At 36.4% G+C, this 72,089-nt stretch overlaps 1 protein-coding gene and 3 long non-coding RNA genes across 4 annotated transcripts; 3 read left to right on the top strand and 1 right to left on the bottom strand.

Moving 5' to 3' along the window:
* The first annotated feature begins 37,566 nt into the window (after positions 1–37,566).
* Positions 37,567–38,468, top strand: LOC122196971 (uncharacterized). Its single transcript, XR_006189722.1, has 2 exons — positions 37,567–37,719; positions 38,217–38,468. It is a non-coding gene; the product is annotated as an uncharacterized LOC122196971 (long non-coding RNA).
* A 2,332-nt stretch (positions 38,469–40,800) lies between these two features.
* Positions 40,801–43,466, top strand: LOC122196970 (uncharacterized). The gene is made up of 2 exons (XR_006189721.2): positions 40,801–41,779; positions 43,248–43,466. It is a non-coding gene; the product is annotated as an uncharacterized LOC122196970 (long non-coding RNA).
* An 11,888-nt stretch (positions 43,467–55,354) lies between these two features.
* On the bottom strand, positions 55,355–56,970 carry LOC111884166 (RING-H2 finger protein ATL52). The gene has a single exon (XM_023880490.3). The coding sequence runs from the start codon at positions 56,659–56,661 to the stop codon at positions 55,426–55,428; it is 1,236 nt and encodes a 411-aa protein (XP_023736258.1). The 5' UTR covers positions 56,662–56,970; the 3' UTR covers positions 55,355–55,425.
* Positions 56,971–60,445: 3,475 nt separating this feature from the next.
* Positions 60,446–61,286, top strand: LOC122196969 (uncharacterized). The gene is made up of 3 exons (XR_006189720.1): positions 60,446–60,723; positions 60,807–60,926; positions 60,999–61,286. It is a non-coding gene; the product is annotated as an uncharacterized LOC122196969 (long non-coding RNA).
* Positions 61,287–72,089: the final 10,803 nt, after the last annotated feature.

Raw genomic sequence — 72,089 nt, 5'->3', positions numbered from 1 at the left:
TAGAATGCTCAAAACCCTTCAATTTTTAGATCACGTGGTGGAAAAGAAGCAAGAGGTAAAAGACATCAAAGATATTCCCGAAGTCTATAACTTCCCCGACGTATTTCCCAAAGACCTTCCAGGAGTACCTCCCGAACGCTAAGTCGAGTTTAGAATCAACTTGATTCCCGGAGCTACCCCCGTAGCCAAATTCCCATACCTTTTAGCAACAGCATAAATTTAGGAACTATCCAGTCAACTGAATGATCTGCTAAGCAAAGGATTCATTAGACTGATCTTCTCGCCTTGGGCAGCACCGGTCTTATTCGTGAAGAAGAAGGATGGATCGTTCTGCATGTGCATAGATTGTCGGGAACTAAATAAACTCACCATTAAAAATCGATATCCTTTACCTCGAATCGACGACCTCTTCGACCAATTACAAGTAGCAAGTTTCTTCTCAAAGATCGACCTAAGATCAGGATACCATCAGGTATGAGTCCAGGAGGAAGATATTCCTACAACTGCATTCAGACCTCACTATGGTCACTATGAATTTGTAGTAATGCCCTTCAGATTAACATATTCACCCGCAATGTTCATGGACCTGATGAACCGTGTGTGTCGACCTTACCTAGACAAATTCATAATAGTTTTCATTGACGGTATACTATTCTACTCCCGAAGTAAAGAAGAACAAAGTAAACACATGCGACAAGTCTTAGAAGCACTAAGGGTGGAGAAGTTGTATGCGAAGTTCTCGAAATGCAAATTTTGGATTCGAAGGGTGGATTTCCTAGGTTACATGGTTAGCGAGGAACGGATACATGTGGATCCCTCCAAAATCAAGGCAATCGAAAACTCAGCAACCCCAAGAACGCCAACAGAAATTCGTCAATTTCTAGGACTTGTTGGTTATTACAGGAGGTTCATTCAAAACTTTTCCAAAATCGCAAAGCCACTCACCACCTTGACTCGGAAGGGTGTAACGTTCAATTGAGAATAGAAACAGGAAAATGCTTTCCAAACACTAAATCCATCCTTATGTAGCGCCCCAATCCTGTCCCTTCCCAAAAGGGACGGGAGATTTTGTAGTTTACTGCAACGCATCCAAGAAAGGGCTAGGTTGCGTTCTTATGCAACGAGGAAAGTTCATATCCTATGCCTCGAGGCAGCTTAAGAATCACGAGGTCAACTATACCACGCACAACCTTGAATTGGGAGCAGTAGTATTTGCTCTGAATATCTAGAGGCACTGCCTTTATGGTACGAAGTGCATAGTCCTCACGGGTCATAAAAGTCTCCAGCACATCTTCGATCAAAAAGAACTCAACATGATGCAACGACGATGTGTAGAACAACTAAATGAATACGAATGCGAAATTCGCTATCATCCAGGCAAAGCCAATGTAGTAGCAGATTGTCTTAGTTGAAAAGAGTACTCGGTCCGCAGAGTAAAGTCATTAACCATGGCCATCTATTCACACTTATCCGTGCATATCAAAGAGGCTTAGTTGGAAGCCCTGAAACCCGAGAATGTGGCAGGTGAAGCCTTAAGAGGAATGGATAAAAACCTGGATGTTAAGGATGACGGAGTTCGTTACCTCATGAATTGGATCTGGACACCAAAGTTCGGTGGGTATAGAGGCATAGTCATGAACGAAGCTCACAAGACCAGATACTCCGTTCATCCCGGTTCAGACAAGATGTACCTGGACTTCAAGAAACTTTATTGGTGGCCAAACATGAAATCAGAAATTGCTACCTATGTCGGCAAGTGCCTGGCTTGCGCCAAGGTCAAGGTAGAATACTAAAAGCCTTCAGGTTTACTGCAACAGCCAGACATACTTGAATGGAAGTGGGAGCGGATAACCATGGATTTCATAACCAAGTTGCCCAAGACCACGGCTGGTCTTGATGTTATTTGGGTAATCGTCGACAGATTAACCAAATCCGATCATTTCATGCCAATAAAAGAAACAGACAAAATGGAGAAGTTAACCAGGACGTACATTAAAGAGATAGTACAATTGCATGGTGTGCCAATATCCATTATTTCCGATAGAGATAGTAGATTTACCTCACGGTTTTGGCAATCACTACAAAAATCCTTGGGAATCAAAATCGACATGAGTACAACATACCATCCACGGACAGATGGGCAAAGTAAGAGAACCATTCAGACGTTGGAAGACATGTTGAGTGCTTGTGTGATAGACTTTGGTAAAGCTTGGGATACCCATTTACCACTCATCGAATTCTCATACAACAATAGTTATCACACTTGCATCAAAGTTGCTCCATTTAAGCCCTCTATAGCCGTAAGTGTGGATCCCCTCGCTGTTGGGCTGAAGTGGCCGACACACAACTAGCAAAAGGACAAGTTCCTAACAGCACTCTCACCGGCCTCGAGATCATACGAGAAACAAAAGAGAAGATTTTTCAAATCTCGGAATGACTGAAAACATCTAGGGACCAACAAAAGAGTTATGCGAACAAACGACGAAAACCCTTGGAGTTCCAGGTAGGTGACTGTGTCCTGTTAAAGGTCTCACCCTGGAAATGAATCATATGTTTTGGAAAACGTGGAAAACTAAATGCAAGGTATATCAGGCCATTCAAGATTCTTGCTAGAATCGGTCCGGTGGCTTACAAACTAAAACTACTGTAGGAACTCAGTAACATACATCCCACTTTTCACGTATCTAATCTAAAGAAGTGTCTGGCCGACGAGACTCTTGTTATCCCACTTGATAATATCGAGATAAACGAGAGCCTACACTTCGTAGAAGAACCTGTGGAAATCATGGACAGGGAAATCAAGAGAATAAAACAAAGTCGTATACCAATAGTGAAGGTTCGCTGGAATGCCAAGCGAGGACCTGAATTCACTTGGGAACGGGAAGATCAGATGAAACAAAAGTACCTGTATCTCGTCCCCAGTTCATGAGTACCACTTTAAAAATAATTTCGGGACGAAATTCCCTCTAACAGGGGATAATGTAACAATCGGTTATTTCGAGTCAATAAAAGTCAAACAAATCAAAAAAAGTCAAAGCAAGTCAATTATATCAAACATGAGTCAAATAATTCAATGGTTAAGAATTTAAAACCAATAAATAATGAATATTTGCCCCACTTTAAGTGTTTTCGGTTTTTGGGAATCAAATCTCGTGTGTAGATAGAAATCTCTTCTTGTCCGAGATTAATATGTGAGACAAAGAACCTCTCATTATGATCGAGAACCCTTCGGACCGAAAACCTCTTGTAAGTCCCCAAAAATGCCTGTGTATCAATCAGATCCGTTTGATGGTGCGAAATCCTAATCAAACGCATGGTTTCAGATCAAATAGAATAGAAGGAGAAGAAGAATAATATGAATCTTCAATGTATTGAATAGATTGGAATGATGCTCCTTTACATCAGATTCACACACACACACATAAGCTCCCGTTTCTCTCTATTCAGTTCATCTATTTTTTTTCTCACACCCCTCACCCCTATATATATACACAAGAATATGGGCCGGTGGACATGGGCCGTAAACAGGGTTTACGGCCGTAAACACCCCCTTGGCCATAAACTTAACCGTAAACACATAAGATATTACATAAAAATACAATTTCCTAGAAAAGCAAAGTATAAACCAAAATATTGACCCAACAATCTCCCCCTTGGTTTATAGCTTTCTTTTCTTTTCTTAAATGTCCCAAAAAGCTCCCCCTTAAAAGTAGCTGGCTTTTCTTGTTAATATTCATTGGGAACTTGGCTTCAACATTAATCTTCAATAAATGACTTTATATTGAGCAGTTGGGCATTTCTTCAGAATTTGGCTTTGAACGCACGTCGGGTGAAGAGGCTTGATGTACTGATTCTTGAAAGATAGCGCTTTCAGCTTGAGAATCTTCAGAGAGAACATCAGAGAAAACAAATCTTCTTGATCACTTCAGCAGGGTTAAGATAGCAGCAGACTGATTGAGGAGGCTTCAATGCAATCGGTCACATAATCTTCAATTGCAGCTTCACCTTGCTTATGGGGTTGAAGGATTGAAAGTTGAAAGAATAATCTTCATTTTTTGCTCCTTCGAATGCGAATTCTTTGATGCTCACGGACGAGGCTTTGGCTCAGAAATCTTCAACACAAACTCCATGAGTCTTATCAATACCTGAAATCACTTTTCAAGACAAAACAAAACTAAAAGAAAACTTAGCACACAAACTAAAACAGAAACAAAAAGATTTTTGGATTTTTGATTTTTCTGAACAAGAAATAAAACAGAAATAACACTATTTTTGGATTTTTCTTTGATTTTTGAATTTTTCTGATTTTTTTTTAATTTTTAATTCTCCCCTAATATTTAAATTAGAAGAAACTATGACAAATTTAACAAAAATAAAAATGATATATAACTTTAAGAGAGATTTGGGATCAAAGTTTTTAGACAACCTTTATCCACTTGTCGGTACCTTCTCTCTTCACGTCTTTGTCTGGTCGATCGCCGGTATTGTTGTCCACTTAAACACGAAAAATTGTGACTTATTTACGACATACTATTTGATACAAGACAAGGTGAACTTAAGTTCCTAAAAATTATATCTGATCCTAATTCCTTAGATACTATATCTTAAGGACCATTCATCTGACGACGACCAAGGATATTGTTGTCCACATAAATTGAGCAGTGAGATCTATAGACAATTTGTATGAGTTCAATTTTAAGTGTACTGGAACGTGTTTCTCGCTTCCTGATATGCCCCAGCCATCAAGAACTTCCAGAGTACTCCTTACACCGGGTGAGCAGACAACCATTCAGAGAGAGGATAGATTCAGAATTCTATTACTTATTACTTCAGAGGGGATGCGAAGTAAAAGGTTGCATATGCTGTGTACCAGGTCGGATTAGAAGTCACGCAGAGGAGACAACATATGGCTAACAGATAAGAAGTATTTCACATATATAACCTGCACAGAAATAGAGTTGCATATGTTGTGTACCAGATCGGATTGGAAGTCACACAAAGGAGACGACATATGACTAACAGGCGGAAAGAAAGAAAATGATATTCTACAGACCTAATTTATCGGAATTTACCAGTCGCCCCATCCAACCGGAATTAAGGACAGAATCCGCACATCGAGGAAGAGTTAAACCACAGTTCCAAGTACGGGTTCAATTTATGTGACGAGTAGATTCCCATATATATCTCCCTGCTCAACCTATCCGAGCGTCGTATTGTCAGGCTAAACGTATCTAACTAGGTCAAGATTTGTCAAGTCTATAAATTTCCTAAGTTCAACTCTGCCTAGTCAAGTCCATTTAGAATCTTTCGTGCCTACCGACGCATCAAACCAGAGCATAGACCCTTAAACTTCGGGTACGTTACACAGAATCAGGTTGCCTGTTATCACTTGATAATATCACTTCCCAAAACATTTCCCTCAAGCACATTTCATAACCAGCATATTTTTTTGATTTTTTGATTTTCTAATGTTTTTGGATTTTTGAAAATTTTCAAAATTTTGTTTTGTTTTTAGTTCTCCCCCTAAATTTGTGCATAGGAGAGAAACGAAAATAAATGCGCAAATTTAAACTATCCTAAAACAAAAATTAGTCTTTAAAGCGAATCAACTTAAGAAAAACTCAGGAGTATAGAGAAGAAATTGCAAACCGTACTTCACCGATTGAATCTGCATTCAGAAGGTCTAAGAACAACACGCAGAATCTCAGAACAGATCCGGAAATTCTTCATGTCATTAAGCACTAACCCCATTTGTGATCTCTTCCTTTCTTCCTTTCCCGCAAAAGGACACATACTCTCAACAAAGATCTGAATGTTGTACAGTTGAGAGATGTCCCCAATCATATGCCAGGAGCAGCCACTACCAACAAACCGAAGTCTGATGATATGCCTCCATAGCTGCTCCAACATAGAGCGGGATCAGTTGGTCTTCGGAACCCAGTCCATTTTGAAACTAGGTCGACCTTTGTCATCAATGTAGGGTACTCTCTCTCATGGCATATCCTGCTTATCACAAACAGAAGAAAATGAAATATTAGATTCATTAGAAGATTTGGGAGTTTTCACCTTTGGAACCCATTTGTAGTTGGGCTTAACCCGTTTCTTTTTCGATCTGATGGGTGGCTCAATACTTGCTTTGGAACTTGAAGCCGATTTTCGAGATGACTTTGACTTAGCCGGTCTTTGTTTCACTGGAGCATCTCTTGGATTTGGCTTCTTAGCAGGCATTCCCATCTTCCCATTGGGATTCAGATTCTTTACCTTGTGGGTTTGACTCTTGGCCTTCTGCGCGTTCCAGTCACCATTGTCTGAACGTGACCTAGAAGGGTTTCTTTTGAAGTATCTCCCACTTGGAGCGTTTTTTCCATCCTTGAGCATAGTAGGGAACGTATGCGCGATTTGGACAGTTTTTGGCAATGTGTCCAGGTGTTTCATAGTGAAAACATGTCTTTTTCTTCACTGGGAAGTTGTTTCTTCCTGCCCCTAGTGGCATATCCTTGCCTTGTCTCTTGTTGTTCCCACATGCACACTTGCCACAAGAACTCTGTTGCGTTGCAATTGGTGGCTTGTATTTCTCAACGGCAGGTTGATCAGAAGAATTTGAGTTCGAAGCAACAGATTCAAAGTTCAAGGAGATGTTGGTTTGTTCAATGGTTTTCTCCTTGTTCTCATCTTCTGCTACTTTACCTGTAACACCATAATTTTCAAAACAATTTTTCGCATTTTATAAAAGCATAATTCATTTAATATTCATAAAAACATCAATGTTTGAAACTCAAATCCATGACATATAAAAAAAATCCCAAGATCTCATAACATAAAATTCCCGTGTGTGTACTGATCAAGCCGGCGCCTTCCCACGGTCATCACTAGTACCTGAAACAAATAACACCAAACACTGTAAGCACAAAGCTTAGTGAGTTCCCCAAAATACCACACATAGCACATATTAGCCACTCGAGGCTATAACTCTATAGGTCCGTGGACCCTACTCTGTGAACCCTCTGGTTCTAACTCTATGAACCTTCCGGTTCCAAGTCTATAAACATGCACAACATAAATCACATAGAAATAATGCAGTACAACATATAACATACATATAGCATACAATAGTCTGTCACATAACTCTGATTACCTATTCAAGGTAAAGTATAGTGAGAAGACTCACCTCGCGTATCTCGATAACTCGCAAATCCCTGAAATCACTAGTGCTCGATCTCCCGAGCTATAGTCCTCCTATAACACAATACATCTCTAATTAACACTTTCCCAACTAAGGTTGACTACCCTATCAAGTCAACACTGGTCAACTCTGGTCAATGGTTAACGGTCAACTTTGACCGGACTCGACGAGTGCACTAGAGCGACTCGGCGAGTCTATACGTATCCCCTGACTCCCTTGGATCCTCTTCTTGACACGTCGAGTACTTCCCTAACTCGACGAGTTCCACCTGGAATGAATCGCGGGGCCACCATGACTCAACTCGCCGAGTCTCAAGAACATCTCGGCGAGTTCAGCCTTGACTCAGGCCCCCCCCCCTTCACTCTCCCTGACTCACTGGGTTATCCCCCAACCCAACGAGTCTACTCGCTGAACAATATACGTGAAACCCAAACCCTACTCACCGACTCTCAAGAACAACTCGGTGAGTTCATGCCATGCACAAACTCTATTAACCTCCTGAGGTCAGACCTGTTTCCCCAAACCATAGATCTGGCCTTCCCAAGCACGAATGTTACGTAAAGTTCGAAACTTGATGCTTGTATAATCACAACAAGGCATCAAAAGGAGATTTGGTCCCAAAAATGACAACCTATGTCCAATAACTCCATACTAACCCAAAAAGCTCCAAAGGTTAAGGTCTTTGGACCTCTTTGAGTCCAGATCCAAGGCACAAACTCGAAGAGGGACCATTTGCTCCACATAATCACTCTCCAAAGGGGTTAGAAAACCCTAACTCTAAATATCAACCCTAAAACTGAAGGAGGTTCGAATTATTACCTCAAAATGAAGTCTCTGGACTCTGGATCTTCTTGAATCTCACCTCCTCCTTGCTCTTGTCACCTTCTTCTTGCTAAACAAAGGATACAAAGATCCAAAAGTGACTTCTTCTCTCTCAAAGCGATTTAGCTCTCTTAGGGTTCTCTCAAGGGACTGGTAGCCGCAATGGGAGGCTATAAGTGCCCTTAAATAGGCTCCAAACCCGGGGAATTAGGGTTTCATTAAACAGCATGGACTCGCCGAGTCCACTTTTGGACTCGCCGAGTCCAGACGCGAACCCCTGCCCAAAACCACGATCTTACTCGACGACTTTGGGCTCCAACTCGCCGAGTCTCCTCACAAATCACCAAAAAAATACAAGAATAAATAATACCTGGGAATCCGGGGTGTTACAATTCTCCCCCACTAGAACTAGACTTCGCCCTCGAAGTCTCGCTCTGCAAATAACTCTGGATGCTCCTCACGCATCTCACGCTCCGGCTCCCAAGTCATCTCGGACCCCTTCCGATGTTGCCACTGAACCAAAACCAAGGGTACCTCCTTGTTCCTCAAAACCTTGATTTTCCGATCTCTGATTGCCACCGGTCTCTCAGCATAATTCTGGCTCGCATCCACCTAAATATCCTCTAATGGTACCACTGCCGACTCATCGGCTATACACTTCTGCAATTGCGACACGTGGAAAGTGTCGTGAATCTGCCCCAACTCTGCTGGCAACTCCAAACGATAGGCTACCCTGCCTACCCTCACGACCACCCGGAATGTACCAATATATCGTGGCCCCAACTTGCCCCTCTTCCTGAATCGGATCACTCCTTTCCAAGGAGAGACTTTTAGGAGCACAAAGTCGCCGACCTGAAACTCAAGCTCGGACCGGCGTCTGTCCGCATAACTCTTCTGACGACTCTGAACGGTCAACAACCTCTGTCTAACCTGCTGGATCTGCTCTGTCGTCTGAAGCACGATCTCTGTATTGTCCATAACACGCTGCCCGACCTCTCCCCAGTAAATGGGGGTCCGACACCTCCTCCCATACAACACCTTAAAGGGTGGCATACCAATGCTCGAATGATGGCTGTTGTTGTAGGAAAACTCTGCCAAGGGCAAATACGTATCCCAACTTCCCCCGAAATCCAACACACATGCTCGGAGTATGTCCTCGAGCGTTTGAATCGTCCGCTCACTCTGTCCGTCTGTCTGGGGGTGATTTGCGGTACTAAAATGCAGCCTAGTACCCAACTCCTCGTGAAACTTCTTCCAGAATGTGGAAGTGAAACGCACATCCTGGTCTGAGACAATTGAGATCGGCACTCCATGCCGAGATACCACTTCCCTCACGTACATCTCTGCTAACTTCTCTGCGGAAGAGCTCTCACTGATGGCAAGGAAGTGGGCGCTCTTCGTCTACCTGTCCACAATCACCCAAATTGTATCGACTCCCCTAGCAGTCCTTGGCAATTTGGTGATAAAATCCATGGAAATCTGCTCCCACTTCCATTCAGGAACCTCCAATGGCTGCAACTTACCATGCGGTCTCTGGTGCTCGGCCTTAACCCTACGGCAGGTTAAGCACCTCTCAACAAACCACGCAACATCCCTCTTCATACAGGGCCACCAATACTCTCTCCTCAGGTCTAAATACATCTTAGTGGCCCCAAGATGGATCGAGAATTTCGACCGATGGGCCTCTTCCATCAAAATGGTACGCGTCCCACCCTAAACGGTACCCATATATGCCCCTGAAATCTCATAAGCCCCCGACCATCGGTAACAAACTCTGATACCAATCCAACAACTCGCTCTCTCTTCTGGTTCTCCGATCTCACGGCCTCACCCTGTGCTCCACGAATGGCGTCCAACACCGGAGCCATCACGGTCAATCGCAAACATATATCTCGCAATGGGGCGCTCTCCGCCCTGCGACTCAGTGCATCGGCTATGACATTAGCCTTGCCCGGATGGTACAGGATCTCACAATCGTAATCCTTGACCACATCCAACCACCTCCTCTACCGCATATTTAGGTTAGGCAGATCCATCAAATACTTCAGGCTCTTATGATCCATGTATATCGTACACCGAACCCCATACAGATAGTGACGCCAAATTTTGAGGGCGAACACCACCGCCCCCAACTCTAGATCATGGGTGGGATACCTCGTCTCATGAGGCTTCAGCTGCCTCGATGTGTATGCTATCACATGCCCTCTCTACATCAGCACCGCTCCCAACCCCAAGATCGACGCATTACAGTATACCACAAAGTCCTCCATCCCCTTCGGGAGGGCTAACACCGGGGCTTCGCATAACCTCTGGCGAAGCGTCTCAAAGGAGGCCTGTTGCTCGGGGCCCCATGAAAAAGCGACACCCTTCCAGGTTAACCTGGTGAGTGGCACTGTGATCTTAGAGAAATCCCTGATAAATCTCCGATAATAACCTGCCAACCCTAAGAAACTCCTGATCTCGGAGGGTGACCTCGGCACCTCCCAACTCATCACTGCCTTTACTTTGGCCGGGTCGACCAGTATCCCTTCCTGGTTAACGAGATGTCCTAGGAACTGGACCTCTCGCAACCAGAAATCACATTTGGAGAATTTGGCATAAAGCCTCTCCGATCTCAGAACTCCGAGGATCTCCCTCAAATGCTCCTCATGCTACTCTCTAGATCTCGAATATACCAAAATGTCGTCGATGAATAAAATCACCGACCGATCCAAAATCGGCCTGCATACTCGGTTCATGAGATCCATGAACACTACCGGGGCATTGGTGAGCCCGAAAGGCATCACCACAAACTCATAATGCCCATAACGCGTCCTGAACGTTGTCTTCTGGATATCCTCATCTCGCACCCTTACCTGATGATACCCCGACCTCAAATCGATCTTGGAGAACCAAGATGCTCCCTACAACTGATCGAACAAATCATCGATCCTTGCCAACGGGTAACGGTTCTTGACCGTCAGTTGTTCAACTCCCGGTAATCAATGCACATCCGGTGTGAACCATCCTTCTTCTTGACAAAAAGGATAGGCGTTCCCCACGGCGAGCTGCTCGGCCGAATAAACCCCTTCCCCAACAGCTCCTGAATCTGCAAGGATAACTCTTGCATCTCTGGAGGTGCAATGCGATAGGGCACCTTGGCAATAGGTGCGGCCCCCGGAACCAAATCGATACTGAACTCCACTTGCCTCACGGGAGGCACACCCGGAAACTCCTCTGGAAATACATCCGGGAACTCACGCACTATCGGAACCTCCTCAACTGGCCTCGGTCTCTCTGAATCATCCCGTGTATCCATCACATACACCACAAAGCCCTTACAGCCCTGCTGTAGACACTGCCTCACCCTAGCGGCCGAACAAAACACTGACCCAGAACGTGTACCCTCGCCGTACACCATAAGAACTCCCCCACTAGGGTCTCGTATGGTCACCAGCTATCGCTCGCAGTCGATAACCGCACCGAATCTGCTCAACCAGTCCATGCCCACAATGACACAGACATCACCCATCGCAATAGGAACCAAATCAATCGGGAACTCAACACCGAAAATCTCGAATACGCACCCGCGGATCACCTCTGTGGCATATATCACCCTCTCGTCAGCTATGGAAACTCTCAGAGGCCGACTCAGTGCCTCACGACTAACACTGATATGCTGACTAAAAGCCAAAGATACAAAAGACCGACTCGCACCCGAGTCAAATAACACCAAGGCAGGTACAGAATTCACAAGAAAAGTACCTACGCATAACATAATATAAGCATAATATCTCAACATCAAAATAAATACACGAAAGAATACATACCAGCCACGACATCGGGCGTTGCGCGGACCTCCTCCGCGGTCAACTGAAAAGCTCTCCCTCATGCCCTCGACGCCTCGGCCTTCACTGGCCGGCTCTCGGTAGCTCTGATGGCGGCAGGGGCAGATCCCCGAGCTGATACCCGCAACTGTGGACACTCCGCCTTCCGGTGTCCGGTCTGGTTGCAGTGAAAACACACTGCAAACCCCTTGGGGCAGTCCTTGGCCATCTCCTCATCACTGGCCCCACTGCTCTCAGGCATAAGACGTGTCCTCACCATGATCTACCTCCGAAATACAACATACGATAAATAAGAATCCATTCGAGCATACTCACACTCGACAACTCATCCCTCCTTGATCCTTGGCATTCCAAAGATTCTTACTTGGGCTGCACACCGCCCCGGTGCTTTCAGTAGTACGGGCCCAATAGTACTGTCTGCACCGTATCAGAATACACCCCAAGTCCTCTTTTCCGGATCCCAAGTTCCAAGTACTCTATTATGCATAATCTACTCTCTAACAAATCTCTCATAAGCTCCTCGCTGCTACCTACTCACTCTCAAGCATCTCATAATAGCTCACCTCTCCCTAGGCTAAGGCATCACAAATCAGGCCACTCTAGTCCTAATAGGAGCACCTAGCCTACTCTAGCATGAGAATACATCATATCAATATTATAACACATAACATGAGGGTATCTTAGGAAATCACCGTTCGGGCGAAGACTGATCGTACACACGACTCTGCTCTGCGTTTTTCCAAAAATCTTTTACTCTTTTTGAAAATACTTCTCAAATCCTCAGTTTGAGTTCAAATACGCCCCAAGGTGTACTCGAATCCCTCAAACCAAGGCTCTGATACCAACTTGTAACACCATAATTCTCAAAACAATTTTTCGCATTTTATAAAAGCATAATTCATTTAATATTCATAAAAACATCAATGTTTGAAACTCAAATCCATGACATATAAAAAAATCCCAAGATCTCATAACATAAAAATCCCGTGTGTGTACTGATCAAGCCGGCGCCTTCCCACGGTCATCACTAGTACCTGAAACAAATAACACCAAACACTGTAAGCACAAAGCTTAGTGAGTTCCCCAAAATACCACACATAGCACATATTAGCCACTCGAGGCTATAACTTTATGGGTCCGTGGACCCTACTCTGTGAACCCTCTGGTTCTAACTCTGTGAACCTTCCGGTTCCAAGTCTATAAACATGCACATCATAAATCACATAAAAATAATGCAGTACAACATATAACATACATATAGCATACAATAGTCTGTCACATAACTCTGATTACCTATTCAAGGTAAAGTATAGTGAGAAGACTCACCTCACGTATCTCGATAACTCGCAAATCCCTGAAATCACTAGTGCTCGATCTCCCGAGCTATAGTCCTCCTATAACACAATACATCTCTAATTAACACTTTCCCAACTAAGGTTGACTACCCTATCAAGTTAACACTGGTCAACTTTGGTCAATGGTCAACGGTCAACTTTGACCGGACTCGGCGAGTGCACTAGAGCGACGCGACGAGTCTATATGTGTCCCCTGACTCCCTTGGATCCTCTTCTTGACATGTCAAGTACTTCCCTAACTCGACGAGTTCCACCTGGAATGAATCGCGGGCCCACCACAACTCAACTCGCCGAGTCTCAAGAACAACTCGGCGAGTTCAGGCTTGACTCAGCCCCCCCCCCCCCCCTTCACTCTCCCTGACTCACTGGGTTATCCCCTAACCCAACGAGTCTACTCGCTGAACAATATACGTGAAACCCAAACCCTACTCGCCGAGTCTCAAGAACAACTCGGCGAGTTCATGCCATGCAAAAACACTATTGACCTCCTGAGGTCAGATCTGTTTCCCCAAACCATAGATCTGGCCTTCCCAAGCACGAATGTTACGTAAAGTTCGAAACTTGATGCTTCTATAACCACAACAAGGCAACAAAAGGAGATTTGGTCCCAAAAATGACAACCTAAGTCCAATAACTCCATACTAACCCAAAAAGCTCCAAGGGTTAAGGTCTCTGGACCTCTTTGAGTCCAGATCCAAGGCACAAACTCGAAGAGGGACCATTTGCTCCACATAATCACTCTCCAAAGGGGTTAGAAAACCCTAACTCTAAATATCAACCCTAAAACTGAAGGAGGTTCGAATTATTACCTCAAAATGAAGTCTCTGGACTCTGGATCTGCTTGAATCTCACCTCCTCCTTGCTCTTGTCACCTTCTTCTTGCTAAACAAAGGATACAAAGATCCAAAAGTGACTTCTTCTCTCTCAAAGCGATTTTGCTCTCTTAGGGTTCTCTCAAGGGACTGGTAGCCGCAATGGGAGGCTATAAGTGCCCTTAAATAGGCTCCAAACCCGGGGAATTAGGGTTTCATTAAACAGCGTGGACTCGCCGAGTCCAGACGCGAACCCGTGCCCAAAACCACGATCCTACTCGGCGAGTTTGGGCTCCAACTCGCCGAGTCTCCTCACAAATCACCAAAAAAAATACAAGAATAAATAATACCTGGGAATCCGGGGTGTTACAATTCTCCCCCACTAGAACTAGACTTCGCCCTCGAAGTCTCGCTCTGCAAATAACTCCGGATGCTGCTCACGCATCTCACGCTCCGGCTCCCAAGTCATCTCGGACCCCTTCCGATGTTGCCACTGAACCAAAACCAAGGGTACCTCCTTGTTCCTCAAAACCTTGATTTTCCGATCTCTGATTGCCACCGGTCTCTCAGCATAATTTTGGCTCGCATCCACCTTGGCCATAAACTTAACCGTAAACACATAATATATTACATAAAAATACAATTCCCTAGAAAAAGCAATGTATAAACCAAAATATTGACCCAACACCTCTTGGCCAAAAACACTTAAACCGAATACTACACTTCTTGGTTGGAACTATTAGACTAAAATATTGTAATTTCGGTTAGGATAGGCCGAGAACACCATTTCTAGGCGGTGGCACACTTTCCAAAGGGATAAAATACACCTCCCAATGCATGTGTCACATCACATTTTATCCCACATATAAATAATCAACCAAAATCACATTCCTCATTCCTCATTTACGTCCCAAAAATCCCCCACAATTTCCTCTCAAAAATCATATGAACAACATCAAATCTTCAAACTTCACTCAAAAACAGATTGAATCTTCAAGAGATTTTTCCCAGAAAATCTAACTTATATAGCTTGATTTCTAGGAAGCTTTGTAAGTCTTCTTACCTAGTCTAGTGTATATACATCATTTTAATGATAGTTAATCTAATTTATACACGGTATTATGTGTTTAAAATAAATTAGGATATGACTATTTACACACGTTCTAACCCGAGGATCATCGCTATCACTTCATTATCCAACCAAGAACACAGATGAGGTGAGTTCACACCCCTATAATTTTCACGATTTTTATATGTTTTTGGGGGAAATACAAGTAAAACACAAGATAAATTGTGTTAATATACAAATCATTACATTTATAATTTTATTAAATATAAATATAGATATGGGTACAAATTTGATATAGTAAAACTTTAACCCTTTTGTGACATGCCGAGCAAAAAGAGTATAATTATATAAACAAACATATATTATTATTTTATTCCAACTTATTATGATGGCAAATGTGATAATATACACAAAGGGTTCACCATTTCAATGAAACATTTATATAAACTATAATACGGATAGTTTATGGAACATACACACTATTTTACCTAGTTGAGGGCACATAAAATGATTATTTAAAAGAGTAATTATTTTTCCTACTATCTAAACATTTACATACAAACACTACAAGAAAAAGGAATTTTACTCCATTATACGTAGACCGTTAATATAGCTTTGTGAGACATTACCTTCAAGTACTTACCTGAGTACCAACAAAAGTCTTGTATTATAACCAGAGTCTCCTGGAGGGAGAGCGTGACACTTGTGTATAGATATATACGAGTCTGACAATCTCGCACCTAAATTGTTAGCTACTATTAGATCGGCAGGTCCAGGGTGACAAATGTTGTGTCGATTTCGAAGAACATCGTACTGGCCATCTAGGTCATTAGCATGGTTATAATAACTCACAATTTGGTATTAACAATACATTTGGTTTACATACATACCTTCAAAAGGTTTTATTTAGATAAAAACTACACTATTTTACAGTATAACTGCTAATTCCAGATACATACGTGCAAAGAATTTCTACTTAGATACAACTACAATACCCTACATATATAGTACAATACTGCTTACACTTCAATATCACATACATTAATATAGTTTTATAAATAGTACTACGATATTCATACATTTTCGGTCTTAAGGTATTGAGACTACAAATCAGTTTACAAGAAAATATTGGATTTCCTGGAAGCACACTTATACAATTTACAAGGAAAAACAATAGATTTCTTATAAAAACGCTTATGAACTCACCAACTTAATTATTGACACTCTCTTTTCAAAACCACTTGTATTCTCAAGAAATCAATAGACAGGTACTCACACAAGTTTTGGTGAAGACGGAGCTTAGTGTTATCACGTTTTATATTTTTGTTGTATGCTTTTGGAGTTAAACAATGATTCAATTACAATGTAAATACTAAATTATCAATACAATGTTTGTAATGATTTGATCTCTATTATGCAATTGTTATGATACTGTACATGACATCATCTGCCCCAAGACATCTCCTGCCGTTTACTCGGTTCGAGGTGTGACAAAATTCTGCTTTAAGTGTGGTGAAGAAGGACACTTCAAGCAAGACTGTTTTAAGTCCCTGAACTCGGATCTATCAAGGTACCAATGCAATAGTTTGATTAATGCGGAATCTTAATCAAACAGTGATACGAAACAAAAAATGAAATATATCAAGAACACGTTTCAATATGAATGCACACAATTCTGTTGATTAATTGTCGAGTACATTCAAATAATCTTCAACCGTGAATAGACTCCAACTCACCAAAAACGCATTAGCCTAAAATGACTATACACATGCCATATTTATACTAAAACCGATAACCTAAATCCCATACGTAAAAGGCCCACCAAAAAACACACTAAGCCCACCAAGAACCATATAAAACATTACCAACAAAGCATAAACCACAAATTATAGCCCAACAATCTCCCCTTTGGTTTATTGCTTTCTGTTCTCCTTAAGGTTTATCTACGAGATGCACGTCAGCTTAGTCAAAAGCCCTTGCCTACAGCTTCTTGTCAATTATTGTAGCTACCATAGCGGTGAAAGCTTTCGCGACAGCTTCAAACAATTCATTCTCAACAAATATTTTAAATTTTGACAAAGTGCGGATATCATGTTCTCCAATATTCAATAAATCTTTGGGATCAACAATGTGAAACTTGTTTTTCTTCAGCTTGATTACCACAGTTGCAGTAGCCTCATCATAAACCCAGAATTGCATTAAATCCAAGGTACCTTCAGGTAAGCGTTTGGGAAGAGGAATCCTTTTGGCCTGCTTTGTGGGCGGCCACATGACATTCACCATGATTTGTTTTTTCGAGGATCAATGACATCCTTGGCCTTCTTAGTAAATGATGAAGTAATCCTTAAGCCTTCAAAGTTATTTTTCGCTTTAGTCTCAAGAAAGCTCTTAAAAGACCAGGCCATGGTATCATTGGTTGGATTTGTTGGATTAGGTGTCTAAGCCCATAACTATAATTGGTATGTACTTGACCCGAGAGTAGCATGGTCCATTTCGGGTTGCCTTCAACAAAACAATTTGACATGATGGATATTTGACAAAGAGGTTATTTGTGATTTATTAATACGTTATAAGAATAATATATTAATTGATAAACATATTATTTAATTGGTATTGATCAAGAATTAATTTGGAATTAATTTAGTGATCAAAAGAGACTGATTAAATTTACGATGAGTGATTAGGTAAATCAGTAATACTTATAGTTTGGGCTAAAGATCCATGTTCATTAGGATTGCACTAAATCTTTGTGAGAGTCCATGAAGAGTTGGTCCAAAAGTCTAATGAGTTATTGGATTAAAAGCCCAAGTGAATTAGGGTTTACAAGTTGAAACCCTAGGAATTCCAAACTATAAAATGAACCCCTAGCTTGCTAAAATCGTCCCCTAAGACTCCTAAGGTGAATGTCTAGCCGATTTTAGGTTCATAACCTCTCTCTCATATTCATCTAATTGTTATTGGTGTTTGTGACTTGCTTGAGGCATCACACTGGAGGTTCTAAGCTCTTGAAAGGCCAACAACTACAAGCTACAAATAAGAGGTATTCTTCTAACTAGTTTTATGATTCACGTACCAAATTTGTATGCTAGATAGGTTTCATGCTTTGGATAATTTTTTATTGCATGTATAACTAGTGAAAACTAAGATCCAAAGCACTAGGGTTATATGTGCACCATAGGAGTGTTATAGTACATAAAACCCAACAAGATTGTGGAAGGGTGCATGGATGAGTTCAGAAAGATCAACTTTTGTCCAGGACAAGAAGTCAACTTTCTTGTCATAGTATTCAATTCTTCCACTTTTCTACTTCACCACCCACATCCTCTTATTAGCATCATATCCCCACATAGTGATGCCAGAACGATCCCCATATTTATCTGTAAACTTCTTTCCAGTTTCCCTGAAAAACATTTCAGGGCGATCGCCCTGAGCATTTTGATCAGAATGCTTCATCTCCAACATCTTCCCTTTTAGTTGCTTAACCCTGATTTGCTTCTTTCTTCTTTCTTGAGCAGAAATAGGACCAGAAGATAACAATGTATGAAGATTAGCATCTGGAGCAGATCTTGAAGCTCTTTCACTGGAAGATTGAGAAGTTGGATTGGCAGCACCTGAACTAGAAGCATAAATCTTTTCTCCCTCAACGCTCAAAGGTTGAAATTCATCACTGAACTTTTGATGTAAGCTGTCACACCCCCAAACCAGAACGGCGGAATCGTTCGGGGGCGGAGGACATCATATTCAGTATCATAACAGTTCATAGAAAGGAAAGTACACACCACCATAATATAAATATGTTTGAAAAGTTTACATGATTGTAGGTGTTACATGTTTGCAAAAGAAATCAAATATAAAATGGTGATCCAAAATATGTTACTAACGCCAATGCGTTAGTCTTCAGAAGTAGTTGCTACCTGGCTAGCGGTTTCCTGTGAATACAAGTTATTTCAAAGAAAAAGTGTCAACATTTAAGTTGGTGAGTTCATAAGTAGTGTTTTGAGAAGATGTATGCCATTCGAAAGTGTTTGCATGTTTTCCAGAAAAACACCCTTATTTTCTTATAAAAGTATGCAATGCATATGAATGTTCGTGATGTAAATTGCAACTAATTGTACCGAGAAAATCCCTTATTTTCCTATTAGTTGTTTGGTTTGTATACAGGAAAAACCCTTATTTCCCTGACATAACTGGCAGTCTCTAAGACCGAAAATCGCAAGCAAGCGACGTGCTTGTAAGTTGTGTCATAGTTTTACATAGTAAAGCTATACGAAGACCGCACTTATTAGATGAAGAATAGTTTTAATGACTACTCGTTCATAAAAGCGTAATACCATAATAATTGTATATCCGATGAGTTTTATAACCATACTAAACATAATATGCCTGTAGCGACGTTCTTCAGGCGTCGTAGCGTTATGACAACTGTCACCCCAAAAGACGGACTGTAGCTAACAGTCAGGGCGCGGGATCATGACTTCCCGTATAGATCTATACACATTTGACACGTTCTCCGAACGGGAGACTCTGGTTATAGACAGGACTTGCAGCATTATTTTCTAATAAAGAAAGTAACGTTTGAAGATATACACGACTCATGGATTCTCAACTAAGTCCGTAGTAAGGTAGTAGTTTGTATGCAAAGTTTAACCTCTTTCACAATGTTTGACAAAGCATAATCATAAATTCTTTGAATGCATGAAATGACTTAGTAAAGAATGTTACCCTTGATATGATGTGTTTGTATGTAAACGTATAAATAAAACATATTTCTATTTATAAACATATTATATCCCAAAGAGGGTAAAGCTGTGTTGTGAGGGGTTTTGTATCATAATAACTTCACAAAATAGTTAAAACAACAGTATGAAAAGTATAGCAAAAGATCGGTGTTTCACACGATTTTAGTTGTGTGTTTACTTGTATTCCTCCCCAAAAAGAGTATAAAACATTTAAAATGTATTTAAAGAGTGTTCGAAGGGGATATGAACTCACTTGATAGTTTGAAGATTGTGAGGTGGAAAACCGAGCAGAGTTTCGCCTCGGGAAACTGATTTTTCTTGGGATTCTCGGGAATCTCGGGAGTAGAATCGGCCTTCGGGACTTGAGCCAAAAAGACCAGAGCTTCGGGTTTGAACGGACACGGAAAACGAGGAAATGCTGAGAGAGAGAGAAGAGAAATGAACCCCTTCTTTGGAAACCCTCGCATTCTATTTATAGGAAGGCAAGTCTGCCTCGGTACGCGGGGCGTACGCTCGTACGCGCTGCGTACGCGTACGTCATGCATGACCGAAGCCTCGACTGCTTCGGTTCGGATGGGACGGGTTCTTGGGTTATCGGGTCGGATGGGACGGGTTGCTGGGGAGGTGGGTCGGATGGGACGTCGGGTCGGATGGGACGTCGGGTCGGACGGGTCGGACGGGTCGGACGGGTCGGCTTCCTCGGATATGGCGACGTGGACGATCCGAGGCCAATCCTCTCGGTTACGCGGGGCGTACAGGAGTACGCAGCGCGTACTTCGGAGAAGGACGCTGACTCCTCTTCGGATAATATCCGAATTTTGAATTAAATAATTAATTAATTTATTTAATAAACTTCAAAAATCCATATCTTCTTCATACGAACTCCGTTTTCGATGGTCTTTATATCCACGCGTAGGTGAGACTACGATCTACAACTTTCGTTTAGACTCCGTTGGCAATTTCCAAAATTATTTTTATTATTTATTTTATAACTAATCGTTTTTAAGGAATTTCTTTGAAAAATCATAACTTCCTCATGCGAAGTCAGATTTGGTCGTTCTTTTTGTGTACGCTCACGGTTTAATGTTATCCATGACTTTCATTTAGATACCTAAGGCTAAATGTTATCGTATTGAAACTTTGCATTTTTCGTTTGATCGGTGTTGTCGGTTTTGACAGAAATCTTAGAATGGTCATAGCTTCTTCGCCATAACTCAGATTTTAGTGTTTCTTTATTTATTTGGAACCTTTAAGACGATATCTACTACATAGCGTACTCCAAATCAGAGCTTTTGAACAATTCATTTATCGATGATATTCCCATTACATTCAAAAGGGGTTACAAGACTCGGTTTATAATGCCCGGGATAACGGGTTGTTACATCATCCCCCCGTTAAACGGAATTTCGTCCCGAAATTTAATACAAGGTAAGAGTTTTAGGGGCTGAGGAAGAGATGCGGATACTTCTGTAGCATTTGGTCTTCCCGTTCCCATGTGAATTCGGGTCCTCTCTTAGCATTCCATCGAACTTTTACTATTGGAATGCGACTCTGCTTGGTCCTTTTAACTTCCCTATCCATGATCTCGACGGGTTCTTCCACAAAGTTAAGATTTTCGTTTAACGCGATTTCATCGAGTGGAATTACAAGTGTTTCGTCGGACAAACACTTTTTCAGGTTCGACACGTGGAATACTGGATGCACTTTGTTAAGCTCGATTGGAAGTTGGAGTTTGTAGGCCACTGGACCAACTCTCGAAATGATTTCGAAGGGTCCAATGTACCTGGGGTTTAGCTTTCCACGCTTCCCAAAGCGTATCATGCCTTTCCAGGGTGAGACCTTCAGTAGCACACGGTCGCCAATCTGGAATTCCAAGGGTTTACGTCTCCTGTCGGCATAGCTCTTTTGCCTATCCCTTGAGGACTTCAGTCGTTCTCGTATTTGCACGATCTTTTCGGTAGTCTCTCTGATGATCTCTGGGCCAGTAAGGGTGCTCTTAGTGACTAGACCTTTTGCCAATTGGGTGTCGCCCACTTCCGTCCAGCACAGGGGTGATCTGCACTTACGGCCGTAAAGGGCTTCGAACGGAGCGGTCTTGATACTAGTATGATAACTATTGTTATAAGAGAACTCGACCAAAGGCAGGTGAATATCCCATGCCTTGCCAAAGTCGATTACACATGCTCGCAACATGTCTTCCAAGGTTTGGATCGTCCTCTCACTCTGTCCGTCAGTCTGAGGGTGGTATGCCGTACTCATGTCCAACCTTGTTCCCATGGATTTTTGCAGTGATTGCCAAAATCTGGAAGTGAACCTGCTGTCTCTATCTGAGATGATGGACATTGGTACTCCATGAAGTCGTACGATCTCCCGGATGTAGGTTCTTGATAGTTTTTCCATCCTATCGGTTTCCTTGATAGGTAAGAAATGGGCTGATTTGGTTAATCTGTCGACGATTACCCAAATAGTATCTTGGCCACTCTGAGTTTTGGGCAGTTTGGTTATGAAGTCCATGGAAATCTGCTCCCATTTCCACTCAGGTATATCAGGTTGTTGGAGTAGGCCTGAGGGTTTTTGATGTTCTATTTTTATTTTGGCGCAAGTTAGACACTTGCTCACATACGTAGCGATCTCCGCTTTCATGTTTGGCCACCAGTAGAGTTGCTTGAGATCTAGATACATTTTGTCTGACCCTGGGTGTACGGAGTATGGGGTCCTGTGTGCCTCGCTCATAACTACCTCTCTGAATCCCCCAAACTTTGGTGTCCAGATTCGGTTCATGAGGTAGCGTGCTCCGTCACTCTTGATTTCTAAGTTCTTGTCCATTCCCCTAAGGGCCTCACTTGCCACGTTTTCGGGTTTCAAGGCCTCAAATTGAGCTTCCTTGACTTGCGTTGATAGGTGCGAATGGATCGACATAGCTAATGACTTCACTCTCCGGCCTGAGTACTCCTTTCGACTAAGGGCATCGGCTACTACGTTTGCCTTTCCCGGATGATAGCGAATATCGCATTCGTAATCACTGAGTAGCTCGACCCATCGTCGTTGTCTCATGTTGAGCTCCTTCTGATCGAAAATGTGTTGTAAGCTCTTGTGGTCGGTAAAGATAGTGCTCTTCGTTCCATACAAGTAATGTCTCCAGATCTTCAGGGCAAACACTACTGCTCCTAGCTCAAGATCGTGGGTCGTGTAGTTAACCTCATGTGTTTTCAACTGTCTCGAGGCGTAGGCGATAACCTTACCTCGCTGCATCAGGACACATCCGAGTCCTTGGTTTGATGCATCGCAATAAACTACGAAGTCTTCTATTCCTTCAGGAAGGGATAGTATTGGTGCGGTGCACAAGGCTCGTTTGAGCGTTTGGAACGCTCTTTCTTGTTTCTCTTCCCAGTCAAAGGCCACACCTTTCTGGGTTAGGGTTGTAAGAGGCTTTGCTATTCGTGAGAAGTTCTGAATGAACCTGCGGTAGTAGCCAGCGAGACCTAGAAATTGGCGAATTTCTGTAGGAGTCTTCGGTGCTGACCAGTTCTCAATGGCCTTAATTTTGGATGGGTCCACGTGGATTCCCTCTTCGCTTACCACGTGTCCTAAGAATTCGACTCTTCGGATCCAAAATTCACATTTCGAGAACTTCGCATAAAGTTTCTCTTTTCGTAATATCCCTAGAACCTGTCGCAGATGATCGCCATGCTCTTTCTTACTTCGGGAGTAGATCAGGATGTCGTCAATGAAAACGATGACGAACTGATCCAAGTAAGGTCGGCATACTCTATTCATCAGATCCATGAAGACTGCGGGCGCATTGGTCAATCCGAATGGCATCACCACGAACTCGTAATGTCCGTAACGAGTTCGGAAGGCGGTCTTCGGCACATCCTCCTCTAGCACTCGTAACTGGTGATACCCGGATCTCAGATCAATCTTAGAAAAATAGTTCGCCCCTTGCAGTTGGTCGAATAGATCATCTATGCGCGGTAGAGGATAACGATTCTTGACCGTCAGTTTGTTGAGTTCTCTGTAGTCGATGCACATTCTGAACGATCCATCCTTCTTTTTCACAAACAACACGGGTGCTCCCCATGGTGAGAAGCTCGGTCTGATGAATCCTTTTCCCAGTAGTTCATTCAGTTGACTGGATAGCTCCTGCATCTCTGCCGGGGCTAATCGATAGGGTGCTTTGGCTACTGGGGTAGCTCCGGGAATCAGATCGATTCTGAATTCGACTTGTCTTACGGGTGGTATCCCTGGAAGGTCCTCGGGAAATACATCGGGAAAATCGCATACGTCGGGCACATCCTTGATGTCCCGGACTTCGCGTTTCACGTCTACAACATGTGCAAGAAATGCGTGACACTCCTTTCGTAAGTGCTTCTGAGCTTGGATACTTGAGATGATTCTAAGAGTGGTATTAGGTTTGTCGCCCAAGACGAGGAAGGTTTCGCCGGTTGGCAGATTAAGGCGAACGGCCTTATCGTAACATAGAATGTCCGCACGATGTGAACTCAGCCAATCCATGCCAATGATGACATCGAAACTCTTAATCGAGACTGGCATGAGGTTGATTTGAAAGGGATTATCGTTTAGAGTTAGGGTGCAGTTTAAGTATATCTCTTTAGTGCCTTCAGTTTTCCCGTTGGCCATTTCTACTATGAACGGTTCACTTAATGATTGTGGTAATGGTTTTAGCATGCTTTTAAAGTCGTGACTCACAAAACTCCTTTCCGCTCCACTATCAAACAAAATGCATGCATACGAGTTATCGAGAAGAAACGTACCCGTAACAACAGTAGGGTCCGCAATGGCTTCATCTTGTCCCATTGCGAAAACTCGGCCTCTTCCGCCGGTATTCCTGTTGTTTGCCTTCGGGCAGTCCTTGCGGTAGTGCCCTGTGCTCCCGCACTCAAAGCAAGCGCGGCTTACTCCGGTATTAGCAGTGGGGGCGGATTGTTGGGTTGGCTCCTTGCAATAGCGGGCTGTATGACCCTTCTTATTGCACCTGGTGCATTGAAGGCCATGACAGAGACCGTGATGGTGGAAGTTGCACTGGTTACATTTCGGTAGCTTTCCATTGTATGAACTTGTGGGGGCAGAGTTGGTAGGTACGGTAATAGCGTGGGTCGCTATCACTTGTTGTTTCTTGGGGTTCTCCTGGAGGATTTGTCCCCTCCTCTTGTTCCAAGTCCTACTCTGTCCCTGAGCCTCCCTAGGTGGATTTGCGGCTGTCGTGATGGTACTCTGTTTTGCTCCGTGATCGATGAGTCGTTGCGCCAGGCGTTTAGCGCTGTTGTAGGTGATAGGGTTGGAGGCTAGAACATGCCCTTGAATCTGGGGTGACAACCCCCAAATGTACCTTTCGACCTTCTTTGATTCTGGGTTGACCATGGTAGGGCACAAAGCAGCGAGATCGTTGAACCTAGCTGTGTAAGCGACTAGGTCAGATCCGACCATTTTCAAATTCCAGAGCTCTTGCTCAAGCTTTTGCACTTCACCCCTTGGGCAGTATTCTTCCAGTAGTAGTACCTTCAGTTCTTCCCAACTCATGGCGTTAGCGACAGTGAGCGTCACTGAGTTCACATGGCTTTTCCACCAAGTGAGGGCTCGATCTATGAAGGTGCAAGCAGCGAACTTAACCTTGCTTGTTTCTTGGCACGAGCAGATCTCGAAGACCGTTTCGGTCTTTTCGAACCATTGCATTAGTGCAATGACTCCTCCTGTTCCATTAAAAGTTTTTGGTTTAGCGTTAGAGAACTCCTTGTAGGTACATTCTCTTCCTTGGCCATGACCAGTGCCATGATTTGGATGATTCGTGCTGCTTCCCGCCCCTCCATTCCCTTGGGAGTTTATTTGCGAGAGGGCTGCGGTTACCGCTGCTGTGATAGCAGCCTGAACCATGGCTGGATCATAAGCTGGTGGTGGAGGTGGTGGTGCCGTGCCCGGCCTGGGCCTTAAGTTTGGACGAGGAGGCATCTTGCTGCCAAAAGAAAAATATGGAAGGAAATTATAAGTTTTGGCAGTTCAAAGTTGAATGACATTGAGTTAACTGCCTTAAATAGATTAAGAATTTGGTTTGATCAACAATGGGTTTTGAGCTTGATTTATTAATAACGTTTGAATGGATGCACTTATGAGTTGAACGGAATACACATATTCAAAATCAGAGAAGGGGGGGGGGGGTATGCCCCATATATATAAAACATATAGTCGTGTTACATCCGAGTTTAGACAAAACTTTATGACCTTTCTAAAGGTCTCCGATTACAGAAAGTTTTAACGAAAAGGAAATTCTTATCCGAAGTCCTAATTTATAACAAAATTTGAAATCCTGGCAGGCACTACTTGCGACGTAGGTTGCGCTTGGAGCTTGACTCCGCATCAGATTTCTTCGATCCCATTAGGCGTCGATCAAAAGCGGCTTGTTGCTCCCTTAACTCGGCTAGGGCTGCAATTATCTGTGCCTGAAATGCCTCAGACTGGAGTTGGACATTATCTTGTATCTTGTCCAGCCTACGGATATCGGAAGTGTGAACCTGCACTTCCACGTTGATATCCCGGAGTCGGCTTGCTTGTACTCCGGACTGATAGGACTGATTGGCTAACTTACCAACCATTACCGGGAGTGCTCGATCAGCCGAACTGCCACCGCGGACATCGTAGAAGTCCCGACACATGCCGTAGGGAGGGCGTATGCCTTGTTGTTGGCTCCAATGATGTAGGTGACTTCCCCAGACGGGAGTGGGTCCTTGGAAGTTCCTCACATGGACAGGAGGTTGAATGGGTGGTGGATCGATCACTTCAGGTTCTGAGTCAGTACCGGAGTCATCACCCAATTCTATGGGTTCCTCATCCTCTTCTGGATCATCTTCGATCCATCCTCCGTTGCCTTGGTTGGGAAAGTAGGGGTCATTGGGGTGGTGAAATCCAGCCATTTGACTGTACGAGAAATAGGGTCATAAGAATTGAATAAAGTCGGAACATGCAAAACATGTAAGTTAGTTTAAATAGCAATTACTCCTATAGTATTTAAATTATTGTGTTTGATTCTAATAACGGTTTGGTAAGTTTTTAAAATTTGTTGTCCACTGCAGACACCCCTCGGCACACGTTAGTCGGCTCTCGGACAAATATAGTTGATCAGGCTATATCCTTCCCAGTTCCGATTACGTGTCCCAAGGCGTACCTGTACTGCACAACTCATTAATAATACTTCTAATATGGTACGATGTGGAACTGTTATTTATTACTAAATGAATGCATGCTTACTTACAAAAACTAAATAGATTTAATTTCAAAAGTATGACTCTTCTCAGAGTGTTTTTGCCCAGTTGAGTTTATAGTTGTATAAAAATGGTTTTGATATACTTAATTCACTATAAACGAAGCTCTGATACCAATCTGTCACACCCCCAAACCAGAACGGCGGAATCGTTCGGGGGCGGAGGACATCATATTCAGTATCATAACAGTTCATAGAAAGGAAAGTACACACCACCATAATATAAATATGTTTGAAAAGTTTACATGATTGTAGGTGTTACATGTTTGCAAAAGAAATCAAATATAAAATGGTGATCCAAAATATGTTACTAACGCCAATGCGTTAGTCTTCAGAAGTAGTTGCTACCTGGCTAGCGGTTTCCTGTGAATACAAGTTATTTCAAAGAAAAAGTGTCAACATTTAAGTTGGTGAGTTCATAAGTAGTGTTTTGAGAAGATGTATGCCATTCGAAAGTGTTTGCATGTTTTCCAGAAAAACACCCTTATTTTCTTATAAAAGTATGCAATGCATATGAATGTTCGTGATGTAAATTGCAACTAATTGTACCGAGAAAATCCCTTATTTTCCTATTAGTTGTTTGGTTTGTATACAGGAAAAACCCTTATTTCCCTGACATAACTGGCAGTCTCTAAGACCGAAAATCGCAAGCAAGCGACGTGCTTGTAAGTTGTGTCATAGTTTTACATAGTAAAGCTATACGAAGACCGCACTTATTAGATGAAGAATAGTTTTAATGACTACTCGTTCATAAAAGCGTAATACCATAATAATTGTATATCCGATGAGTTTTATAACCATACTAAACATAATATGCCTGTAGCGACGTTCTTCAGGCGTCGTAGCGTTATGACAACTGTCACCCCAAAAGACGGACTGTAGCTAACAGTCAGGGCGCGGGATCATGACTTCCCGTATAGATCTATACACATTTGACACGTTCTCCGAACGGGAGACTCTGGTTATAGACAGGACTTGCAGCATTATTTTCTAATAAAGAAAGTAACGTTTGAAGATATACACGACTCATGGATTCTCAACTAAGTCCGTAGTAAGGTAGTAGTTTGTATGCAAAGTTTAACCTCTTTCACAATGTTTGACAAAGCATAATCATAAATTCTTTGAATGCATGAAATGACTTAGTAAAGAATGTTACCCTTGATATGATGTGTTTGTATGTAAACGTATAAATAAAACATATTTCTATTTATAAACATATTATATCCCAAAGAGGGTAAAGCTGTGTTGTGAGGGGTTTTGTATCATAATAACTTCACAAAATAGTTAAAACAACAGTATGAAAAGTATAGCAAAAGATCGGTGTTTCACACGATTTTAGTTGTGTGTTTACTTGTATTCCTCCCCAAAAAGAGTATAAAACATTTAAAATGTATTTAAAGAGTGTTCGAAGGGGATATGAACTCACTTGATAGTTTGAAGATTGTGAGGTGGAAAACCGAGCAGAGTTTCGCCTCGGGAAACTGATTTTTCTTGGGATTCTCGGGAATCTCGGGAGTAGAATCGGCCTTCGGGACTTGAGCCAAAAAGACCAGAGCTTCGGGTTTGAACGGACACGGAAAACGAGGAAATGCTGAGAGAGAGAGAAGAGAAATGAACCCCTTCTTTGGAAACCCTCGCATTCTATTTATAGGAAGGCAAGTCTGCCTCGGTACGCGGGGCGTACGCTCGTACGCGCTGCGTACGCGTACGTCATGCATGACCGAAGCCTCGACTGCTTCGGTTCGGATGGGACGGGTTCTTGGGTTATCGGGTCGGATGGGACGGGTTGCTGGGGAGGTGGGTCGGATGGGACGTCGGGTCGGATGGGACGTCGGGTCGGACGGGTCGGACGGGTCGGCTTCCTCGGATATGGCGACGTGGACGATCCGAGGCCAATCCTCTCGGTTACGCGGGGCGTACAGGAGTACGCAGCGCGTACTTCGGAGAAGGACGCTGACTCCTCTTCGGATAATATCCGAATTTTGAATTAAATAATTAATTAATTTATTTAATAAACTTCAAAAATCCATATCTTCTTCATACGAACTCCGTTTTCGATGGTCTTTATATCCACGCGTAGGTGAGACTACGATCTACAACTTTCGTTTAGACTCCGTTGGCAATTTCCAAAATTATTTTTATTATTTATTTTATAACTAATCGTTTTTAAGGAATTTCTTTGAAAAATCATAACTTCCTCATGCGAAGTCAGATTTGGTCGTTCTTTTTGTGTACGCTCACGGTTTAATGTTATCCATGACTTTCATTTAGATACCTAAGGCTAAATGTTATCGTATTGAAACTTTGCATTTTTCGTTTGATCGGTGTTGTCGGTTTTGACAGAAATCTTAGAATGGTCATAGCTTCTTCGCCATAACTCAGATTTTAGTGTTTCTTTATTTATTTGGAACCTTTAAGACGATATCTACTACATAGCGTACTCCAAATCAGAGCTTTTGAACAATTCATTTATCGATGATATTCCCATTACATTCAAAAGGGGTTACAAGACTCGGTTTATAATGCCCGGGATAACGGGTTGTTACATAAGCGATGGTTTAGGTTAAAGAATAGAGCAGTTAGAGCACCAAGATTTGCTTGAAGTTCTGAAATCTTTGAATCTTTAATGGAGTTCTCCTTTTCAAGCTCACTGATTTGAATGTCTTGCTTTCCAATAATCAAATCCTTTTCAGTAGAGTTTTTTTTCCAAATCAAAAACTTTGTTCTAAAGCAGAGCGACATCCACAAATTTAGACATAGGCAACTTAATTTTGCCTTTGGAAAATGCCCAACTTGGGGGCTTCAAAAGAACTTCAAGAAGCTTGAGCTCCTTCAGAAGGAAAAACTACTTCATCAATACTAGGGCTTTGAAAATCCGCATCCATAGGAGTGGACTCAGGTTACGGGCTTGAAATCTCTTGTATCACTGGAGAGGACTCGGTGAATGTACTTTCAATGTTTTGAGCCACAGGACTAGGCTCAATCGATGTAGATCTATTTTGAACAGGGTCTGTGATAAGCACTCCCAGCCTTGGATCTCTTCTTTTACGCTTCCTTGGGAGTAAAGCGTGGGCGGAGTCTTCTAGATCACTTCCAGATGGAGGTTCAGTATCAACAAGAACTGTTTGGGGAGGCTTCCTTGCAGTTTGTTGAAGTTCTAAAATAAGTGCATCCATCTATTTAGGGGTAGGTGAGGAAGATTACACCATTGTGACCATTTCTCTTTCAAACACACTTAGAGGTGTAACAGCTACATCCTCATCAAGAATTGAGATACTTTGTTGAATGAAATTTTCAAACTCATTTTCTGACAATTCTTTTCCTTGATCCTCTTGATCTTCTTCATCATCAGATACTACAATCTTTTCAAAGGCAAATTGAAATTTTGGTTTGGGTGCCACGTGTTCCTCGGAAGCCTCAGCATTTATGGAACTACCAGCAGGAGTGTTTTCAACTTCAGCAAACTTTCCAAACTTAACCAACTCCTTTAACCATTGATAGGCAACTTTGGCAGTCTTTCTTGATTGCTTCGTGAGTCCAAAGGTGTTGGGACCCAAATCTTTCATATCCAAAAAGTCAAATGACCTCTCAATTTGGGGATATTTCTCAATAAAAATTTGAAGGAACCTGGGGTACATTAGAAATAGGTCCTTTTTCTTTCCTATAAGGCTGTTATTCCTCTCTTCAAAAATGAACTTTGAGAAGTTGTAATCACAGTCCATAGCCAGAGCGAAAATGGTTGAGGTCACAGTCTGACTAATTTCATCAGAGCCCCGTTTCTTCTAGAAATGCAAATCACAAGGGAGTGTGCCAGGAACCTCTAGTAAGGTGGAAGTAGCTTCTTGATGGTGGGAGGATAGGTTCCTTCATAACACATCTTCTCAAGAACTTCCTTGACTTGATTAGCAGAGTACTCAATTATGAATGCAGATGCATCACCAAATTCAAGTACCCCTCGAATAACATGTTCAGAAACAATCACTTGAGTTCCTTTCACCATCGATTCAACAACACCAACTCCATCTGCTCCCAGCTTGTTGATCGAAGCATTTTTCCAGAACTCAGCAATCAGGTCTTTTTATGGATGACTGGATTAGCAGGAAGGGCTTGAGAAATTATGTAGTTGTTCAAACCCACCATCATGGATTTGAATTCTTGATGAGCAGCAGGTGGATCCATGAGATATCCTGCAATGTTGTGAGAGTCTACAAATTTTAGTTGCTCTGCCATTTATCTGCACCAAACTAGCCAAGTGAGAATTAATTTAAAATTAATTAAATTGAGCTTTAGATTTGATTTCAATTAAGGTCAAAGTTTTAGTCGTTTTCGGTTAAAAAAATCGATTTCGGTCAAAAAGATCGATTTCGGTCAAAACTGCTCGATTTTGGTCAAAACACTTGTGGACCAAAATCTTTCGGTCAAAGCTGGTTATTTCGGCCGAGAACCCAGTTTTCGGTCAAGTCTTCATTTGATTTCGATCGGATCCCGATTGAACCGAAAACCTGAAAACCTATCGGAACCTATTCCAAATTAGTTTCTTTGAAAACCTTGAGAAATTCACTCGAAAACTTAGAAATCCATGGAATCGAGTATACAAAAGACAACTTTAAACAAAATTGCAATGATAGAAAACCAAAACAACACCTGATTCATTGAACGATTTTGCAACAAAACAACGACTGAGTAGGTTTTGTAGAAAAACTCGAAGAGAGAAAAGAGAAGAATGACGACGATGATGATGATGATGGTTGTTTGGCATTTTTCGGTGAAAAACCTAACCAACCGAAAACGATGAATATATATGATCAAGAAAATCCCAGGCGGCCCACTTAACAATTTCGGTCCATGAAAAATAACCCAAATTTTAATAAAAATGATTTCTTTCGATTTTTACATTTCAAAAACCAAAACAAAAATAAAAAAAATAACTTTTAATATATATAACACACCTTTTTTCAATTATAATTAATTTTTTTTATATTATATTATTTAATTAATTTTTTTATATTGTATTATTTCCCCCCCCCCCCCCCCCTAAATTTGTGCATAACAATGAAAATATGTACAAATTTAAATAAAAACAAAAATGTAATCCAGAACAAAAACCTTTTAGCATCAAACGTTATGGAGCAAATTAATAAGGTTTATCAGCACACACATTCATGAAAAGCTCTCTGGTCAATCATTGATATTGTGATCCACTTAAACACAAAGGATTTTTTTTTCAGGACAAATTATGAGTTACAATTTATAGCTACTATATTCCTAGATAGACCATTTTGTCTGACGACGACCATGAATATTGTTGTCCACTTAAATTTAACCAGTAAAATCTACCTTTTAGCCTTTAGTTAGGGGTGCAATTTATGTTAGTACACTGGAACATGTTCCCCACTTCATGGCATACCCCAGTAATCAAGGAAATTTTCTTTGGAATCCTTTACTTCAGGTGAGTAGATAATCATTGTGGAATGCATATGTTGTGTCCCAGGTCAGATCTGCCGATCATGCAGAGGGGACAACATATGACTAGCATAAAGAGTAGAATATTTGAGATTTGTAGAAGACAATATCTGATTTTAAAGCAATGAACATCATCTGAGTGCATATGTTGTGTCCCAGGTCGGATCTTCCGATCACAGAGAGGGGACAACATATGGCTGACTAAAAAAGAAAGAATAATGATTTTAAACAGATCCAATTTATCATAACCCCTTAGTCACCCCTTGTTAATAACAGAATTAAGGACACAAGTCCATATGCTAATGACGTGTTAAGCCACAGATCTAGATGATAGTTAGCTTCAATTTAAGTCATAGGCCTCCTCGTCTATTTTACAGTTAAATCTATCCAAGGGTCGTATTGTCAGTCCAAATGAAGTTTTTTAAGTTCAAATAAGTCCACATTGTCTAGTCCATGAATCTTAGTCCTTTATGCCTTCCAACACATTGAAAACAGAGTTTAGACAATTTAGCTTTAGTGCTTTACACGTATTTCGTTTGCCCTTTATCACTAACTCATATCACTTCCCAAAAGAGTGACACAAATTTCCTTTTCTAAAAGTAAAACAAAGTGAAAGAAAATAAGAAATACAAAATAAAACGAAAAAGAAATTTCAGTCTTAGAAACGTATCATCTTAAGAAATCCCTCAAGCATGAGTTTGATTTTAGAAAAATAGGTTTTTGGACGATCGAAAATCAACATTATTATCACATAGAAGAGAAGAGTCAGAAAATTCAAACTGTAATTCAACAATTGAAGAAATCCCCATTTATGATCTTTCCTTTTCCTTTTCCCACAAAGGACACATGCTCTCCATTTAAAATTCTGAATGTCATGTAGGAGTGAGATGTCCTCTGTCGTATGCCTGGAACAACCACTATCAACATACCGAAGTCTGATGATATTCCTCCATAGTTGCTCCAGCACAGAGTGCGGGATTAATTTGTTTTGGGCACCCAGTCCATTTTGAAACTGGGTTGCCCTTTTCCATCTACGCATGACTCGCATTCCAAGTCATATCCTGTTTACCAAATACATAAAATGAAGAGATGTTAGAATTTTTTGGTGATTTTGGAGTGGAAAATTTTGGTACCCATCTGTAGTCTGGTTTAACCATATTCTTGTTTACTCGGATGGATGCTTCAGCACTCGCTTTGGAGCTTGAGACCGATCGCTGAGATGACTTCGAACTTACCGATCATGGTCCCAAATCAAATCTCTTGTCAAACATGACCTTTTTGTTCTTGAGAGTCTGATTTTTGGTCTTTCTAGCATTGCAATCACCATTTCTTGAACGTGACCTCGAAGGATTTCTCGTGGAAGATCACCCCCTTGGCACGTTCTGCCGCCCTTGTTTATAGTAGGGAACACATGAGCGATGTCGGCAATTTATAGCAATGTGACCGGGAGTCCCACAATTAAAACAAGTTTGTCTTTTCAAATAAATAATATTGTGACTTGGTCCTTGTCCAAGGGAAGTTTTTTTCGAAGAACCTCCACAAGCACAAGCACAAGCACATGCACATTTTTTAGATTGTTTAACAAATTTTCGTGGCTTGAAAGTTTCAACATTGGGAGTATTATCATCACAAGTTTTTGAAGCATTTTCAGCAGAACTAGAATTATTTTTGTTCTGCTCAAACCCATCTTGCACTGTTACTTTATCTGCACATGAAGTAGAAACGTTAGTATTATTCACATTAATACTCTCAGTTGGGTCGGACTGTTTAGTCTTAACTGAAACAGTGACAGTAGGTTGACCATGTTGAACAGATTATTATGTCTTTGTGGTTTCAGAAGCTGGAGTATAGTTATCTTTGAAGGGAGGTGGTACATTGTGATACCCTAGACCCTCACCTTGTTTGTCTTTCCACTTTAATTGTTTTTCTATCATTGACTCAACAATCTCACTTGACACATCGAATTTCTTAAAATTAAATTCAGCATCCTTAAAGTTAGCCTTTAATGCATCAAGTTTGGTAGTTAAATTTTCAATTTTCTCTTTGGCAAAACGATAGTGAACACATTTGGTGTTGTATTCTTCTTTAATCATGATTAAGATTTTAGTTTGTGCTTCTAGTTTTTTTAGTTTTTTTCTTTAAGCGTTTTATTTACCTTTTTAATTTCATATATTTCATTCTGAAGGTCAAAAACCTCTCTAACCAATAATTCATTTTGTTCACGGTATTTATTTATTTTACCTTCATAAGACTTAGAGCATGAGGCTTCACTAACATCCTTGGTACTGTTGTAAGAACACATTATTTATCAACAAAAATAAATATGATTGTGTGAATTGATTTTTAACCGAAAACCAAAAAGAATGCCCTTTGACCGAAAACCTTGAAAGTCAACTGTTTGACCGAAAAAAGTTGACCAAGAACTATATGTCTTGGACGAGAACTCTTCGAAGCCGAGAACTCTATATCTTGTTACTGAGAGCGTTTACCAGCCGCCGAAAATGTTGAAACCTAGCCGAAATCGAGGTTTTGATCGAATTTCCTTATCCAATGAATCTCAAATTTGGTAAATTGCCAAGAAAAAGATTTCCAATGCAATATATTCCAAAATTAGTGAAGAACACTAAGAAAATGACGAATACGAAGAACAACAAATTTCTTTTTCCCAACACAACCCAAAAACACCACAAATGAATTAATGTTTCAAAAGCAATTGATAACAAAAATAGCCTTAAGTCGTTTTTAAGGCTCTAATACCACTTCTAAGTCCCTGAACTCGGATATATCAAGGTACCAATGCAATAGTTTAATTAATGCGGAATCTTAATCAAGAAATGATACGAAACAAACAATGAAATATATCAAGAACACGTTTCAAAATGAATGCACACAATTCTATTGATAAATTGTCAAGTACATTCAGCCTAAAATGACTATACACAGTCCATATTTATACTAAAACTGATAACCTAAATCCCATATATAAAAGACCCACCGAAAACACACTAAGCCCACTGAGAACCATATAATACATTACAAACAAAGCATAAACCACAAATATAGCCCAACAACTGTCCAAAGAGGGAAGAAGCTACAAATCCAAACACACCACCAAAGCCAAAGGCAAGAGCATTCCAAATGATCCTTAATGAAGTTAGCAAGGATGAAAGGGATTATGAGTAAGGATCTATAAAGTAGCCATATAAGTAGTATCATGTGGTGTAACCTAATATAAAAGACATAGTATATGGTGAACTTGAATATTTATGTAATCGTTTCTAGAAATAATATAAACCTTAGTTATGTTATCTGATGTGTTAAGTTGCTATATGATTTTTCTTGTGTGGTGACTTGGAGAACTGTGAGACAATACTTTGCACAAGTATGAGTATATGTGAAAGGTAGTAGAGGCCTATACGACCAAAAGCACATGACTCACACTTGGATCAGGGAAAGTCACAAGGTTACCAAGGCGCTAGTAATTGATTATGTTTTGTTCATGTCTATCATTACCATCGTTTCAGTAATGACTACGAAGATGATTGTTATTCCGGCCCTAGTGGTCATATCAAATCGAGTCCGGATAAGATAAGTATGTTACATGGTTCAGAGAACCAAGTTTGATGTAGCATCTGACTTAATCCAGAAGATTGAAGTGAAAGATAATCGAAGCGATCAATATAAGCATCGCAGTCGCAGTTAAAGTAAGAAGCTTGTAACTAGATGTTTTACATGGTAGAATGTGATTATACCATATTAGAACATGAAGGAAGGTATCTTCCATTCTGGAACCTGACTCAAAAAGACATGAGTTTAAGCGTTGGTCATTAGAATATGTCCCATCGGTCTGTTACAGTAATCAAAGTAAAGAATTTATCTTAAGTTAAGTCTGTTTACGAAGGAGCAGGAGTCTCTAATAAAGATTAGGTTTCTAACTTGAAGGTTACAATTGAAAGTCCAACATAGTATGAAGAGCGAGTACAAGATTGAGCACCATCAGCAGTCAAGAAGTACAAGAGTTAGATACTAGTTTGAAAGGATATAAGAGTTACGGTTATTACCTAGGATGAGAAGATAACATATGGAGTCATTATACAAGTCATGTTTTGTTGATGATTCTAGGACGTAATCATCCCAAGGGGGAGATAATTGTAATGCTTGCAGATTCGGGCTAGTCAATGTAGAGAGAATGAGTGTTAAAAATGACTTTTTGATAGAAGACTATTTAAAATAAATAATCTAAACCAAATTATAGTATATGTCACATTGATTTTGTACATATAAAGAACGCTGAAATCTGACTTATAACGAAGAAGTTATGACCCGTCGAAGTTTTAAGACTAAACCGGCACGGCACCGCTTATCGTAAAAAGTGAATTTTTGATAAGTTACTTTTTAGCCTTAGAAATCTAAACAAAAATTGTAGTATATGCTAAACCGAGAATGTACATAAAAAGAACATCCAAATCTGACTTCGTTTGAGGAAGTTATGATTTTACTAAGATTTAGCATAGCAGTACACAGCTCGGAAATTGAATTTAGAATGATCAATTTTTAGCCAACAAAAAACTAAATAATAATTGAATAACTCATTAGTAAGAGCACAACGATATAAAGACAGTGGAAAACTAACGTCGAATGACAAAGTTATGAATTTTTAACGGACTTTAACTGTCTAAGTCTGTTAAAAATAACTTTGAAAATAAATTCAAAATTAGCCAACAGAGTCTAAACAAAATTTGTAGATGCTGTCAATACCTACGCGTGGATATAAAGAACATCAAAAACGGAGCTCGTATGCGAAAGATACAGATTTTAGAAGATAATTAGTTTTTCTATTATGTTCTGGAGGTGACACATGGCACCATCTCAGCCATACCTTCTTCCCCACAGTTCCGCACGAGATCTTGACACGTGGCACAGGAACACGCCGTCTAAAGCTCAGAACACGCCATGTTGCACCAATTCACAACCCATAAATAGAGGCGCAAATCATCCCATTTCTTCACACCTTTTCGCAACTTCTCTCCCAAATACCCCCAAACCCTCAAGGCTTTTCCCTAGCCCCTCCTAGGTGTTAGTGGCGAGTTCCGGAGCACCAAAAGGCCCCGAGAGGAAGAGCTTCCGGCTCAAAAGTTCTGCCCGCGAAGAGCTCGGTTCTTCGCTAAACCCCCTTGTAAGTGAGTTATGCTTACCCTACTTCAAGTATAACTTATGTTTAAGTTCATTATCGTTATTATGAACCTATAAAAAGATTTATCAATGATTCCAAGTCATTATACTAATTGATCTACTTACGGTGATGATGTCTAGGCTGTGATTTTGTGAGGTATTTAAAGTGGGATCTCCAAACAGTATACTTTGTATACCAAACAGACCCTACCTCCGATATGATCCTACCTGGTTGTTCCTTACTTGATAAATCATGAAGTAGGCTTTGAGTTAATGATGAATCTAGACTAATAATTAGTTGAAATAAATATTAGACTTAAACTTAGCAATAATAATGCTAGGTTTTGTAAGATCGTTGTATAGGATCTATACGTGGGAATTGACGGGATAGGATAAATTGTTTTAGAGATATGATATATATATATATATATATATATATATATATATATATATATATATATATATATATATATATGTTAATGATAATAGTTGGAATTGCAGGTTTGAGATATACAGTATTATCACATTGTGGAATTGAAATCCCTATGTACTCACCAGGTTTCCCAACCTGACCCACTCAGTTTATTGTATGACATGTAGCTATACGAAAGATGCATTCTGCTGCAAGATTCAAGGAGTATTAAGTCACTAGTTTAATTACTATAAGGCTTGTAATATTTTGTATGCTTATGTTTTTGTATTGACAATGGCATCCCAATGTTTTAATATAAATAAAATACACTTCTTCGGATATGCTTTGATAATACCATTATCATGTTTTCTGGGAACAAATTCCGCAATACTACTTTTCAAAAAGAATACTTTGATTTTAAGTAAGCATAAACAAATCGGTATTTTCTGACCGTGAAAATGGGGATGTCACACAAAGTCAACTGATTCAACCGAGTTGACTCAGTGAGTACGTTGGGCGTAGTCAACACGTATGTGGGGCGTACTACATGATTAACCAAAGTAGGGGAGCTGACCACATACGCAATGTTCCCTTTGGTAGGCCTAGCGTACGCATCTGCCATCAACTCCATCCATTAAGTGCTTAATCCTTAAGCACTAATATCCAAATTTCAGATTTAGACTCTAAAAGGTGTCCTTAACAATAAATTTTCCAACTTTATGGTCTTGCATGGCTATTAAGACCTTAGCATCAAAAACCCTAGCTTTTTACCCATTAAGACAACCTATATCATGCATGGAAAGAAACTAATGCCCAAGATCACATTTTTATGACTTAACAGACCCTAAAACATTTGAAAGGACAACTCATATGTTTTGTTGTATTCCATACTCACAAGGATCAAGATTGGGACAAAAAGGTGTCAACTTTAAGCTTCAAAATGCACTCACACTTTAGAGTTTTAAAATCAGGAAGGAGGTTCGAGTTAAAAGAGCGCATGAGGCCATAAAGATGTTTAAATAACATCCAAACCCTAAAATTTAGGGATTGCGCCCTAGCTACATACGCCCAGCATACGAATCATACGCCCATCGTACAAATTGTACGCCCAGTGTACGCAAGTCATGCCCAAAAATTACGAAATTGCCCCTAGGGACCAACTTTTCAAAACAACCACCAACCAATGGTTAAAAGGAAAATACCTGGATTCCGGTGCAAAAAAAGAACGAAATGGACCAACCATACGTAATGTAGATACAATCATAAGTATGGTTTTATTAATTTACTCTAAAAGAGAAAGGAATATGTATATACAATTGTTGGTACTTAATTAAGTTAGAACGATAAGAAAATTCTAAACGAGTAATATTTATTACGTGCAACGGTTTAAAGAAAAAAAAAATCACCACGTACAAGTTTTGATGTGTCAACATGTTATCATCTTGGTAAAGAGATAAATCAATGAAATCAAAGTATCTTTTGGTCGTGTATGGACTGCCGTGTGACAGAGGGCAGCCAAACACGTGGGTTTGCTTAAAAAACAACTAAACATATCATTTTGTATATATTCCTATGCATATGTGTTCACACAGCACAATACCAATTAATCCATATAAGTAAAATAAACAAAATACATACGGGGAAAGTTTAAAAGAAAATCGTTATTAATGGTTATCTAATAAATCAAACATTTTCAAGTTATAAAACTTATCATTTATCGAAAAAAAATATATCTAAATTCATAACTTCATAATTCTTATATATTTTTCGGATTCACTATATGAATTCAGATTCACATTGTGAATTTGACGATTTTTTTTATATTATTAAAAAATGGATAAAAATTTACGAATTTGTATTTTTTTTTTTTGATAAAAAATAAATTTTAAAATTTGAAGAAAAAAAATATTTCTTGATTGTATGATTAATAATGGTTCTCTATTGAACCTTATTATTATTATTATTATTATTATTATTATTATTATTATTATTATTATTATTATTATTATTATTATATATATATATATATATATATATATATATATATATATATATTTCTTCCTTAATGAAATTTATTTGATTTTCTTTGAAAACGAGTTCCTTGTTTAATTCATTTATTTTGCTACTTCAAGGTTTTGTAATAAATTTAAATAAAGTTTTCTTTCCTTGTAAAGTTGTAAGTATTCCATTGGAATTTATTCTTTCCATAGGTTTAATTTGGTGTAAAAATGGATTTCCTAGGATTAAGTCTTGTGATAGTCCTTTCATCACAATAAAATCATTTTTTAGACATATCCCATTATTAAAAGCATTTTTTAATTTACAGTATAATATCATCTTTGTTCCATTAGCTGCGGTGATATTGTTTTTATACCTAAGTTTATCAAAATATTTAGTTGAAACTAATCCTTCTTTTATACAATTCATATCAGCGCCACTATCTACTAATGCAATTACTTCTAAACTATATTCCTCATTTATAACTAAATTAATCTTAATATACCATTTTTGATAGTTTATTTCTTGAAGAAGGAAGTTATCGAGTTCGGTTTCGTTTTCTATTTCTTTTTCTAAAATTCTATCTTTAGAAGTTCCTATGCTAATAATTTCTTTTCCCTTTTCCATCTTACTAAGTCTGGTTTTGATTCCTGCCACTTCTTCTTTTAATATATTTATTTCGTATTTTAAATCATTAATACTTGGCTCCTTGGTAGCTTGAATATGAAATCTATTTAACACTTCATCTAAAGAGTATGAAAATCGTTCTATTTTTTCATTTTTATTTTCTTCTGATTTTTCATATTCAATAAGTCTTTTTAGAGCATTTTGTTTTTTCTGAGGTTCTTCTATTTGCTCAATTAGATCTAGAATGAATTTTTGCTCATTAGTTATTACATTTATGCTCAAACCATTCATATCTAGAATGGATTTGTAATAATCAATCTTATTACTACATTCTACACACTCAGAACTATTATCAGTGTTACTATCTGAACTTTCTGAGATGGTATCAAGACTCTCACTATCTGGGTAATCTGTCGAGGATTCATCGTCACTGTTTTCTATTAACTCACATACTTTTCTTTTGATATCTTCATCAATTTGTAGTTCTTGAATCTTTTTCTTATAATCATTCTTTCTTTTAGACCAACAGTTATTTGCGTAGTGGCCTTTTTTACCACAATTGTTACAAACTATATCCTTAAATACTTTTTTAGATTTTCTTCTTTCAAATTTATTAGGTTCTCCTTTAAACCTTTTCCTCTTTTTCCTTTTGTATGTTCTAGTGTTTTCTATGTATATCTTTTTATTTTTTGTGGCGGCTGGTTTTTTTGGTATATCAAAAGCAAATTGATCACAAAATTGACCCAATTCTTTTCTACTTCTAAGTCCTTGTTTCTTAAGTTGGGCTTTAAGATTTAGATCATTACATAATGACAAGCCTTCACTTGTGCATTCTGATATGATATCACCATATGTATATTGATCATAAGGAATTGCTTCTCCATGACGTGATGAAATTCTATTTATAATTCTTTCGGCGAAAAGAGGGGGCAAACCGCTGATAAATTTTTCTTTCCAGAATGAATTATTAGCATCATTTCGAAGCATGATTTTTGCTAAGAAAACATCTTTATAACATCTAAAATGGGTTAGTGTGGGGCATTTTAGGTTCATTATTAATCCTTTATTTCTTTCTTGATGATTTTGTGGTGTTCTTATAAAATGTTTTACTATTGCATTTATTAGACAATAACAACATCATCTTCTTGTACCTAGATTGAATGTGTGTCTTCTTGTTTTATAACTATTTTTTTTAGCGTACAATATTTCATTCTGTTGAGAGGTGGTAAGGATATTTTCCCACCATCCTTTTAGACTTCCTATAAAACCTGATGCTATCATCTTTGCACAAGTTTCATCTTTATTACCTATTAATTCTGAAGCAGTAGCATATAATAGCATTTTATTCATATAATTTAAGACTTGGTATTCTGTCATTCCTTCTATATTCCATTCATATATTTCTTTGGGATTATAGCTTACTTGAGTTGTTAAAGCTTCTTCTTCATAAGTTAAGTCTAATGGGCTAGGCCTTGGATAATAGTATCTTCCTTCAGTTAACTGTATTTGAGGTCTTGTGTTTTGTATTTTGTTAATTTGTGTATTAGACATAAACTGTTCTTCTAATTTTTCTATATCTGATTCATCACAATCACTATAGTTTTCATTTACTACTTGTAATTTTCCTATTTCCATATTTTTAAACTTTTCAGTAAGTATATCTAAAAAGTTTTCACTATTCTTTTTCCTATATTCTCCAGGTTTAAACTGAATTGTTGGTTTAATTATTGGTACATAAGTGGTTGGATTTTTGTATTCTACATTTTCTGGAGTAGTTTGATCATCTAGTTTTTGTTCTATTCTTTCTAGGTGCTTCCCTAGAGTTTAAATACTTAGATTAGTATGATTATTTTACTTAAAGATTTTATTTATATCATTAGAATAAATTTCTCTTTTTTCATCTAAGGTTTTAGCAAAGGGGGATGCCTCAAAACCTTCTAATTTGATTGGTTGTGGGGGTGGATGCACATATCTTATTTTTTTTTACCTTCTATGGTTTCCTAAGTTTCTATATAATCTATTATTGGATTTATACTGTGTTTTGTTTTGTGTTTTATATACCATATAGCAAATGGTATGATCTGTTTTTCTTCTTCAATATATTCATAAAACTGATCTTTTATTTTTAGTATTTCTTCTTTATTAAACTTGTTAAAAAACCAAGTTCTAAAGTTAATATATTTTTCTTGCATGAATTCTTTATGTATCTCTATTTTATTGTACGACATAATTCATATATGTGGTTGTCGGGGATCCTCCCTCCGATTTTTCTTCTTTTAGGCCTCTGAATTGTATATTATCATCTATAATGTTTTCTTCCTTATTTCTTTTGTAAGGTATATTATTACATGATGAAGACCTTTGTAAAAATGAAACCGATTTTTTGTCATATTCAGTGACTTTAAACTGAGTTTTTCTACCACTATTTGCAAAGACAATTTCTACATCTCCTTTTGGGGTTTGCAATATTTGATCTAGTTGTCTATTTTCTACAGGTTGTGGCGGAGTTGCTTCTGCTAGAATCCAGTTTTCTGGCAACTGGATATTTTTCCAAGAGATTGCCCTTGGTGTCATCATATTAGATTTATTTGAATCCATCTCTATTAATGTTGTTCTACCTTTTATACTTTGATACCTATTTTTTGGGTTTAATGTATTCATAACTTTGTAATAAACTTTATAACTAATGGCAACATGCTCACTATTTTGTATCATATTATAGCCTTTAGTTTGTATATTTAAGGTTAAAGTTCTTAATATATGAGGATCTGCTAACGAAACAGGGAAATTTGGGAAGCAATTAAAATAAATTGGACCATTGCAAAGACTCGTTTCTACAAGTCCTAGTAGTGAGTCTCCAAAGTCTAAATGCCTACAATCTCTTAAGGCTACCATCAAACAAGCATTTAAACCTTCTCTAGTCAAAGGCTTTAAACTAACTTGAACTATTCATATATGTAAAAATTGATACATATCTTTAAATCTATAGACAGAAGGATTAAATAATTCAATTTGTTCGTATCCCTCACGAATAGGTATTGTTCTTTCTACCAAATTAATTATCTTTTTTGATCTGAAATCCATTATTGATATTTTATATACTTTTCCTATTGGCATGGGTGGCATACTCCATGTACGTATTCTTTTCATTTTCTCATCATTTTCTAATTCTGCATTCATTTTTATTAGCCTATTATTATTATTATTATTGTTATTATTGAATATTTTAAACATTTTAACTAGTATAGTAAAACAACTACAAGAAACAAACAAAAGGGAAATAAGAGAAATACGTGTTAAGATAAACCTTATGAGATGAACTCCAAGTGTATCTTACTCATGAATGGTATGGTATTCTAGGTAGGTTTACTAATGCTCAATGTCTTATTCTCGAGTAGATGATTATCATTGTTTGGAATAACAAACATGCTCGGTCAATGAGAATTTTCAGGCAACAAACGACATTTTCGCCTAAAAAGCCTTACACCAACCACGACTAGAGCATAACCGTAACAAATGATAATCATCCACGAGATGCATGTCATTAAACACCTTACATCAACAGAATCCCAATACCATAGACTTTCAGAGACACTTGGGGTTACTATTCTAACCTACTACACACATGGCTCTGATACCAAAATGTATTAGGATCGAATTTCCCAAAATAGAAAACTTACTAAATAAAAGTGTTTTTTTTTCTTACACTAGTATATATTAATTTTCATAAATGGTTTGTAAAGAAGGTTTACTATTTATTTTGAGTTGCTATTTCCAAAGCCAATTGAAATTACATATTTTAAAGCATGTAATACAAAATGTAAAATAAAAGTTTAACAAAGAAAATAGAAATTTAGTCCCTAGTCATAGTCGATTCTCATATTTATATTTTTCCCATCAAAAATTTTGATCTAACAGTTTTCACCATTTATAATTTTAAAGTTAAATTATATGTATTTGGTCCCTTGTTATTTCCAAAGCCAAATGAAGTTACATATTTTAAAGCATGTAATACAAAACGTAAAATAAAAGTTTTGCGCAAAAAATAGAAATTTAGTCTCTAATCATAGTCGATTATCATATTTATATTTTTTTCCCTCAAGAAATTTTGATCTAACAGTTTTCATCATTTATAATTTTAAAGTTAAATTATTTATATTTTATATGTTGATATTTGGGTCCCTTACTATATTTAAAATTAAATTTTTAATCTTTTACATAAATGTTTTTATAGTTGTCGTTTTTATCAATATTACTTTTTATTTAAACATTATATGCTTTTACGTTGTTTTTATTGAAACTTAATTTTAAGATTTTTGTGGTCCACTTGATATGATATAATAATAATCGTGCTATATGTGAACTCTAGTTATTTGTAAATCACATTTTATATACAAATTGCAAAAGAGTTATCACGTGTTAAAGTTACGTTTTTTGTCCGTTAAATGATTTTTTTTATAGTTTTCATTTTAAGTAATTGCAAAAAAAAAAAAAAAAAAAAAAAAAAAAAAAGAAATTGCCGCAACATGCAAGATGACTTAAATACTAGTATGATCTTACTAATGAAAAAACAATTTATAAAATTCAAAATGATATATGTACTATTTACGTACAGTTTAAATACATGTTATATATTATATATATATTAAAGGGTGTCGAACATAAAATGATAAAATGCAGTCTTCAAGTTTGGGCTCAATCCAATAGTAAAGGACTCTTAACGTTTGTACTGCCATAGTGTTGTTAGATGTTTAGGTTATTGTAAATATAAGCCCATTGTATGTATGCCCCATTATTCTTGACATTTCTTGTAGACTTGTAGTTAATTTTGCTCTATAAAAGAAAATGAGTTAATTACACAATGAGTCTATATCTTAAGTTTTTATTCGATTAAACCGTAACTTTATTTTTATTTTTATAAAAGATTTTTTTTTTTATTTGTTAAAAAGATCTTTTGAAAAAACTCTCGTATTTAGCAAAAAATATAAAAAAGGAAAGACGTCTCAAAAATTCTTTGTTTTTTATGTTTGTTACTTTTTATATTGTACTTATAGTTTTCAAACATTAAAATCTAAGACATTTTTTTTTTCAAAACAATGAGAAAAGTTGTGTATGATTCTTATTAGCAAAATAAATATCAAAATCTATTTTACTGGATGTTTGAATTTTTGCAATATGTGAGCTTTTTGAAAACAAGAGGTTATAGTATGTTCGAAAATATATATATATATATATATATATATATATATATATATATATATATATATATATATATATATAAATAAATAAAAGAAGAAGATTACTGTTAAACTGGTTGAAATCGCCAAATCAAAGAAAAAAAAATATAAAAGTATTTTGTAGAATATAAGAAAATAAAGTGAACTTTTCAGTTTATATTAACCAACTACAACACTACATATTTACATTCGTCTCTAAAAAATCATATTAAGATATGTATAATGATTTATCAAAAATATATTAATGGGTAGAGCTCTCTAGAATTTATGGCCGAAATAAAAAATCATCATCGAAGAAGAGATGAGCTAGGTTGTTCCTCGCTGTTCACATTTACCACACCAAAGCACAGGGCAACGCACAAGGATTTAAATTCAAAAGATGAGACTTAAGCCTTAGTATGTCTAATATTCATGTTCGCAACATTTTTGTTAGGTCAGAGGGTGTACCATGGTGAAGGTGAGTGGTGGTCGGGACCGTATATATGAATACCACACCATGGGTGTAGTTTTGGATGCGGTGATGGAAGGGGGGAAGACACATTGCCTCTCTCTCTCTCTCTATCTCTCTATCTATCTATCTATCTATCTGTGTGTGTGTGTGTTAGAAAGTAAAGTAGATAACAAGCAAAACCAAAAGCACAAAAGACACAGTATTTACGTGGTTCAGTCAAGGAGACCTACGTCCACATGAAGGAAGGAAGTATTCTTCATTTCAGAGCTCACAACACAGAGTTTACAAGTACAATTACATAGAGATTTGCCTATCACTCTAGAATTCAAGATACAAAATGACCTAGCATGCATCCCTATTTATACTTGAGGGATCAGACCTAAAACCCTAATGGGTCAAGCCTATTGGCCCATAGGCCCATGAAGGGTGTTAACGAATCACAATCCGCCATGCAGCATCTTCTGGAACATTCTTGAGCATTATCATCTTCTAGGCATACTTGGATCAACATGGCACAACAAAGGAATCAATATGGCGCATCATGTACCAAGATGGTCCATGATGGCGCAATAGCTTCTTCATGGCGCAACAGCAACCCTAGTTGTTGCAACAGGGATCTAAATGGCGCAAGAGCATCAAGAAGGGCGCACAACATCAATCTTAGAGCAACAACATCACCATGAGCAACAGGCACATGCATGGCTCAACAAGTTATGCATGGCTCAACAAGAAAACAAGATGGCTCAAGACGAGAACAAGATGGCACAAGAGCATTCCTTTTGACCCATCTATTCATCATGTGGCGCAACAAGGACCCCTTGTTGCTCCATATCCCTTCCAAGTGCTCCAAACCTCTTCAAAGTGCTCTAAACGCCCTTTAACACGATCTGTTCCTTTAGCACTTGATCAGTCCTTTTGTATGATGATCTATTCCTCTCTCAGAAGATTCATTCCTTTGTCACATGCTCCATGAACCCCAAGTGCTCCATTGAGGTCCAAGTGCTACAAATGCTTCATAAACATGATCCAAATGCTCTAAATGCTCGAGTCACATTTAACAATCTCCACCTTGACTTGACCATCCTCTGAACTCCACCTCGAAAAAGAACTTCCTCTTCCTTCCTGCTATTCATCCCCAAAGGGACCTACCTCCTGCGAACATCAACCAAGTCCAAGCAAAGCTTGTACTTCTCCGTGGGCAACGACTTTGTCAAGATATCTACTGGGTTGACCTTGGTATCAATCTTCAGTATTGAAAACTTGTCTCCTTCCAAAATATCCCGAATGAAATTCAGACTGGCATCAATGTGCTTCGTCTTCTCGTGATACACATGATTCTTTGCAAGACTTAAAGCACTTTGACTATCACAATATAAGACAGGTCTCTCCACTTTCAGACCAAGGCTCTGAAGAACCCTTACAACCATATCTCCTCCTTTATTCCTTCCGTCATGGACATATACTCGGATTTCGTTGTAGACAAAGCAATGGTATCTTGTAACGTTGACTTCCAACTGATGACACATCTAAATAAAGTGAATATATAGCATGTCTGTGACCTGCGCTTCAAGAAGTCACCACCATAACCAGAGTCAGCATATGTAACACTAATTCAATCGCCATTTTATACGCAATTTCCTTATACCCCCTTATAGATCGGCTTCGTGAATGAGACGTACTAACGGTTCGACTGACTTGTCTTATATATATAGTAATATTAGACCTTTAATGTTACATATAATATAAGGGTGTATTCTTAAAACTTTTTCAAAAACACTATGTTTTATTTAAAATTTTCAAAATGAATATTCAATTAATTAAATTAAAATAATACCAATCATGAATTTAAGATAATGATATCAATATTTAGTTTTATCCAATTAAAAAAATATTAAGGTAATTATCCCGATCAATTCGTGAGATAATTAATAAAACTAAATTTTTAGGATCTGACAGCTCAACACGCCGTGGTGAGCAATCACCACACCATGTTGGGTCGATATCATAGGTCAACACACTGTGTTGGAAGAACACCATGGCGTGTTTGATGAACAGAATGACGATTTTGTTTTCTCCTCCTTGTCCAAGTTCACATTAATATCAATTTAATAGAAAAGTAAACCTACGCTCTGATACCACTGATGGGTTTTGAGAATAACAAACAATCCTATGTGTGTATGCAACCCTAAAGTGATCTATGTTTTCTCTAATATGATCAACAATGTAGAAACCCTAGAATACTAGTATATAATAAAAAAATACACAATTAAGGTTATAAAACATACATTTGATTATTATATAGCAATAACAATCCAAATACGTAGTGTTGTTAAGACATTGAGAATAAGCATCATAATTGTCACGTCTGTAATGACTCACACCCAACACTAGCAATAGAAGAATGATTGAGAATGAGGAGGGAGGTTGCAAATTTTTTTTTGGATATCTCTTGGAACAAGTAGCTGAAAATCATAGGATATCAGCTCTATTTATAGTGCAGTCAGGAAACCCTATATAAGCCTAAATCCAAGATTATCTTAAACCGGGTAATTATCCACTTTCCTAAACATCCATTAGAGACTATTCTAGAAACTCTAAGGCACTAGAAAAATCGTCCATAGCCTATGGAGGGTTCTGGATTGCCTTTTGCTCAACTATTGAATAATGACAATTCAATCCCTGTATTTTTTATTAATTATTTTAATCCCAAAATTAATTCTAATTAACTTATGATTAAATATTAATTAAATATTACTATTTCTAATTAATATATTATTCTCATAATATATTAACAAATTATTTATTTCAATTTATTAATCAAATAATAAATCAACCTCTTTCTCTAAAATCATTATGTCTAGTTGATAGTCTTGAGGACAACCCAAAAGGACTGTGTTACTATCAATTCAAGTATATATCAATTATAGTTATGGGCTTAGACACCTAATCTAATATATTTATCATAAAGGTGGAAGCTTTATAGGCATGTATGCCCAAAACATGTCTAAGATCCATCTTAGTCAAAATAAGAACCCTAAAGGCCAAAACTTATGTAAATGATAAGATCTTCCATCAAAGACTAGATCCATAACATATAATACTCTTGGGACTCATGAGAGTCATAAAATTGCCAACTTTATGAGTTCCTTCCCTCCAAACTTTCTCAAACATGAGGAACATTGGATAATATTCAAGATCTAACCACCAATGACATAAAGAAAATAACTTGGACACTTACAAAGGTCCAGACATAATATGAGGTGATGATAATGTCGATTCCTTGCAAGCTCCACCAAAAGATCACATTCTTCTTCTTCTTCTTTTTCTCTTATTCTTCAAGCCAAAAAAGTTCCAAAAAGCTCAATAGTCAAATAAGGGATGGAGGCTAGGGTCTTCTGAGGTGAAAAAGGGCTTGGAGGATGATAATGAACCCTAAAATGGGTTTAGAGGGGTTTAAATATGAAGGGAACCCTAAAAATGATGGGCTTGGGCCAGAACAGTTGTCACGTCGTGGAAACTCTTGGCCACACCGTTGTGGCTCAATAAAATGTGTTGGCCATTTATTCAACGCCACGTCGTGGGAATCCTTGCTCTACTCCGTGGTATAGAATTTTTCCCAAAACTCCAATTTTAGCCCTAGAGAATAAAAAGCTAAACCATACTGGAACACAGGTGTTACAGTAACACAGAGAAAGTAAATAAACAATCACATGACCATTTCTAGCTATGCAATCTTGAAAGATTTCGCAAGGAGTTGGGTGAAGGTGATGAAGAACTTACTAAACACAAACTAAATTCAAAGTGGAAAAATATTGCGAAATGTGTTTCAAATATGAAAGGGTTGTACAACAACCTAAATAAGCGGTCAAGGTGATGAAGAAATTCTTTAATAGGCTTTGCATTTGTTTCGCGACGAAATGGGAAAGATGTTCAAGTATAATGACTATTAGAAAGTGTTATCTTGTAGTCCAAGATTTAGAGAATTCAAATCCAAATTCCTACTTGGAGGAGAACCAAGAAAAAGAACAAAAACATGCTCAAATACATACACAACTTCTGTTGATACTTGTATCAAGTTAGATTTGAATAACGACGAGCTCGCACTAGAAGAAATTATCTGACAGATAGGTAGGGACAAAGAAAAAGGAAGTGGAAGGGGTCTATTCGAATGCACCGGATTTAAGCAGCGATGCAGAAGAAAGGTGGAAAATGACGGAGACATTTGATCGATACAATTTGAATTTCGCTGAATGTTTGGTATCTGACAAAGAAAATATGCCAGCAAGAAAAGGAGTGCGGGAAAAGAAAAGAAATGCAAGATGCGTAATTCTTGATGTTAAATATCGACAATCTTTCGGGATAGACCCTCGAGCTAGTTTTGAGGATGAAGGAGAAAATCACGAAAACATATTGCATTGAGATTGTTTCATGTTGTTTTTTTAAATCTTGGTTGTTTTTTTATTCTGTAATTTTTAGTTATGTTTTTCTAGGTTTTATTATGTAAATTTTATATTTAAGTAATGAAATATTTCTATTTTTATTAATTTTTATGTTTATTAATAATTTTTAATTAACTCTATTTATTGTTTTTTTAAGTGAAAGGTGATCAATTTCAGGTTTTTGAAGAGTGAAAGATAGAGTGATTGGAAACTTGATTTGGTATAGAAAAAGTGAAATGCGACTACACCTTTTGGTCTTAGAAAGTAACAAAATTTCATAAATAATGCCTATGGTTTCCCATATTTTGCATAAGTTATCCCTAAATGTTTTTCTTGGTGATGATCCTTGTGGCTTGTTTGTCAAGCTGTCTAAAATATCTTTTGCTTGTTTCTTTTAATATTGTTACAAATCTAATTTAATTCTTGAAGAATTAAGAAAACAAGGTCCCATCATGACCTTCATATCCCATCGACATCTTCTTTTGCTCTTATATCTCACAAGCATAAACCTAAAAAAACAATCCCTTCCTACACTCCCTCCATAGTCCCATCCTCTTATTTACTATTGTCAATGTTATCTCATCCACCCACCTTTCGTATAGAGATTGGTAAATGAAGTTGATTTCGACAATATAATGACCAGCAAAGAGGTCGATTTCTATAATCCTATTTTCATCTTCCCACATTCCATACGGAGATCAGTAATGAAGTCAATTTCAATGAAACAATGACCGATAACGAGGTCGATTCCTAAGATATAGACAACGGAGATTAAGTTGATTTCATAATTGATATAAAGATCAATGTTGATACATATAGACAAAACGTCACATATATCACATTCATCAGAGTTGTCTTGAATAACAATAGCACTACCATTGTTGCTTTGTTCATCCTTACTGTTTACATTCCTTCGTTATGGACCTTTGTCAGAATTATCTTGAACCACAACAACACTGCCACTGTTAATGGGCTATAGGAGAAACCATGTTCTTTACATTGATAACATTTAACTTTACTAGAAGCTTTAGGCTTGGAACATGAATTTCCCCTATTTCCAACATCTTTTTCTTATGTTTTTCCTCTGCCAAGAAACATAATTTAACTAGAACCCTCTTCATTATGAGAAATCCTACATTTTAGTTCCTTGGACAACACGGCATCCTTCATTTTATTGATAGTACTCAATGTTCTACCATACAACATGGTGTCAATGAAAGTCTCGTATAAATTCGGTAAAGAACAAAGCAAAATGAGAGTCTAGTCCACATCATCAATCTTAACTTCAATACCTTGTAAAGATAAGATAATACGATTAAAAATATCAAGATGATCTTTTACCTTAGTAGTTTTAGACATCTGATTGGTGTACGCACAATTTTTTTGATACATCTGATTATATGAGAGATTTATTCTGATTTTTTTCATAGGGCTTCTGCTATAGACCATAAATAGTCGTTTGATTCACAGCCACTCATAACACTTCACCAGTCAAACATAACAGAATCATGATATGCGATTTTGCTTGAATATATTTTTTCATAACCATTGTCATCTTCTTCGACATTTTTGCCTCTCCTTCTAATGCCACCGCATAACCTTGTTGAACTAGAAGAGCCTTCATCTTCACCTTCTATAATGTGAAATCATACAATCCATTAAATTTCTCTAAATCAAACTTGTAAGACAATACTCCTTCAACAACAAATCCAACCACTTGAACAAATGCAATTCTGATACCATGTGTTACGCAAGAAAGCAAAAGAAAATGATAAAACGACACAATAATCATTTAATGTGTTCGGTCTATAAGACTTATATCCATAGGTAGGAACCGAATAAGTCTTCTATTACTTGAATTTTTCGAAGGTGATTACATTAAAATCCATAACAATAAATACTTATAAACATACACCCTATCAAGTACAAGGTCGAGCGAATATAACTATAAACCCTATAAACAATTTTATGCCTAATGAACTTTACCCTACACCAAACACTTATCACTTCGAATCATATTCAAGTTTTCTTCACTTTATTCCGAATCAGACTATTCATTCAACTCACCAAAATTCCAAGTTATATATTAACAACCATTTTGTACATAGTGATAGCATTCTCAAGAGACTAGTTCTCCATGTTTCCGCTCCTATCTCAAAACATATGAATAATTTCTAAAATAAGAGAATTCCTCAAAATTAGATCAATTTTACAAAAAAAAATGTAGACCATTCTGAAAATAATTCTACAAAGCAAAAAATGATGCTTGACAAATTCATCTAAAATACGTTTTATTTTTTATATTTGTTCAAAAATGATCATTTGGTGTTTGTATTCCTAAAGTTTTGGCATAGTTATTGGGAATAACAATATTTTGGACTCGTTTATTATACTTATTCATGAAAATGACACTGTAGCACGATCAACTATTGTCATTTACCTGATTTTGTCACTAAAGTATTTTTTGTGCAATAGGTCATTAAACTTACAACTTACATGTCTATTAATTTTTTTTCATTAGTTTTAACAGATCCTCCATTAGAGAGTTATTCTAAATTACACAAATTGTTCCTATGTTTTCAATTTCTTTCATGGTTGGTCCCTCGCTAGCACCTTTCATCACCGACACCACCACCGTTCACTTCTGAGAGTTAACACCATCAAAAACCCATTTTAAACATCATGGGTTCCGTCGAGAAATATCTCGCCCACATATAAAAGATCTCATTTTACCCCTCTGATATGACATGATGTAGTGTTACTGTTAAACAATAGTCCTCATATTAACAAGTGTATTACCCTTGATCATGTACGATTCACCTCATCCTTAATACCATGGTCTATAATACGCACACTTATTCACCTGTATCGAAGTTCATCTATCTCTTTCTCTCTTGGTTAACATCGATAAAATGTCAATGATCTTTTCCAGTTAGTTCTAAAGCTAAACAAGTGATCATCAGAACATCTTTAAGCATGGAATGTACTGATTCATCTACATCTTCACAACAACCACACTTGTCATCAGGGTTCTACTTCCACCCCACCGATGAAGAATTGGTGGTTCACTACCTCAAGAAAAAGACAATTTTTACCCCTCTTTCAGTGGCCATCAATACCGAATTCGATCTCTATAAGTTTGATCCATGGGAGCTCCCTGGTATACACAAACACACACATAACACCAACATCTACTTGTTTGATCATCTAGTTATTTATGGATCTCTGTTTTAGTATGATTAGGGTTTCTAAACTTTCTATTTTGTGTTTTTTTAGCTATGTGTTTATAGCTAAGGCGACTTTTGGTGAATATGAGTGGTATTTCTTCAATTGTAGATACAAAAAAAATATTTGAATGGAGGTTGGCCAAAAAAGATGGTGTATTCGGGGTATTGGTGGAACATCAAAAGTTGGTGTGCAGAAAGCTTTTGTTTTCTATAGAAGTAAACCACCGAAAGGTATTAAGATGAACTGGATAATACATTAGTATCGACTCGCCAATGGTAAATCCATCTGTAAACCACCTGAATGTGATCTTGTAAAAAATAAAAGGATCTTTAAGGGTGATAATAAATCGTCCGTTCGATTTTGGCTGGAAATGAATAGTGATGGTTGTTGGAAGTGAACGGTGTTGGTGCCGGTGAAGAATGGTGTTGGTGAGGGACCAACCATAAAAGAAATTGAAAACATAAAGACCATTCATTTAATTTAGAATAACTGGTTAATAGATCATCTGTTAAAAACTAACAAAATTGACTTATTAGACATGTAAATTGTAAGTTGAATAACCTATTCCATAACAAAAAATACTTTAGTAACCAAATCGGACAAATAACAAAGGTTAATTGTGTTACAGTAACATTTTCCCTACTTATTCGATCAAGAAACTTATATAATGTTTTTAGTTAGGCTTTTTAAGGGTTTAAGAAAAGAAGTTGATGGGTCATTAAGAGTTACATTTTGACGTCATTCACTTATACTTTGTAAAAGTATGAAATTGTCGATTAAAATTTGAAGTGTTGAGACTCTCTCTATCTTTTATGTTGATGTTTTCACAAACGGCTTTAAACTATAGCGTAAGACTCAGAACCGATGAATGATTTTAAAAAGAAAATCAGTTGAGGTGATAATCTTTCATTAGTGTGAACCGATGAATGCTTTTAAAAAGAAAATCAGTTGAGGTGATAATCTTTCATTAGTGTAGTTGGACCGACAAAAATGCAAAATAGATGTGTTATAGATTGTATTGAAACGTTTGGTATTCAGGTATTTCAAAGATGTAAAATATTTCTTTTTCTAGCATCTTTTTACTTTAAAGTTCTTAATTTGATGTTCCAAAAAAAAAATTCTAAAACTTCTTTTTATTGTAAGGGAAAAAGTTCATAACGATATTGAGCAAACACAACCCATTTAATAAATTGAAAACATTTTTTTTTACGGAATAAGATTCTAGATTGATGCTCGAAACACAAAAATAACTTAAATAAGTAATCTCACAAAAATCAATCCTTCAAATTTTGAAGTCTTTCAATTGAGGACTTAAACCCTACGTAGGCAAACCTGAAACTCTTAAGGTCTTCCCTTTCCATCCTCTAATGAATAAGTGCCTCCCACTAGAAAAAGATCTTTTCATCTTATCATGATTAACATCACCACAATTCAAATATATGCTATTTTCATTCAACACTCGTTTTGATGATCCATCTTCGTATCCAAATCTACATTGTTCTGGTTTCAAAACATGTTTTGATGATCCAACACCTTCTCCAAATTGGCATATTTCCAATTCCATTTCATCTTGTTGATTAACGAACAAAATGTCAGCCATTGCTATCCGGGTTTGGTACAAATAACCCATAGATACTGATCTTCTTACTTCCCTTTGACCATCCTCTTCTCTTATCTCAATTACAGCATCTCCTTCTGCTATATCCCTTTGAACCCTCCTTGAGACAATCACCTCAGATTGAGGTGGAGGTGGAGGTGGAGGTGGAGGCGGTGGTGGTGGTGGGAGTGATAGTGGCGGTGGTGGTGGTGGTGGTGGTGGTGGTGGTGGTGGAGGAGGAGATAAAACATATGATATGGTACTATCGAAACAATTTACATTAGCTCGACATAACGGACAATTTGAATGACTTGTAAGCCAAGTATCGATGCAATAAACATGAAAAGCATGGCTGCATTTGGGCAAAAGTCTAAGATTCTCGTCTTCTTGAAATTCTCCTAAACAAACCGAACAATCAGTGCATGAAACCAATCCATCTCCTTTCTTGTATCTGCAAACCTTAATCGAATTGATCATACCATCATCCAAACCCTTGTCGGGATCATGCCAAGGACCAATATTGAAATGGTCTTCAATGTTATAATCATCCTCAACCATTTCCAACTCCAGGGTTTCTTGATTCTGAACGCCTCTCCTTCTCAAAGGTTCAGATGAATCATTGTTTACAATACAAAGTCGGGAGATTATAACATAGTAACTAATCAAAAGGCACACACTCCCAAAAACACCAATTATTACGATCACAAGAGGCGAGAGGTTGGCACCATCTGTATCATTGTCAGAAAACCCTACAGGCGGTGGAGGAGAAGGGAGGACGACATAGTTACACCACTGGGGACAGTATAAGTTGCAAATCTTTTGTGAACAATCTTGATTGTTCATATAAGGCACCCATGTTGTTGGGCTATCAACATCTATAGACCCCATAATTGGCAAACTCGCAACAAGTACGTGTAATCGTGTATGACAAGTAAACTCTAGTGAAATTCCATGCATATGAGGAGTTACAAGAAAATCAATACAGAAGGTGATGGATTATGAACTTTAACTTTCAAAAGCTGGGACTCCTGCAGCTATGTTGAATAACGCACAAGAAATAGATGACATGCATTGAAGAAACATAAGAGAAGTGAACTGACGTACAGAGAAAGAGAGATCTTGAAGTACACTGATCAGATTTCAGAGTCTCGTGATCAGTTTCGCGATTTAAGAAATGAGAGAACATATTGGAGAACTAATGGAAACTCATGAATTGAAGGTCTACTTAGTTGTAAAGTGGATTAAAGCGAAGAATGGAAGAAAGAATGTGCTTTTGATGTGGGGATATATCGAGGTGACTTTTTTAATCTTTTCTTTCCCTTCCAATTAACACTCTTTTCCTCTCTTTTAGTTTCTTTTTCTTGTTGGTCTATATTCTGTACTTTTATTATTTTAATGGAAAAATGGTTTCTTGACTAAAGTTAGTGTTTTCATGAACGAATCAAAGTTAATAAAAAGCATTTGATTACTTTCTCTTGTTCAATAGAATTTAAAAGAAGTCATATCCGATAATATACATATATAAATCTTGCATTGGGCATTTGGAATCTTGTTAGAAATCTTGCATTGGGCAATTGGAATTAATTTTTAAGTAAATATGCTTGAGTGTGAATCGGATTCCATTTTAAAAATGTATGTTCCACGAAACATGTTTTTTATATTTTTAAAGTATAAATCTTGCATTTGAGGGAAATATAATCTTCTGGTGTTTGTAGAATCGGAACACCTCATAGGCTCATACAAGTCGTAAACTTCAAAGGTCAACCTTTAATTGGACGACCCTTTTGGTCGATAAAGAATGGACATTTTGGGTATCATGCATTTATTTATAATTGAAAATGAATTGCAAAGCAATATTAATGGAGTTGAAGTTGAAAAGGGAAAGGGAATAAAGGAGGAAGAGAATATAATTATGAAAGGGTAATGTTTAATATTTGAAAAGATTAGGTTAAGCAAGTAGATCTAAGTAATGATGTTATTGTGTGGTTCGAACATATCATGTGCTAACAAGCATAAATTCTCAAATAGAACATTAAATAAACTTATGAAATCGAAAATAATTTTAATCATATAATGCAAAAGAATAAAAATTTAATGATTATGTGGATATAATTTACAAAAGGAAAAGGAAATTGTTTTGTTGCGGAAGGAAACAGGAAGTCAAAAAGGTTAAAGAAAATGTGATGGAAGTTTGACTTGGTCAATGGAGTCCTATTCTTGGGTCCATCATGTGAATTATGTTTTGAACAATCCAAAATCTCTCGAATCGATTGAAGTCTAACCTTAATCACACGAAACTTATACATAACGATCATAATTATAAAAAGCTCCAAAAACAAAGTCTAATTTAAGTTTTTAGTTACAGGAGACCTATCGGTATGGGCAATGGGGAAACGCGTTATGTCCATGTAAGAGCCTAATAACGGCGTCATAACGAAAGTAACATCGCCTTCTAGCCGTGATTAGGCGTTATGTAATAACATGTTATGGTGAATACGGGAGGTAACACCAATTTTTTGCACATTTTTTTTTTCTAACGGTCATAATTTTGACCGATTAAAAATTGTAATTTATTAAAAAAAACATTTTATTTATACTATAAATACATTCAATTTATATCAATTTTACCTACAAAATATATAACAATTTTACCTACAAAATACATAACCGTTTCAACTACATATTTCTTTCAATAATTCAAAACCAAAATATGGATTGTTTTGATCCGGCTCATCCTTACAACGATGATAACAACGAAGATGATATGCTCGTGAGTATGATGTACAAGTATTATACAGACAAGCTATTACAGCCAGATCCAGCTCCACTACTCACACGACGTGCGACGTTAAATAGAGATCGTAAGGAATGACATAGAAGGTTTCGTTTGAAAAAAAAATGTGTTTGAAATGATAGCCAATGTCATGGAAGCAAGATATCGTTTGTTTCAACTTTTCTTATTTATAAATGTCACTTTTAGATAAAATAAATACAATTTTTACATGTTTAATATATATTTAGGTATCGTTTGTTTCAATTTTTCTAATTTATAAATGTCACTTTTAGATAAAATAAATACAATTTTTACATGTTTAATATATATTTAGGTATCGCATGTTTCAACTTTTCTAATTTATAAATATCACTTTTAGATAAAATAAACACAATTTTTACATGTTTAATATATATATTTAGGTATTGTTTGTTTCAACTTTTCTCATTTATAAATGTCACTTTTAGATAAAATAAATACAATTTTTACATGTTTAATATATATTTAGGTATGAATTTTTCCAATTGAAATATGATTCTAGAGGTAAACGTGGCTTCACAGGATTGCAGAAATGTGTTGCTGCAATTAAACTTATGGCAATGGGGGAGCCGCCCGATTCTGTTGACGATTATATGAAAATGTCTGAGAGGACCGCACGAGAAAGTTTGTATCTATTGACAAGAGGTGTTGTCGAAACCATCAAGGACATATTCTTTCTCCTCGTATCGGAGGGCCATGCGGATGTTGCGGATCCAATCATTGAAGTTGGACCCATCGAAGGTGACCCTCCTACAGATGTTCAAAAGAGAAAAGGAGCTTGAGGGGTTCGAGCTTGAAGCGTTGATTGAGCCAGACATCTGAAAAAGAAAAGGAACAAAGTTTAGATTAGATAAGCAATCCTTAATATCACACCCCAAAAGAAATATTAAGGCTAGGACCCAACATTCTAATTCACAATTCGGAAGAAGAATGTCGTAATCCAATTGTAAATTATATGAAGGTAAGTAAATGACGATTTACCAATTTCCACCATGAAAAACAAAATGAACATTTAGGTTTTAAATGAAATGAAATTCCTAGATTCTTTTGAGATTCATTGAACTTTTCAATGGCATGTTTAATCTCGATTATGCTCTTCAAGTTTGTGACTAGGATATCGAGGATCACAAACAAGGTGTGAATAACCATGCAAATTAGCTTGGTACAGTCGAGTTATTTACCACCTAATCAATGTGTCGGTTAACCACACACGCTCCATTGATCTATGATAATTCCCGAGCTACCCTTCGCCACCCTTCTTAGTCTAAGTTAGTGTGTCGGTTAACCACACACGCTCCATAACGACTTTGAAAATGTGCAAAGTGCAATTTCATGGAATAGTATCATTTTCACATTTTTCCTAAAGTAAATAAGATTGAGAGTTTTATAAAAACATTTAGTTACTTTATAATAATTATTATACTTATTAATGAGGAATTAATGTCATATCATACCTGTTCGGCTTGACCCTCCACTAGTCAAAAGTGTGGTGGGTAAGAATGAATACCTAATGGCGGTCATTTTATAGGCCGCTTCCTTAAACACCTCTTATAGACCATTTTCGTGAATGAGACCAACTAACGGTAAGTCTGACTCATCTTATATATATATATATATATATATATATATATATATATATATATATATATATATATATATATATATATATATATAGGAGGAGTATGATCAAATTAGAACACCTAAAAGGTTAAGAACGCGAGAACATTTCAGGACCCTAAAATTTTCAAAATCTATGGTTGATATTAATTTGGCAATTATTTATTTTTTCAATTAATTTAAACCTTTTCTATGTTTAAAATATACCAAAAGGATATTAAAGTAATTTCATCCTCAAACTTGTTCCTTAAAATCGGCCAACATTATCTCTCTTTACCTGTATTCCAACACTACAGATGTAAAAGAAAAAGAACCCTAATTGTGCCTTTTTCTCGATCCAACATCTTCGTCTTCAAAAAAAATGGCGGACCACCACCATCCACGTCCACAACTGACACCATCATCGTACTAACATACCACTACTAGCACTAACCATCTCTGAACAGGCACTGCCACTCAAGACACAACCGTTCACGTCCGTCGTACCCATCGTCCCCTTTTCTGCCGCCCATATTTATATTCAGAACCATCATCGACGTCCTATTTCATATGTTTTTTTCGAGCAGATGCATCAAGAATTTAAGTTACAGGTTTTCATTGTGAACCCTTCCTCTTTCTCTTTATATGTATGATGTTTAGCTGCTTTAATTGATGATTATAAATCTCCTGATAGATTAGCAGATGCATCAAGATTTTAAATTCCAAGTTTTGATCGATGATTATAGAAAGTAATCTCTATTCATGGTTTTAGAATCAGTCATGCATCGACTCAAAAGGAAAAAGAAAGGATTCGGTAACATTATCCAGCACTTAAAACCCAACAATTTATCCTCATTTTTTCTTACATTTGCTCTGAATATCTTAGGGTACGGTTGTAACCAGAAAAAAGAATCATAAAGGCGAGTGTTGAAAGTAAAACCAGGTAAAAATAGGAAATGTGATGCGCAATAATGAAGGTTGAAGGTTTAATCTCTCATTATTGTCTTCTCTCATAAGTCATATCAATGTGACTTTACCCCAAACCCCAAAATAAAGTATTTATTTATTGTTTTTATGAATTTTGTTTAATGAATACATATTGTATATATTTCAAATAATAGGTATCTTTATTGTTGTTACTTTGAATATTAGTCCATAGTGGAGAATGATTATATTATTGTAGTGGGCTAAAATATTTTATTCATCAATGAATAAGTATGGTTATATATTTGAAATATTTGGACAAGTTTCAACACATTAATCATCTACGAATAGAATTGCATCAACAATTAATAAATTTACTTTTTTTCATTGATGAATATGAATTTGAACATATTAATCATCTTTGCATGAAATTGCATCATTCATTTATAAATTTGGGTTTATTCATTGGTGAATAGTATTGTATGGATATAAATATAATAATATATGAACGAATATTATTCATAAAGTTTTATTCATTTACGGATAGAGGTGTATGAATACATATATGAATATCCTTTTATTCTTGGTCTCAAAAATAATTTTGTGAAAGAGATTTTGTTGATACTATATCCGTCAATGAATATTGCATTGTATAAATATTTTTGTACTTATATATATATATATATATATATATATATATATATATATATATATATATATATATATATATATATATATATATATATATATATATATATATATATATATATATATATTACATTTTTGTTAACCTTGTATTGTATTGAAATGTTATTTTCATTTTGTAGAAATTTAAGATTATAATTGATGATGATAATTGAACATGAATGATGGTCCAATTATTATTTTGATCCATATATATTAGTACCAACAGTCCAATCATCATAGTTGTTATCGTATACATGGGTATTAAAGAAAATTTTAATTATAATCATAGATGAATAGATATAGATTATCTTATATTTTAAAAAAAAAATCCAATCATTATTAAATATTAAAAGGAAAAATCTATAGTCCTTATTCATTTGTAAATATAATTGTGTCTTATAAAAATAGAATATAATTAAACATAAATACATTATCCTTTTATATAATCCCTAAAAAAATGAACTTTTATGAAACGGATAAAATAAATACTCTTATAATCAATGATAATTTATTTTATTGTAATTGGTGAAAAATATCTTTTATCTTTTTATATTCTAATAAATAGATAGAAACATAGGATAGTTTAAATCTTATTAGAATTCGACCAAACAGAATAAAAAGGAAACAATGATCTTACTTTTTGGAATAAATAAGAAATTAAGAAGATATACTAAGCAATTCATCATAAGAGATACGACTTGATTTGCTTTAATGTGATTTCGATGATTATGGAAACTAGATGATAAGATCCTATGATTATAGGCGAAAAATTAATTATCATTTAGCTATTATTAATTATTTAAATTAAGCAATTACTGTTAAACTATTATATATTGATTGGTTCAGAATTGTTTTCGCGTTCTCAATCTTTTTAGTGTTCTCATATATATATATATATATATATATATATATATATATATATATATATATATATATATATATATATATATATATATATATATATATATTATGCTTTTAATATTATAATAGTATAAGGGTTGTATTTTAAACTTTTAAAACACTAGGGATTTAGAATTTAATATTTCAAAATTAAAAATTTTTAATTAAATTTTAAATTTCAAAACTTAAGGGCCAGTTATGAAACTTTTCAAAACTTTCTAGATCAAATTTTAAAATAATTTAAATTAATCATATAATTTTTATCCTTATCAAAATTTGACTTAATCCAATTAATTTGCCAAGATAAATACTAATCAAATTTTACAAATAATTAATTTATCACATAATCTTGTAATTATCTTAAAATTTGACAATTATCTTTAAATTAATCATATAATTTTTATCCCCGTAATTTAATCAGTCTCTTTTGATCACCAAATTAATTCCAAATTAATTTATGATCAATACTAATAATATGATTTCTCAATTAATATATTATTCTTATAATATATTAATAAATCATAATTAACCTGAATTGTCATAATTCATCCTATCAAATTGCTATGGTGAAGGCAACCCAAAATGATCATGCTAATATCGGGTCACGTACATACCAATTATAGTTATGGATTTAAACACCTAATCCAACAATTATTATGATATAAATAAAAAAACAAATTCGAAATATATGAAAGAAAAACATCAAAAAGAAATTAATAAATAAAATAAAAAATAATTGATGTTATTACATGTTATTAGATGTTACTTATTTCCACATTGGGTGTTATAACACAAATTTATGAGTAGAATGCTGACGTGACAACTTTTGAGTGTGGTAATATGTAATAATATGTTGCTCACACCTAATAGTCTTAATCATAACTACTACCGGCTCATGGTAATATACATGTTTGTATATCGTTCTAAAATAAAATAAACATTACTTTGTTTTTATCTTTTGGAGCTAATAACAACAAGGTAGAATGTTTACTTTTTCTTTAGTAAAAACAACGTATACATTGTTTATTTAAGAGAAACCTGTAAATTTGTTCTTTATATTTTGCTGCTTTTTGGGTTTTGATCCTTACGGTTTCAAAATTTTAAATTTTGTTCATATCAACAGGTTTTATATTGTGGTTTTGGTTACTTCAAAATCCATCCCCAAACTAAAATAACTATTCTACTATTCAGATAATTTTTTAACATATTTTCCTATTTATTTTAAAGATTTTTAAATAGAAATAGATGGATCAACACATAACCCGCTCCATTCCCACCACCCACCCCATTGAAGTTCTTGACGGATATCCCCATGTATTTCTTTTGTTCCTGCATCTCACAACATCCAAAATAAAAAACTAACATTTTTCTAGAATTCTTATTAGTTTCTATGACGACACAATAATTAGGTTCACATATGAGTATTTAGTTCTTCCGTCGCGGCGGTATGCGAGAGGGTTTTGCGTAAAGAAAAATATATGGCACAGATTTGTTCTAATGTTCTCAATTTCTTAATTGTTCTCATTTGAACATTCACGGTTATAAAATTAATCAAAATTTCATAGTAAAAAACTTAAAATTATTAATCAATTATTTCAAATAAATTATTTTAAATAAATTATTAATTAAGAGATATTTTTTACTTATATAAAATTATAATCATTGATTTAAATAAATACATGAAATTATATCACCTTATAATATATATTTATTTTATTTTATTTTTTATTCTAATGTTATTAATTTAACGTAATTAGAGTATCAAATTTAAAATATGAAACAAACAATCAGTTATTAATTTAACGTAATTAGAGTGACAAATTTAAAATTTAAAATTTAAAATGAATAATTAATAGGTTGGCATTAATGAAGATTTCTAATATTGTGACACTTGTCAATAGAAAAATAAACTTATTTATTTATTAGAATATATATATATATATATATATATATATATATATATATATATATATAGAGAGAGAGAGAGAGAGAGACTTTTTTTCGGTGAGGACTCGTGAGGACACCTTAAAAAATTGAAAAAAAAAGGTCACTACTAGAAAAACAGCCTTTTACGACGCTCATTGCGCGTCGTAAAAGGCTCAGACGACGCGCAAATGCGCGTCAAGAAAGGCCCTGACATAAAGAGAGATGACGCACTTTTGCGCGTCGTCTATAGACGACGCGCATTTACGACGTGCGTTTACGACACGCAACGCGTATCAAGGATGGCCCTATCATAAAGGAAGACGACACACATTCACGTGTCGTAACCTTACGACGCGCGTGTTAATGACACGCAATGCGTATCAAGAAAGCCCCTGTCAAGAAAGGCCATGTCATAAATGAAGATGACACACATTTTTGCGTATCATAATTTTAAATGTTTAAAAATAATATTATTTGTAGATTTACTAATTTTCAAATTAAATTTGTATTTAATGTCTCATAATAGAAAATAAAATATCATATATAAAATATACAATCCATTACATAAATTTAATGTCATACAAATAATCGTTCCATATATAGAAAAATAAAACAAATCAATATAAGTTGTAACAGAAATTTACAAACTAATATTTCTAATAACCTAATGTGTGCCTTACTGTAAAGAAGATTTGTGCTGATTTTTTTAAATGTGTGTCTCACTTGTCTCCACTCTTCCTTAATAACACCACTTAAGGACTCTAAACCTATGAACTTGCTTACAGTATCTATATTGCCTGCAAAAAAAACATAACTATAAAATAAGCGTGAAGATGGATTATTACAGTGTAAGAGAAGTAAAGAACCTTGAGCTTCCTCCAATGGGACACATGGGTAGTCAGACAAAAGAACACGAGGTTTTTGGCGACACATCTGATCTGAGTCTCTGGAGTAACCGATCTTTGTTCTTTGGCTTGCTAAAGGAATTGGTTACTGTATCAAGCAACACACTATCAAATTTATATACTTTTTTATTTTTTTTAAAGTGTTTTGATGTTGAAATTTTCTCTATACTTGGGGCAGTGTTTGTTGGTTTTCATGTGACCAAACTGATGAATCAAACCATAAAATCATCACATCACAACATATGTAGACTATACTTGAACTTTGTATTTTATGTTAAAAAGGAAAAAAGGCATAACATTTGTAGAGCATACCTAACCACAAGCTCCATATGCAAAACTCTCTCTTGCATTTTTCTTTGTATTTCCAACCTACATTAGGATAGATCAAGCAACAAATTATTGAACAAAATTATGTTAAAACTTCATCTTCTTTTTTGTGTCAATAAAGAGAAAAAAGCAACTAACTTACTAACCTTCATAATATTCATTTCACCGTTCAAAATTCTAAGCTTCTTATTTAGCAAACCACCAACTTGTTCAAGATCTTTTGGGCTTCATCTTTCCAGAAAAGTTCTTCATGTAAGAAAATATTTCATCCTGCCACCCCACCACATGAACATCAGTCACTAAAACTATATAATATAAATATAAATATTACATAACATGGGTCCCACATGATGAATACAAAGTTACAGCTTAACAACAGATAGCAAAGCATACTTGTGTTTCAGGTACAAGTGATTTCTTCAAAATTTTTGATATAATGAAATGAATACCTTTTGGAACAGAAAACCATTGTTCCCTCTTTACAGCTTTCTTTAAAGGCTCATGAATAGCGAATATTTCTAAAAATCATAAGAAAACATTTCCATCTTCTACACAGAGAACAGGAAGTGGTGTTGCACTTTTAGCTTCAAGTGGCTCTTCTAACATATCTGTGTCCTGAAAACAGAAGTTATATGTATATCAAATGTATCTTTAATTCTTTATATAAAGGAAGCTTAAATGATGTCTTTAAATAATGAACACAATAAATGTTATAAACCTTTTGAGGCCCCATAATATCAGGATCTGAGTTTTCTATTTCAACTGCAGGACTACCATCCTCTAGAGAGCATTTTTCTTGAGGAACAATTGGTAAAGAAGGGCTTTGAACTTGGTCAACTTGGTCAACATTATCCACACGATCAAGTTCTTTATGTAATTCTTCCTCTTCTTCATCTTCATCATTAAACAATGAAGATGAGGCAACAGGTGGTACAGTTGTAGAAACATAATCATATTTTGGTAATAGATAGTCCTCCTCAGTCAATGCTTGGACTTCTGGTCCCTCATACTGTTCATCAATATCTTCATAATCAACTGCATTTCCAGCATTCAGATCATAATCTATTTGGATGTAGCACAAGAGGTGGAATTAGAAGATTATCAGCTATATAATGTCCACATAATCAACCATTATCCTATAAGTCCAAAGTCATAAATTCATTAATAAGAACAATGATACCTTGTTCAGCAACATCAGCAGATGTTTGTGAGGTTTTTACTAATAGTTGAATAATGAGATAGTAAAAGAACAAAGAGTTAGATCTAGATACTAAAATAGTGAAAATTTCTTATCAGTTATCATACCAAAATAGAGTACATTGAAATGTGTACTAAAATAGTGAAAAGTTCTTATCAGTTATCAGGAACTGCTGATGATACTGTGAGCCTTGAACATGATTGATATCCTTTTCCTTTTAAATAGGGAAGCCAAACATTTTTTTGGTTACAAGCCACTGGTTTTAATTAACATTTAACAAACATGATATATCATATCCATTCATTTAATCACTGTAGTGCTTTCCAGAAGCTAAAATCTATTTAATACAAAATTTTCATATCAATCAATCGATTGATCAACAGTCATCATGTAAATTGAATGTTTTTTTGTTTGTTTTGCTTTGTTACAGTCCCATTCGTTATTAGGCTACTCAAGGCTCAAAAAGCTTTAATCAGATGGACCAAAAGTTAAAGGAAAGGAAACATTAAACAATAAAGACAGTTTAACTGCAACAAAGAAGGAAAAACAACAAGTACAACATACCTGGTAGGGAGGGACAAAGAAGACGCAGGTCGAATTACTTAAAAATTAGGTGAAAGAAGTCAACTGTTTGATCTCTCATGATTATGTGTATGGCTGTTTTTCAACATTTATTTAATTTGATTAATCATCCATCGAACAAGAATTCTTGAATTTCCATGATTATTTATTCCTTGTTCGCATATCCATATTTCAGTTTTTGTTGACTTTATGGTCAAACTTCTTGAAAATTAGGTAAAAGAAGTCGCTTTTTAATCTTTGATGATTCTTGGTGTTTTAGTTTTTTAAAGTTTCGGTTAACTAAATCAATCCCCAAGTCCAGGATTCTTCTTGAGTTTTAGTTTAACCTTTTTTTTAATTAAAACAAATTACAACTTGAAACCTTTCTGATTATATAAATTTTTTCTTCTTATACTGCCAAATTGTTCTTCATATACTATGAAAATCATTATTTTTTTCCATTTTTTTTGTTTTGGGGATCTTCAAAAACCATTTGTAGTGTGAATATGGAGCGTTAAGTTGAAAGAGATTTTTTTTTAGAAAATATCATTTTGAAAATGAGGAAAAGTAAAAGAAAAAAAAGGCGTAGGCCGATTTACTTTTGATGCAAATGAATATACTAAACTACTTTTGATGTTTATATAACTAATAGGCTAAGGGTAATTTGGTAATATCAGTAGCCAATTTTTTATTCTCTCCAAATCCCTCCATTTTAGGAGGAAAGTTAGAGCGAATATAATCACCACCCTTTCTTTTATTGCCACGTCTTTCATAAAAACGAGGGAGCATGATTTTCCTTCCCCTCTTTCTTCTCAATTTCTTTCACTTCTGAACCCAGGAACATATACTGTTAGAGGGTGTGATGGTTAAGAGAAAAGAGATGAAATCGGAGACTGATTAGGTCACAAAGGCTTATCAAGTCTTTTTAATTTACGTGTACAGTTAAGGTAGCTCATGTAAATGAATTAGTCAAAGTTAGCTCATATGCCCAGTGCATGATCTAAGTTGGATTATTGGTGTAAATGTAACGCTGTGCATATAGAAGGGCCCACGTTATTAATGAAGCTTTGAAACTACTATCTGATGGGTCATAGTATATTGCTTCACATGTCACAACTGGTAAAACCCGAGTGTGTGTGTGTGTGAGAGAGAGAGAGAGAGAGAAAGAGATTCCAATGTGTGTATGAGAGAGAAATAGAGTAAGATGTACCTCAGAAAGCAAAGGGATTCCAAGATTCTGAAGTTATTGAATTCTTTTTTCAGTAACAAAAATTATCTTTGTTACTTGTAAGACAAAAATCTTATCCTGAATGATTTGTTTTTCTTCAGGATTAAGATCCCCAAAAAGATAGAAAATTGACATTGTTCAAGTTCTTGAATTCTTTTTTCAGATGTTCATCATCACACCAACATAAAAGACCAAAGGATTTATGTAAAGAAACCCATCAGATGCTCTTCTTCAAGTAGCCAATATCTTCAGAACTTAGAATCCCAGATTTCATTCCGTCATTCCACTGTTTAAAAACTTGGAAAACCTAACAACACATGAAACAAAATGTTATTGGATGTATATGTTTTCACATATCTATATATGTATATGCATGTACTAAAATTCACATGTATGCACATATCTGTATGTGTATACTACTCTGTTTTGACGAAGAAAGAAAACTAAAATTCTTCAAAACTGGTTGAAGAAGACAGCTACAACACAATAACTATATTTTTCAGATGGTTAAACAAGTTTTTGTTGAAATGTTGCATCTTTTGGTCCCAAAAATGAAATGATATTGCATATTTTGCATAGAATATAATCTATTTTGAATAGAATAAGTGATAACACAGAGTATTCTGAAAAAAAAAATCAAAGAATTACCAATTGTGCAAGGCGACCTAAATTTGGAAGGATCATAGTTTGCTAACAAAACAAAAGCATTACCAAATCTTTTTAGTACGAAAGATATAAGAAACATGACAACAGAAAAAAAAACAGTAAGTAAACCTACAAATTTCTCTTTCTCTTTTGATCCAGTAGCAACTTTATTTTGCCAACATGTCAAAACAACGGGCCCCGATATCTGGTCAAAACTTTCCTAAAGTCTATTCACAAATTCTTTTCAGTTTGACTTAGAAACAACTCTTGACAACCATAAAGATGAGTCTGAGAAATACACAATAAAAGTTTGCACAAGCTTCAACACCTGCAGTCATAATAAGATAATTAGCAAACAAACAAAATACTTGTTTTACTTTTCATTTATATGTCATAATGAACATAGTCTGAACTAAAGAAAGAAGCATGTATGCAACCTTGGATAATGCTTGCATTGCAATATAACAGTCTTCAGCTTCAGTATCAAAATCACGCTCAACATGCTTAGCTGCATATAAACAACAACATTTACATTTCCATCTTCATCTTCATTACAACATTCAATAATGTTGTTAGATATACAAAAATAAAATTACCAAGAAGCCAATATATTGATGGTTTTGCAGATTGATCATTGTCTTCTGTGTTATCAAGGATAACTGCAACTCTTTCCCCACTAATCTCATAAATCTCCCCACGTTGACCAGTGCCTAAAGGTCTGAAAAAGAAAATAATATTACCAGAAATAGATTAACACCAATAACTCTATTTATATAGGATAAGTTTTATAACCACATTCACAATCATAAACAAGTAAAACCAAAAGCATATCAAGAAAGAAAGAAAGACTTTAGTACATGAAACTATTGGAATCTTGATATACACACATTTATCAATAGTTGTTTTTTAAAATTTTATTATTATTTCATACAACTTACCAACCAACCTGCATGAAATAATGGTATATGCATTTATGGGACTATCAGATGTTGCTATCGACCCCAATTTTATCATGTGATGCATTCAAATACTAATTGAACATAAAGTAATTACAGCAACTAGGGTTTCAAATTTCAATACTTGAGTTGATTTTAAGGTATTCAATAGACTTTACACAACAAGCAATATCAAATAAAGTAATTGCAGCAACTAATTGGGAGAGAAATAACCGAAGAAGAAGAAGACAATAACATGTTATCTTCTTCCACAAGTACAAAAGGACCAACATACTTCACACAATCCCCTGGTTTAAACCATATGAAAAATAAATTAGGTGTTTCCAAACAAAAAAGAATTGAAAGTTAACTACTTAATAGAAAATGAAAATCTACCTTTCTTTAAAGGCTCCTTTGTGTCCTCAGAACACTCGGTGTCCTGTTTTGATGATTCAGGAGGAATCTCCCCAACAACAGCGATGTTCTGTTATAGATAGAAGTGTGAAATGAAATTTTTGAAATAAGGTAATTAATTAATTACAAATGTACCCTTATCGTGTAAGGTCTTACTTTTGTAAAATCTTCAAGGTTCCCAGGAACAAATTTCTTGAAAGATAACTGAAGGAGAAGAAAAGAACAGGAATCGATACCTTAGGCTGGAGCAAAGTTTGTCTTGAGGTCCTCTTCCGTCTTCTCCACTGTAATCATAAACACCCTGTTTCTCCAAAATACATGTGTTGGAGTTAAATTATCAAAAACACAATAAGTTGTCATAGTTTTTGTATTTTGTGTCATAATTTGTATTCAAAGATGACATTTGATTAAGCTTCTTTTTTATGCAGCTTAATAAAGCAAGATTATTGAAGCTTGAGGAAGAAAGATATTTGAGCTACTTTATGCCCCAAAAACCTTTCAGAAGCAAGCTTTACTGCAAAACAATTGTATGCCTTGATCTCTCACTCTCAGTCAGGAAGATATATATATATATATATATATATATATATATATATATATATATATATATATATATATATATGCGTACAAACAACACTAGAGAAACAGATCTTGAAGTCAACACATACAATTTATAGTCTAATGACTTGGAATATGAATCTGAATACCATACACATTAAAACACCCACACACACAACCATAACCACCTAATGGTGATGGGTGGTGGCAAAGAAAAATGCCAGAAGCCTAGGCTGCCGACCATGGTGTTAGGTGATGCTTGGCAGGGAAAACATAAAAGAAAGAGAAGAAAAGAATAGGCATCGATACCTTAGGCTGGAGCAAAGTTTGTCCCGAGGTCCTCTTCCTCCTCCTCCCTCGACGGTGACTCAAAAATCCGACAGCCACATACAAAAACTTGAACAACTCCTTTTCTAGCCTCCAAGACAAACGAACAGAAGATTAGGGCTGTTTTAGGTTGCTAAGGGTTTGGTTAGATGGGATGTATGAACTAAATATGATCAATCGGCCCTAACAGAAAAGCCTTAGGGCAGGCCGACGTAGAAATGTGGCCGCCAATTAGGCTTTCATCCCAAGGATACCTGACGTCAAAATGTGGCTGCCAATTAGGGTTTTTTCTTAATGTGGAGGATGTAGTTGGAGGTTTTCTTGTAGAGAAAGCCTGAATTGTGATGGATGATCGAAGAAGGGTTGGGGGTGTTGGAGGTGGGTGATGACAAAGGCCATAGGGCTCCTTTCTTGCTAATTCAAAGATTAGCATAGATTGCAG

Source organism: Lactuca sativa, chromosome 3, assembly GCF_002870075.4.
Source record: "Lactuca sativa cultivar Salinas chromosome 3, Lsat_Salinas_v11, whole genome shotgun sequence".
Taxonomy (NCBI): Eukaryota; Viridiplantae; Streptophyta; class Magnoliopsida; order Asterales; family Asteraceae; genus Lactuca; species Lactuca sativa.
This window is presented reverse-complemented; position numbering and strand designations above follow the sequence as displayed.

Bases quoted from the DNA above. Each gene is read 5' to 3' on its own strand.
- LOC111884166 (XM_023880490.3), bottom strand. From the start codon at position 56,661: ATGCATGGAATTTCACTAGAGTTTACTTGTCATACACGATTACACGTA.